Below are 64,973 nucleotides of genomic sequence, written 5' to 3'. Positions count from 1 at the left end.
ATCGATGGATGTAAGAGCTGGTCCATAGTATATGTAATATTAGGCTATGATGGTGCAGTCCTAAGCAGAGCTACATCCCTCTAAGCCTACTGACTTCAAGAGACTTAGGTGGGCATAACTGTTTAGGATTGCACTATAAATGTGATATGTTGATATGGCTGCTTTCCAGTACAGAGAGTTACTGCAAGCTGTCTAGCTATATATGTAATTTTCTGATGTCTCAATTATCTCCGTTTAACTGTTCTGTTAAACAGTGATTTGTGACTATGAAAAATAAATCAACATTGTTTTCCATACGATGTGTGCTTCGTTTCACTCAATATAAATTTATAGTTTCAGCAAAACAGAGCAGGACTTTGACTGGAGCTTGAGATTTAAAAAAAAATAGCAATTTTTTTAAAAGTACTCATCATTACATATGAAGCTTTTGGTATCACTTACAAGCTAAGAACACACTCCCATTGTACTTGGGCATGTGCTTGCCATTCCATAGTCCAGGTTGGAAACTAACGAAAGAGGAAAGACAAACATTAGTCTAAGGACTAACATTGCAATCCTAATTTAATTTAATTTTTTAATTTAGACCCCACCCTATCCCACAAGCAGGCTCTGGGTGGCTAAACAGAGTTACACTCAGCTAAGTCATTTGAAGTCAATGGCCTTAGAAGCGTATAGTGTAAATTCCATGGAATTCAATGGGACTTCTTGAGTAACACACTTAGGGTTGTTCTCACATGCTGTAGGTGTTTTAGATTAATCTCTGGAAGTTACCAAATATAAAAGTCCTTTCTAAAGTCTTAAAGTAAGAAGTAAAGAAAATCTCTTTGCAATAGCTATATTTTTTAACAAGATCCTAACTCTCTACTGAGTTTTTGCTATTTGATAAAGAGGCCTTGAAATATGCTGAATTTCCTGTTGGCTTAATCATTTTTGTTTTGCATGTCTTCTCGGTTTACTTCATATTCTACTAATGAAGTTGGCCACATCTTTCAATACTTAAATCCGGTGACTGGTGCTGTGAAGGGGCAAGACAGATCTTTCTATAAATCTGAAAAGTTCCCACATTTACAGAAAAATGTGAAATCTAAATATAATACATTGAGTGTATTAATACATTTAAGCAATAGATTTCTCTCAGTGGCTGTTGCTAAGCTAACACAGCATTCCAGGCTTCGTTTTCTGAGCAGGGGGAGGCAGCATGGCCCTTTCTAAGCCTATTTTAGCCTTTGAGGGAGGATTCATTGGACCCAGACCTGGCTAGGTTTGCCAACTCCAGGTTGAGAAATTCCTGGAGATTTTGTGGTGAATTCTGAGGTGCAGGGTTTAGGGAGGGAAGAGGCCTCAGCATGTAGAATTTCACAAAGTCTGTCCTCCAAAGCTGCCTTTTTCTTTGGGGATGGGCAAATATCTGGACCTCAGTTGTAATTCTGGGGAATGTCCAAGGCCCACCTGGAAGTTGACAACCCTAGGCCTGGCAGCACCCTTTGGGTGACTTGTTACCACCGGACTTGCATGACTTAAGTAGGCCTGGCTGCTTGCTACAGTTCAATGGCAGCTACCCTATGAAAGCCAGTGTGGTATGCAGTGTTCCTTCTAAGCTGAGCTAGCTCACAGTTGTTCAGCCTCTGGCTCCCACATTTTTTGTCTTAGCTCGGGAATAATGGCCCCAGAGCAAACTAATTTATGTAGTAGCTCACAACTTTAATGCCAGTTGCTCACAAAGTAGAATTTTTGCTCACCAGATTCTGTAGCTTAGAGGGAACATTGGTGGTATGACAGTTTATCCTGCCCTTTCCACAAATGGGCTCAGGGAAGGTTCAGAGTAGGGTCCATGAGACCCAGGTTCATATTCCTATCCCTATATGTGACTGAGTGATTTTGGATCAGTCACATATTTTCAGCCTAAACTAACTCACAGGACTGTTGTGTAGATAAGGAGGAGAGAGAAATAATGTAAACTGCTTTGGTCCCCAATGTGGAGAAAGACCATTGTTTTCCTAGGTAGAGGCTGCAGAGAAGGAGGTGATGGAAAACTGAAGACTGAGAGGTATATTGGCTATTGGATGGGAAGAATATAAGGTTGTCAAAATTTCTGGAGCTTTCAGGGGTGGAGTCTGGGAAGGGTGGAGTTTGAGGAGTGGAGGAACCTCAAACAGGCATGTTGCCATACACTCCACTCTCCAGAGCAGCCATTCCTCCCTGGGAACTACCATTGCCAACCTCCAGTTGAGGATGGAGATCACCTGGAATAACAACTGCTCTCCAGATGACAAGATCAATTCCCTTGGAAAAAATGGCAGTCTTGGAGGGTAGAGCCTATGGCATTATACTCTTCTGAGGTCACTTTCCTCCCCAAATCTCAACCTCCTAAAGATTCCATCTTCAAATCTCCAGGAATGTGGAGCTGGCAACCCTAAGGGGAACTTATTTCCCAACTGCAGAGCTGTGATTCCTGAAGAGACACTTCCATTACTGCTGCTAGCGAGGGGGGGGGCGAGGGGGGTGCTGGGAAAGTGATGGGGCAGAAAGAGAGAGTAATGGCATGGGGATGGAAGAAAGAGAGAGGAAGTGACAGGCGTGGAGAAGAGGGAGAAAGAGAACAGGTGCTGGGATGGAGAAAGAGTGAAAGTCAGAAATGGGGGAGAAGGGAGGAAGCAAAGGTGGGATGAATGAAATAGCTGCTCCTGTAAATTTTTTGCAAATCTCCACTTGTTTTTCTTTAATCTTAACTACCTTTCTGCACCAAATTTTGCCTCTGGGTTTATTTTGTACATTTCTTCAGAACATTTTCATCCCTGTAACTTCCTATTCAGCTGTCGGTATTCCTGTAAATGCTTCAAACATTCACTCTTGAGTTTTCCCTCCACCCTTTCCTATTCACTTCTAAGCAAGTAGTAACAAACACAAAAGATTAGGTTCCCTTTTGTTTCTGTCAACCCATTGTGACTTTACCCTTAAGTCACATGTAGCTTATTGCCTTTTGTAACTTCTCTGAAAATATGTAGCATATACATGCCAAAGAAAACTGGTGCTTAAGTCATCTAATATGGCTTAATGAAAAGCGCTTTTCTTTCCTTATGTTATGCCACTCCTAATAATGGACTCAGAACAAGAACTATATATGCATGCCGGAATGTACATGACCAAAAGAAAGGGTGGGAACCACATATACTTTGCAAGCACATGACTTATTTCCTCAACAATCATTTCTAACTCAACACAGTACAATTATAGAGCTTGTACAGTTGTTTATTAAGTTATTAATAACCTTTATTACGCCAAATGAAACACTCAAAGAGCAGTAACGCAACAGCTGCACATGGTATTTTTTATTATGTTTTGCTAAAACATCTTGTGTTATTAGATCAGAAATAACTGATCTTTTCATTCTTTGCATTCATCCTTACAAGGTCTGCTGACATCGTCCAGTTATTTATCTTAGTATATTGGCTAGAGAGCTTGAAATACTGAACAAGAGGAAAATTGCCCAGAATGTATTACCTTGGAGAGTTCACTTCTCAGTGCAGATGTCATTCTGCTTAGGCCAGCTGAATCATGAAACAGCACAATGCATATTACACAGTGAATTTTCTTGTTATTCACCATCACAGAGAGAATAACATTTTCTACAAACAGGAAACTAATCTTTTAACTTGAGAAAAGCTATAATCTAAACTATTATAGAGATTTCTATTCGTTGGACATTTTGAAGCCAAGGTGGAAAAGGTCTGCAGGTGAATAAAAATGAAAATTGGGGTGGGAATTGAAATATATGTGATTTCTTTCAAGCCTAAACTTATTTTATTGCTTTAACAACATATATCCATAAAATAACATACATTTAGTGTATTTATGAAATTTACACGGCAATCTTCAGCAGAACTAGTTTTTTAAGCCCACTCACATCAATGACAGGTATAACTCTGCTTGGGACTGAACTGTTTGAAGTAAAAGGGAAATGTAGGGCAGCAAACCAATATATTTGTGATATCCTGCTACCAACTTCCCAGCTGCAGTTTTACCCTTGACATTGTTCCCAATATGAGATTCATGCAATCAGTTTCTCCCCACTGCACAAAGAGGTCTACACTCATCTAACAGCAGTGACTGACCAATCCAGTGCAGCTGTAGCACCACAGTCTATACCTGTCTGCTTTATGTTTCCTTAACTCTCTGGCTCAAGAGCTGGCATGCAAGCCAATTAACCAGTATGCAGGTTAATTTGAGCAGGAATGCACAGGAACATAGTTCTAGCTGACTTGGCATCAGGGGGTTTGGCCAAGAAAGAACTGAAAACTACAAGCCTGACAGTAGTATCTGTCCAGTCAAAAAATAAATTAATTCAGACATTTTCCCAAACAAATCAATTATTATAGCTATTAACAGATGAGATTTTCTTACATCTTTTTTTCTATTGACCCTTCCTTTCATTCAAGGCCAGGGGCAGGGGGGAATAGCCACAGCTGGGAAACTGAGGCAGGGAAACTAGGGGATATTGTACTGTTGTGCTGTATCATCAGCAATGCTAAAACCACAGAAGCCTGTCTCCATGAGGAAAACACATGATTTGACTGCTTTTATTTCCTGAAAGCACATAGATTTCTAATTTTAACACTATTTTTATTTTGTGCTTACTTTATTTATAGCCCACCTTTCTCGCGGAGATGGATTACAGTATGTAAAACAGTGAAATCAGATTGCATAAAACCAAAGAACAGTGCAATTAAACCAGGATTACAGAATTCAAGAACAATGCAAACAACAGACCAGATAAGGCAAGGTATACTATAATCAATGCAAAGAGTGGATTACAAGGTATAAGCCGCCCTGTGAACCACCCTGAGCCTGCCTTTGGTGGGGAAGGCGGGATATAAATAAAATAAATAAATAAAGCAATGCTGTAAGAGCAGGTGATATCTGCAGCAACACTGCAGTGGACTACAATCCCATTCCACTATTAAAATGGGCTCTTGGACTGTTCCATTCTACTATAGTTCTAATCTTGGGTCTTAAAAACGCTCTCCTGAACATTTCTATTTTGCAAATAAATTCTGCAGAATGATAGAAGTATGCTGGCTTCCTGGCCTCCTCAGGCTGGGCATTCCACAAATGGAAGCCACCATTAGGGATGCTCATGAGCAGGAAGCAGCCAATCTTACCCATTTGCAGGATGGCAACTGTAGAAGGCTTTGCTCAGATAGGAGAAACTGTTGCATTAGAGCATCACGGGAAATGTGGTCCTGGAAGCATGTGGGTCCAAGGCGATTAATGGCTTTGTAGCTGATAGCCAGAACCTTGTAGATGATAGCCAGAACCTCAGTAACTGATCAGTAATTAGTGGAATGTCTACAGAATGTGACATATGTGTTAAATCCTCTGCCTGATAGCAACCAATCTATGGCATTCTGCACCAACAAGAGTTCCTGGATTGTCTTTGTGTGCAGAGTACATTAACCTTGAGGTAACCATAGCATGGACCCATGTGGCCAAATCAGCTAAATCAAGGTAGAGGGCCATTTTCTTGGCTAAACAAGGTTGATAAAATGCATTTTTGGCTGTTGCATCAGCTTGCTTCTCCAGTAATAGCACTGGGTCCAGTATAGGCTGACTCAGCAAGCATCAACTGGACACCATCAAAAGTGGGGAACACAATGTCCTTCAAGATTTTAGCCTTACCAACCAGCATTACCTGTTTTGTCAGGATTCAGTTTCAACTTGTTCACCCATAACCACAGCAATAAGGCTCTGGTTCAGGATGTCTACAGTATCTCCAGCAATCTGGATTTAAAAAATAAAGAGCTGAAAGTCATCAGCATTTTGATGTCATCCAAATTCATACATGATTTCTCCTAAGGGTTTTTCCATTGAGATGGAATAGCATGGAGAATAAGACTGAGGCCTGAGGAACCCATAAGACAAGTCCCACACTCCGCAGCAGCCCTCTGAGTCCTGCCCTATCATGCAGTCCACCTCTGGTCTTCCTGTTTTGGCTGACTTACCTCTGGGGACCTCTTTTCATACAGCTTCTCTTCTAGAACTTTTCCTGGCCCCAAGTCTTGTAAGGGTTTCCCCACCAACTTTTGCTTCCCTTACAGAAGCATGGTTCTCTGCAACAATTCTGCATTTCTCAGTCTCATTTCTTCGGTTATTTAACTTCCCTTAACTTCCATGTGGAATCATCATGCCACAGAAGCACACTTACAGCTTTCCCTCGCAGCACAATAATGCACACCGAGACTAGGGCCGAAGATCTACTGCTCAGAACCTCTAATTCCTCAGATGGGTTTGATTCTCACCACTAAAAGAACTGGGAAAGAGATAGACGTCAAGTAGCTTGGAGCATGTATTACATATCCTGCGGGGGAGGCGGGAGGAACGCTAAATGACATGAATTGGACGTCATGGAGGAGGAAATCAATAAATGCCGGTTGGCTGGTAGACAGGGATAATAACTCCAGCTTGAGACATTCCTAAAGCCTGGGGAGGGAGGTGGGAAAAGGGAGAGGGCATAACCTTAGTTACAGCTCACTTAATCTCCAGTGCATCACTCCGCTGAAGTGAGATCATCTGACTCACCAAATCTTCTGCTGAAATAATTTTAAAGTCTGCTTTATTTTGAATAATCCGTGGACACACAGCCTACGTTGCTCAGGAGCCACACTCTCTCTGCCCCTCAGCAGCAACCCCTGGTGCGCATCTGTCGCGTCACGGACACACGATGTATTTGAACTGAACTGAAGAGACACGCGCGAAAAGGGCGAAGGACCGGCAACATTCCCCCGCCTATCGAGAGCCAGACCTGGAAGGCTGATGATGAGACTAAAATATCGGTTTTTGATTGGTTCCTTCAGAGCTTACCTCACAGCCGAGGCTTCCAATCCCTTACAGTGTGTTCCTTTCCCCTCGTCCAATCAGAGGCCGTCCTCCCTGGTGTCTGAAGTCATCGGGAATTAGCAGGAGCGGCTCGAAGACGGCGGACTAGCTGACCCCTCCTCCCGAGTTAGCTGCCGCGCGCTTCGGCCCAGCAGCAGGAGCGCGAGAGCTCCCTTGTTGTCTTCCTGCTTCTCCTCCTCCGCCCCTCCCCCGCCTTCTCTTGGACGAGTAAGGGCGCGAGCGTGGCTCAAAGCGGGAGGAAGAAAGTTACTCGGAGGGGGGGAAGAAAGGGGGCGGGACTACCGCGGTGGGCGAGGGAAGGAAGGAGCGAGCCTGCCTGAGGCTCAGTCTTAGCTTGACTGACGGAGTCGTGGTCGGGATGGGGTGAAGCGGCTGGCGTGGCAGCAGCGTCGGACCGGAGGTGAGTCTGTTAGGGGAACCTAAAGTGAGGCGACTTGGGTGCCTCTCGCGTCTCCTCAAAGGGGAGGGGAAGGGACTGGTACAGCGCCTGGCCCCTCCGAAAGCCGGTCAGCTGGAGGGGAGGGCTCTTCGCTCTGCTCGCGAACACACCCACTCACAGCCCCTCAGCTAGGAGTCTCCTCTTCGCGGCGGCAGGTGCCTGGGGCGGAATGCGGCGGTTGGTTGGGCTGGCCGCGGCTGCCGGCGGGGAGGACGCGCCAGAGAGTGTCCCGCAGGTGCTGGCTGCTTCTTCCAGTTGGCGGCTTAATTTGGCGCAGCCTGGTGGCGGACTGAGCGAGGGTGGTTGAAGCCAGGCGAAAAGGCGCTTCTTACGATCAACCTCTCCCCCCCCCCCTTCCCGCATGTTGCCCCGAGACCCGTCTGAGGGGCGGCCAACGGGCAGGGAGGCGTGTTGGGAAGCTCCCCTTTCTCCTCTCCCTCCGTTCATATTTTTCCTTGTTGTCGTCTCCTCCTTCAGTCCTTGTTTTCTTCTTAACGCTTTCTCCTCGGCCACTGGCTGCTTCTTGCCGGTTTATTGGCTGTTGAAATGGATTCGCTAATAATCTGTCCCCCCACCCACTGGGCCTTTCGTTTCTCCTCAGTCTTTAATCTGTTGCGTTTAGTGTCGACATGGCATCTGTGGCCCTCATTGTAGGGCAACACAAAATACATTGTCCTTTCGTTTTATGTGTCCCCAGTCGCTAGTAAACAGGCTGCTTCAGGAGGTAGTTCATTAAATAAGGAAGAGAGCAGGAAATAAATGTAGTTAGAGAATCAGGTTTGAGAAACTGCCGGTTTCTTGCCACTGTGTTCTTTTGCATGCAAGTTGTTCAAAATTTGAGGGATGCCAGATTCCTGGGGTTTTGCACATAATATCCAACTGTCAGTGTGTCATTCTCATGTGTGAATAAGGTTTTTACTGTGTAGAGACTTTTACTGCGCTGGCTTCTCAGATATTGATTTAGTTCTTCCAACGCAACAGCATCCTGATGAAGAGCTTTAAAAATTAAATGACTAGACTTTGTGATTAGCTATTTTCCCTTATAAATATTTATATTCTTGTTGAACTAACAAAAAAAGCATCTTTTTGTTTTGAGAGTTTCATAAATTCTAATCTATAAAGTTAATTTTTAACCTAGTTATCTTATTTGTGTTCAAGGGAAGTATACAAGACATACTTTAAACTTTCCTGGAGAACAGGAAGTGTCTACGGGTGTGTGTATATGTGCAGAAGGGTGGATTTCTAGTGCTTGAAGTGTTAAGAGATACCAGAGCTTTTTTTTTTTTTAAGAAATAAACCTTGAGCAATATAACAACAGCAAATACATGGCTTGAGAACCTAGAGTTAACACAAACCTAATATTGAGCAAAAGAGATATTAACCTTCAGTATTCTTATACACCTGTGAAGTTTTAGGAATATTTTTGTAAGTTTAAAGGGTAACCATGTTGGTCTGCAGTAGAACAGTTTGATTCAAGTCTAATACCACCAGAGAGACTATACCAAGATTTTCAGGGCATAAGCTTTCAGAGGGAGCTTTGTCTCTTGAAAGTTTATATCCCCAAAATCTTGTTGGTCTCTGAAGTGCTTACTGGTCTCCAGGGCATTTATTGTGGACAAAGCTCAGCAGGAACTCATTTGCATATTAGATCACACACTCCTGATATCACCATTGTTTCACATAGGGCTTTTTGGTAGATAAAGTTCAGCTGGAATTCATTTGCATATTAGGCCACACCCCCTGACACCAAGCCAGCCGGAACTGCGTTCCTGTGCATTCCTGCTTTTTAAAAAAAGCCCTACTGGCCTCAAGTCTAAGTGTTCCATAACTTTATAACACTGAATTTAGTTCCAGAGGTGGGTGTGTATGTATGTCTGAACTGTGTCATCTTGGAAGGAAATACTTAACTTTTGAGTAAAAATGTTATTCATTGCCTAAGGTTAAATATTCGACATCTTGCATACATAACAGGCTGTCTTATTTCTTGTTCCTGTTATTGTGAACTGAAAAATAACTTTTTTACTGGAAAACTGCTGTTTATTTTCTTGATTGGCCAATAAAAATGACAGTTTATTTTTTCTGAAGGTAGGTGGTTAGCCCTTTTGGGCTGGAGTAAAGAGCAAGTTTTGAGCCTAATATCACCTTGAAGACTAACAAGATTTCCAGGGTATAAGCTATTGAGAATCAAAGCTCTCAGTAATGTCTTGCTGGTCTTTAAGGTGCTATTAGACTTCGTATCTTCTAGCCCTTTAGTTTCTTTGTGAAATTATACTCAGACTTTAATTGCAAATGTTTGTGAATTCTACTTTGGCTATATGGCATTGCATAAATTATATATCAGCATTAAACTCCCCCCCTCCCACATTAATGTGGGTAAGAGAATGCATTTTAAAGGACCTGTTCCTTGGTACATGTTTCAGAATGTTATACAAATTAATAATGGAATAAACAGTATGCTTGTTCCTGCCTTTTACAAGATCTGTTCTTCTCTGTTTTTCTTTTCACATTTATTTTGTGAAACTGTTCTGTAATCAAATGTTCTGTATTTGATTTCAGCCTGAAAGTTTCCTTTTTTGGACAGTTTGAGAAGAAACTGGTATATATCCTTACAAATTATATTAGAAAGTATTTTTCTTGTTTAAAGGCCTGAGGGCATGTTTGATGTTATAAATGCTTTTTGCAGCACTATCTAAACTCATTTGGAACCAAGCCCTACTGGGTTCACTGCTTCCTCCAAAGCCTGCTTAGGATGACATTTATGCAGCTTGAATCTAATGTGTGTTTGCCTAGAATAAGTCCCATTGAATTCAGTGGAATATTCCATATGAGCTTATGCAGAATTGTGTCCTTATTCTTCTGCATTAATGCAATAACAAAGTGGAATAAAGCCATTGTAAAATATTATCTGTATTGATTGATGTAACCAGTCAAATAACATTCTTAGTGTCACTTATGAAAATGCCAATAAGAGTCATAAACATACCAGAGCCATTGTCTTAAGAGAAAATTAGTTCATAGTTTGTGCTGAATGAAGCAGGTTAAACTATTTGGCAGTAATGTTTCCTTTCCTTCTTAAAACTTGGAAGCATTTCAAATGTAGCTATAGAAATATAGGATTCAGTCAGTCTTTCTGGTTATCTGTAAAGTACTTGACCGTATGAGGAGTGAAAACTGTATTCATAAGGACTAGGGAGGCCAAAACTTTGTTTTCATGGGTATGTTCACTTTCTTGAACTTTTGACATCACATGTTCAAGAGACATATCCACAAAAGTGGACACAAAATTTTTGCAGTTCCTAAATCAGTAGTATGTGTCATTAATACCTATCACATGTACAGTTATGCATCATTCTTTTCTTGAAAGCACCGATTGTGTTATGGTTGACTTGATTGTGAAATATCCTTCTATTGAATCTCCCTATTGACTTGATGTGCAATATCCTTTCTTACTGTGTGTGCATGTCTCTGTAAAAACAATTCACAATTTTTCTATCACTTGCTTGTTCATTGTATTTATTGCCCACACTGAACATGTGATTTTCTCTTCAGGAGCAGATCTTATGGATACCTGCTGGTTAAGCCCAGCCACATTTTTCACTCAGTTTCCCTCCTTACTACAGCTCTTGTACCACATGGCTTTTGACCATGCAGGTCCTGTGATCCCCAGCAGTAATCTTGATGGGCAAAGGGGGCCCTGTCCTCTCTCTTCCATCAGTAGGAAAAAACTAGTTAGGTCCAGTCCACTGACGTTTTACTCCATGTAGTGCTCTGTTTTCTAGACTATATACTGAAGCTGTATAAAAAAGTAGATGGATAAGAACTTGGGTTATTTTTAAAAAAGAACAAGTAATGTTTTCAAAAGATTAGCTTGATTCAGAAATTAAAGTATTGTTGGAGATGGGAAAAATGCAGGTGCCTAAAATAGTAGTTGTTGTTTGTACTTGGAATTCAAACTATCTGCAGCACTGAATTCTACATAAATGGAGGAGAAAACATGGGTCATGAATTTGCTTAGAATCAGGTCCCATGAAGTTTGAAAAGTACTTTGTTTGAATTTAGGATTATAGCCTGTAAATTGAGTGAACTCTTTATATGCTGTTTCATCTATTTTTGCTGAAATGGATTTTTGCAAAAATGGATTTTAGTTTCCAGTGTAGGGTGTTAGAACAAGGTCTGATTTAGTCCAGCATCTTGTTTTCTAGGGTGCTTGGTGGATGCTTTGAGAAAGCCCATAAACAGCAGAAGAGCAATTGTGCTCTCCCAGATGATAGCAGGCAAGCAGTGTGACTCAGAGGTAGATGGCGTCTAAACATTAAGGCTTATTAACTGTCGTGATTTATGTCCACCAGTAAATATATCCTCCATTTATATGTCTAATGCCAATCTGCTACCCATTACTACATCTTGTGGCTACTGTATGAAGCACCGTGTGTTTTTGCCAGGCCTGGTTTTATTGCCAATCAGTTTCATTGTGTGATTCTAAATTAAGCATTATTTGTGAAGGAGGAAGAAAACTTCTCTCCCTCCATTTTCCCTTTCCACCTCCAATTTTATAAACATCCGTTGAGTTATCCCTTAATTGTATTTTTTTCTGTTAAAAGGCTTCCAACCAGCTTTATTTCATAGGGAATATGCTTCAGTTTGGTGAAGTGGTTAAGTGTGCGGACTCTTATCTGGGAGAACCGGGTTTGATTCCCCACTCCTCCACTTGCAGCTGCTAGCATGGCCTTGGGTCAGCCATAGCTCTGGCAGAGGTTGCCCTTGAAAGGGCAGCTGCTGTGAGAGCCCTCTCAGCCCCACCTACCTCACAGGGTGTCTGTTGTGGGAGAGGAAGGTAAAGGAGATTGTGAGCCACTCTGAGACTCTTTGGAGTGGAGGGCGGGATATAAATCCAATATCTTCTTCAATTTATTCATCATTGGGAAAACTAAAATACGAGGAAGTAAATTTTGTGTCACCTAGTTCCTGCATTAAAGGAAATGATAGCTTAGGTTTTAAACCTGACTCGTTTGGGTTTCAAATCTACAGTTATCGCAAATAACTGTAGGATCATTCCTGACAGGGCTGGTGCCAGGGTTTTTGTTGCTTCCGGCCCGTGCCTGAAGCGGCAAGGGCAGCAGCAGCCAGTGGCACAGCTCTGAGCATACTCACCGCCACACCACTTCCACTCAGCCATCTTGGGTCTACACTTCCACTTAAACAAGCCTGTCTTTGAGCGCACCTGCTGCCCTGCCATCCCTGGTGCCCCACTGGTACCTGTCCGCAGATAGGCAGAGAGGCAGGCAGCAAGGGCAAGTGCACTGGCAACAGGGAAAGTGGCCAGGTGGTGCCCTAGGTAGCTGCCTACCTGGCCTACTGGGACATGTCAGCCCTGATTCCTGCATGTGGCTCCTAGGCAAACTTGAGAAGAGCTCTTAAATCTGGGATATATATATGAAGGGGTGGAATTCTAGCAGGAGCTCCTTTGCATATTAGGCTGCACCCCACTGATGTAGCCAATCCTCCCAAGAGCTTACAAAAAAGATCCTTGTAAGCTCTTGAAGGATTGGCTAAATCAGGGGTGGGTGACCTAATATGCAAAGGAGCTCCTGCTAGAATTCCACCCCTGTATATATGTAATCTGTTATAATATCAGGCATGCAAAAATAGCATAGAATGCTGTACTAGAATGTCCACAATGCCCTCAAGGGTTTCAGGTACACATACATACTTGTGCAATGTGTGTCGCTCAAGAATGGAGAAAGTAGGGGCTAACGTGGTTGAGCATAGTGGACTGTAGATCAGAAATCCTGTTTTCTGTCATTGTAATTTCTGAGTGGAGGTTCCTTGGGTAGGGATCCCAACTGTCTGAGCAGCCAGTTATTCAAAGGGAGCCTTCACAGCTACACAAATAAGCCAGCAGGATGTTTGTCACCACTGAGACAGACTCAAGCACTGATCTATGTGAAAATGTTGGAAGAGCAGAGAGAATGTATGTGGCATATTCTGGAGGGGGAACTTCTATAGGTACACATTGGGCTTAAATGAGCACAAATGAATAGTTTGAGGTAGATTCTGGGTTCCGTTACAGGACTTGGAATTGAAAAGGGTAAAAAAAACATTTTTGCACAGTTTAGGAAGGAAAGGAAAATTAGATGTCCTCTGAGGGAAGCTTCTTGATTAGTAAAAGGTGTGATTTTGAAAGCTCTTGGGCCCTGGAGTTTTTATCATTCAAGGCAAGGAAAGGCAATCAAATATGGAGTGCTAGAAGTAGAATGCAGCTATCCAGTCTTGTTGTGTGAGGAGAAAATCTTATTAGTTAGAATTGCTGATGTAACTGGAGTATTCTGTTGACTGTAATGTTAATGTAATGGAGCTGTTAAATTTGAATCCAGGAGCACCTTACATCAACAGACTTTTCAGGGAATATGCTTTCAAGAGTCAAAGCTCGTCAAGTATAAGTAGGAATAGAGATCTCTGAGTCTTAATATCCCAGTCAGAAGGTGAGAGGGATGTTGTAAAGAAGGGCATCAGGATGCAGTGGTACAATACACATTGTAAGCTTGGTTAGAGCAGAGGAGAAATTTCTGGGGAAGAAAGATTAGCATGTGTGGTAAGATAGGAACCCTATGTTCCTGTTCAGTCCTGGATTGATTTGTTGTTCTGAACTTCTGAATGAACTCAAATTCATTCAAGTTGTCTGTCTCTAAGGTACTACTAAACTTGAATCTAGTTGTTTTACATTAATGCAGTACAAGCACATTTGTCCAAAGGTACCTAAATTAATTATAAAGGAGCTCTCATTAGTGGTTTAGCTGTTCAGGTACTGGCATTCATTTTCCAGCGAATTGTGGTGAGATTATGATGGAGGTATATCTGATGTTGCCCCCTCTTTGTTGCCTGCCACAAATGGATAAAAAGTCATCTTCTGGGTTGCATGTACATGACAGCTGAACTGGATATAAAGTTAAGCTAGAGAAGGAGAGAGGCCAACAACATGGAGGCATAATGGCAATTTATTAGGGTTATTTCTCTGACATACCTTTTTACCAGTTTACATTATATACTTACTGGCAACCAACTTCATTAAAATTGTCATCACCATTTTTTCTTGTATTAAATTAGCATTGGCATTTATGTCAATTGGTCAGGCATTGTCAGTAGAAAGTATTTTAGCTCATGTTCAAATAATCGATGAAGTCACTGTACAGGTGGGAACTAGTTATTTTATTATGATAACATTTGTTAGCAAGTGGAAGAGTGAGGACTATGTGCCTTTCAACCATGTAGAGTTATGAAAACCGCACTGCATAGCAGAGCCTCTCCTGTTAGCTGTCTGCTGAGAACATGAACAATCAGCAGCAGCAAGAACCATGTAATTTGTATCAGAGTTGTTGATGTTTGAGTAACTTTTGTTAGTTCATTAAAATAATTCATCATTATTTACAAATACAAGTTCAATATTTAACCTGTCAATTGACCATATCCAGGGCTTTTTTGTAGAAAAAGTCTGGCAGGAACTAATTTGCATATTAGACCACACCCCCTGATGCCAAGCCAGCCAGAACTGCGTTCCTGTGCATTCCTGCTCAAACAAAGCCCTAGCCATGTCTGGCTTTGGCTAGTCAGATGCCCAGTTAAAATGGAGACCCTAGTGCCATCTATTTAAAAGTTGAGTTCTCATAATCAAAGCACTGTGAAAGAATCATGTCAAATATTGAGGGGGGTTTTTGAGAAAAAAAAATACCAGCCTGATTTATATGATGGTGGTCAAATACTTGAATTTATTGCTCTTTAGCATAGTTCCATTTCTTTGCATTTCTGCAGAACTGAGTACTCATTCAAAACAGGTCTTAGAAATACGTTGAAACACTCTATGGAAAAATACACACTGTGGCAATTACCCTTATTATATGTACACATTTGTATCCATACTACTTCCATTTAATCAAATATATATCTCAGTTCTTAACATGAGTCCATCTGTGGGTTCTTAAATCCAAAGATTAGAGCCCTAAACAGACAAAGCAGATGTTTCCACAAACCTGAGAAAATCCCCAGGCAGAAAAACCTGACATCTAAATTGAGGGGGGTTAAAAATTGAGAGGGGGTTAAAACTCCCCCAAATAATAAATTAACGCCTGTGGTTTAAAGAAATAAATGCCCTCTCAGTGACTTCTGTGACCCTTACTAAGCAACCACAAAAGCATTTCCAGCCTTCAAGCTTTGATTTCTTTCAGCAAAAGGCTAGGGGAGGGAGCAGGTCCAAGACCCTTTCCAGAGCTGTTTTGGCCTTTTGGGAAGGATTGATTGGGACCAGGCCAACAGCAGCCACAAGGCTACTTGCTGCCTTCTAACAGGTGCAGGACACACCTGTGTCTTTACTGTTTGCTACTGTTCAATAACAGCCACTCTCTAAAAGCCAGTGTGGTGTTGTGGTTTGAGTTTCAGACTAGGATCTGCTTTGAATCCTCACTCTGCAGTGGTGCTCAGTAGGTGACCTTGGGCTAATCACACACTCTCAGCCTAACTTGCTGTAATGTACTCAGTGACGAGACGGGTTGAAGGCAACATACTTTATTAGCGGGTACATCACAAGAGGGAGAATGGTGGGCTGGGTCCCGATTATATACATGCCCTGGAACAACCCTCGGTGAGGCCAGGTCCAATCCTGGTCAGTTAAACTTCCCGCCACAGATCTTGATTGGCGGTGCGTATTAGCGAGCTACATCCGGGGACCAGTGGGGCTCCACTGGTCGCCTCTGTAGCATGCATTGTGTTGTACATAGGGATTAGAATGCAGGACATAACACTTGCTTAGTGGGTTTATCGTGTACCTGAACTGGACCTAGAGGCGGATGGGGAATTAGCTATAAAAGGGGTTCCAGAAAGAAATTGTGAAGATCTTTAAGCCTGTGTATACCAGGGTGGATCCCATTAGAGGAAAGAGAGAAAAAATGATTGTAAACATACACAAAACACAGAGACACACAAATAACTTTAATATATAAAATAAAAAAACTAACATATAGAGAATCCACTAAGCACCTGAAAACTGATTCCTCGAGCACATCTTATTAGAGGGAGAAAGGTGGAAATTGGGAAGTTTCAGGAAGGAGCATACAAACATCAAATCTAGGGCTTGAGAACTGAAGAAGTCCAGGGGTCCAAGCAGTGTAGGTCTTTGGAGCTGGCAAAGCAGAGAGAAACCCTGTGGAGTACTGCAGGGGTTTTTGGAGGGAAGCCAGAGTTCTGAACTGTGGAGATTTAGACTGGAGATCTGAAGAGCAATTTGCTGTAGCTTGGGCTCCTCCTTTTGTGGACAGAAGGTCTGGGGGGGGGGGGGGGGGTTGACTGTCTCAATTTTGGATTGGGTTGAGGTAAGAAGTTTGAAGCTTACTAGTAGATTTAAAATTAACTGCTGCCATAGTTCAGTGGGGAAAATTGGGGTAATTACTTTGATTAGACTATAGTGAGCAACATTTGCATGGGCACAAAGACCTAGGAGAGGCAAAACTGACTAATAAGATTAAGGGTGGAGGGCAACTTAATGCATTCCTTGATTGAGTTGCAGACCTGCCTTGAATGATTGAGTTGTAAACCTTGGAGTTGGCAGACAACTCCAGGAGGGAGAGTGCATTGGGTGATACCTTCAGCATTGAAAAGTTTTTTGTTCTTGGGAAAGGTATGCACAGAGCTGGGGGGGATTAATCAGATAACATTTTAAATTGTAAATTTGCATCCTGAATGGCTTTCTTTGCAACACCCTTCCCACCTTCTAACTGGAATATAAGGGCTCAGGGACCTCCTTGTAGGAGCCTTCACTCTTGGAAGTTTATAGCTCGAAAATCTAAGGTACTACCAGAATAAAATTTAGCTCTGTTGTAATTTAGTATTCCCAAATTATTGGTTTGGTTTTCTGGATATGTTTTGGGTATTTAGTTCCTGTTGATGTTTGTTTGTTGTATTTATTATTACATCACTTGCTGGATCTCTCTTTCCCAAATGTTTAAAATATTATTATGTACTTTTAAGTCCTGTTGTTTCATTGTCAGAGCTCAAAGAGTAAAACTGCTAAGGTCTTGTAAGACATTAAACTTGCACATACTTGTAGACAGTTCTGTAATTATTGGTTCACTAAGTACATGCAGGGTTTTTATTTCTAGACCACCCATGCAACACTGCCTATGAACAGTAAAACAAAGACTTCAACATTTATTTTCTCTAATCTTTATTCAAATGAAATAAGGTGTTTCTGGAATTATAACAAGCAGACAGTGTAAATCAATAGGGCTTCCCCCCCCACACCCCTTAATCTGATTCCAGAGGTACAAAAATATGCAGTTGTCCAGAATACCTAGCAGGGGAACTGGATAAACTTACTGTATAACATCTATTGTAATGTAATCAAGTTGTAGAAAGTGGCACAGGAAGATGCTTTTATAAAAGAAACAGGACTGTTTCCTAAAGAATGGATTAGTCTATTCCAACTGTATTGTTTTTATATTTATGTAACACTGTTTCTCCAATCAGGTACCTAATATGCTATGCTTTCTTTCAGATTGCTGTAGTCATATTATACCTTATTTGATTGATTGCATTGATTTACACGGTGTAATCCACCTCAAATCTCAATGAGAAAGACCAACTATAAATAAATTAATATCAAAAAAGTATTTTTTGAGGCAATTCTGCTGTTTCTTATGTTTTCACTTGTCTCCTGGCCTTACTGCCTATGTGCCATTTTGGTTAAATATGAGAATTGTAAAGATGGCTAAATTAGCAATTGTAAGCATATCACTATAAATTTGTTCATAACTTTAAAATCATTAGTTGTAATAAACTGAACTTGAACCTGCTCATCAGCCCCCAACATATGATCAGATGATGAATTTCATCTTCCCCCAGTCCGTGAAATGCAGAAGAAACCAGACTCTTCAGGAAGTTAGGGAGATTTCTCTTTCCTACCAAGAGCGCAGAAGGGAAAACGCATGATCTGTTCCGTTCTTGCCCTCTTCACCAAGTATGGGAAGGCATTTCCTGCTTATAATTAAAATTGCTGTTGCTTATAGGACAGTAAGTTGGCAGGCAGAAGGATGTTTCTTGTAGGATGTGTCAAGTCTGCAGATTCAATGATGAGTCGATGTAGGTACAAATAAACTATTTTATTGATACTGAGTACTTGTGGCTTAAGCCAAGGCTTGAAAAGACTAAAGGACATATAGTAGATACATTGCATATAAGGTATACTTCAAAGGGATTCCTACAGGTAGGGGAATTGTGCAGAGGACATTCACACATAGATGTTACAAATACATTCTCATGTTGATTAGAGGCCCAGTTGGCCTTGATGCTCTCAGGCTCCTTCCTCTCCCCCGAGCCTGGGCTGAGAAGGCTCAGATAAGACTTTTCACACATCACCATTTCAAAGAAGGAATATTCTCTAAGAGGAGGGGGGAACAGGAGAGGATTTGCTAGCAGCATTTGGTTACACTTTGGTTCTACCCAGCATGCTCTATATTTGAGCCAGAGTTATAGCCAGACTTGACATTCTGCCCCCACTAAGCCGCCTCTACTGCCCTGTTGGAACATCTTTGCTGGAACCTCTTGATCAGATCTGGGGCTGATATGTCTTTCTCAGCCACCCACTCATTTTCGCTTGAGGGGGAATGTTTCTATTTTATCAGATAGTACAAGATCCCCCTTTTGACTTTAGAGTCCAGGATTTCTTGGACTTCGTGGTGATTCTGGTTCCCAATCAGGATAGGTTGTGGGGCTGGTGCTCGAGGGTGCCAGACTGAAGCCCCAGGGTCCCGACGGAGTAAGCTGCAATGAAATACAGGGTGTACTTTACTAAACATCTTTGGCAGCTCCAGCTCTACAGTTACCTGGTTAATAACTGTCATGATTTTGAAATGGTTTGAAAAGACTCCAAAAGGGAGTCTTTTCAAAATGTCAAGTCTGCAGATTCAATGATGAGTCGATGTAGGTACAAAGAAACTATTTTATTGATACTGAGTACTTGTGGCTTAAGCCAAGGCTTGAAAAGACTAAAGGACATACAGTAGATACATTGCATATAAGGTATACTTCAAAGGGATTCCTACGGGTAGGGGAATTGTGCAGAGGACATTTACACATAGATGTTACAAATACATTCTCATGTTGATTAGAGGCCCAGTTGGCCTTGATGCTCTCAGGCTCCTTCCTCTCCCCTGAGCCTGGGCTGAGAAGGCTCAGATAAGATTTTTCACACATCACCATTTCAAAGCAGGAATATTCTCTAAGAGGAGGGGGGAACAAGAGAGGATTTGCTAGCAACATTTGGTTACACTTTGGTTCTACCCAGCATGGTCTATATTTGAGCCAGAGTTATAGCCAGACTTGACAGGATGTGTCACAACATAAATGGATGTTTCCTTTTGGCTGAACATGGATTCTCCCTTTTAATGCTCCTAAACAACTGAGAGGGAAGATTGGCTTGGTTCTTTCAGTTGCTTGGTGATGATAGTTTCAGTGGCCATCATGGATCCCTGCAAGCCACAAGATCTGCTGTTGAAGACCATTGTTTGTAGTGTGTGGGCCTACAACTAGTTCTTTGAGAATTTTGTTTCTAAATGCTCTCTTGGTGAATGTTAATTTATTGGGTTCAGAGAATAAATGTTAACCCTACATCTTTTACCCCACTTGACAATATACCTGTTGTCAAGTGAGGTTAAAGATGTAGGGTTGCCAGCTTCCAAGTGGAGCCTGGAGATCTTCCACTTTTACAAGTGATCTCCAGCTAGCAGAAGTCAGCTCCTCTGTAGAAAATGGCTGATTTGAAGGGTGGACTCCATGACATTGTAACGTGCTGAGGCCCCTCCACTCCCCAAACCCTGCCCTCTCCCAGATCAACCCCCAAAGTCGCCAGATATTTTTCAACATAGGCCTGGCAACCCTATTGGGAAGGATGTGCTTCTGAATCCTGGGATCAGTAATTCCAAATGGCCAGACCATAAGATGGCCTTAGCAAATTAAAATATTAATAATTTCTTGATCTTCAGCAATGTAGTAAGAATATTCAGTTGACATCACAATCAGTTAGGGTGGTAGCTGTATGCACCCATCTGTGTTCCATATTTGCTTTTGAATTTTAGATATATAGTTGACACAAGTATCATTTTGGAATTCTCATTAAGTTTTTTACTTCCTTTTTTTACAGATTCCAAAAGAAGTTTACATGGTGGAATTATTTTTGCAAACTGCACGAAGAAATGTGATTTATTTTCAGAACTGATAAGGAGAACATTAACATGAAAGAGTGACTGTAATATTTGCCAAGAAGTCTATTTTTGCGGTGTATCAGCTATCTTATTTAAAAATACTCTTCTAAAGAATGATTTGCACTAAATGGAAGGAAAACTGAAATGCTTTGAAGACTGTCAACAAGAACTCTGCTCCTGAGGAATATTTTGATTTAATACATTAGAACTGTGAGAGTTTCTTTTTTCAATAATTGGAGATTTAAAAAACAACAAAAACAAAAACTATTCTCAAGCAGAAGTAGGATTGATGTACTGGGACCTGAAGAGCTGCAGCACTATCTGAATGCCCTAGTTCTAAGGCAATTGTCAGAAGTTTTTATTTGCCTTGCTCTGTTCAGAATACTTAAATCTTTAAACCATATATTTGTTTCCTAAATAATGGCGTGGGTAAAGTTCTTGAGAAAACCCGGAGGAAATCTTGGAAAAGGATATCAACCTGGAAGTGTGATGTCTTTGGCTCCTACCAAAGGCTTGTTGAATGAGCCAGGGCAAAATAGCTGCTTTCTTAACAGTGCTGTTCAGGTAAGAAAGAGATTATATTTTTCATATTTTATTTATAATGCAAAAAAATCTAAGTAACATGTTGAAACCCTTTTAATACTATAACACCAGCATTAAAATGGCTTATAATCTGTTAATGGGCCAGAGTTTTCTGTCAGGTACCTTTATATTTTTTGTAATGTTTATATGTAGGTATAGTGAAAATGTTTTTAAAAATTTTACATTCAAGACCTGCTTGAGAATATATGTGGGCAGGACTGCAGCACATATTTTGCTTTTCTCATAAAATAAAGGTTATTGAAACCATATTTGAAAACCTAACAATTGTTTTATCGTATTAATTCAGTTGTCAAGCATTATTATTATTTTAGTATTTATTTTCTAAACCAATAAAAACTTCAAATAACATTAGCACTATCATATCATACAAAAACAAAAGCAAGAGAGCAAAAAAGGTTTAGCCTCTAAATAACCAGAAATCTGTATAAAACATAAAACACTTAATAGACTATTCCAAGGGTGGCCAACGTTAGCTCTCCAGATGTTTTTGCCTACAATTCCCATCAGCCCCAGCCATTGGCCATGCTGGCTGGGACTGATGGGAGTTGTAGGCAAAAAACATCTGCAGAGCTACCATTGGCCACCCCTGGGTCACTATTCTATTCTCAGTGGAAAAGGAGAAAAGGACAAAACAGATTAAGTTCTCAAAACCCCAGAGAACTGGGTCCCCCCTTCCCATAGTTCCTGTTTCTCAAATAACAGGTGAGTGTCTGCTGTTCCATCAGGGGCAACATTCTCTCTAGAGCTTTCTCCTCCTCAATAGTCCTCAGACTTGAGAGGGCAGGGAGGTTAATGCCACCCTAAGTCTTTTTCCTGCCCATCTGTTGCCCTCCCTTGTTGCTTGTTAGCTGGCTAGCGTGTCCTCCCAAGACTGAGTGGCTGTCCTTTATGAGTAAAACTCACATCCCTTATTCTCGCTGTGGCTTGCCCCACCCTCCCAGTTTGATGGACAGGAGCTATTGCAATTAGATGTTGCTGGACTGGCCTCAAGCCACTCAAGGGCTGCCTCACCTTCCCCTGATCACCTGATACCAGTATACTAGGCTCATCAACTGGCTGGGGCAGAGCTGAATTCTGATGTATGTCAGCTGTTGTCAGTTGGGCTGTTCCAACTGGACCTCCACCTTTGGTCTGGGTGCTGGGACTATCTCCAGAAAAAAAATCACTTATAAATTAACAGGGTGTATTAGTACAGATACAGTAGTATTAAGGTTCTCTTTGTAATAAGATCATAGCAAAATCAATTTGAGTGTTGTAATTCACAGTAATATATTTTACTATACTTAATCCATATCTACTCAAAATTTCTAATTATAGACTTTTATTTTATCTTTGAATTCATTATTCTTGTGCATTATGAATACCGCCTGCTTGTCAATACACTTATCCTTACAAAAATCAATTTTGATTTTCTATTATATATTGAACTGCCTGCCTGCCTTTCTTCCCTCCCTCCCTCCATGGAGTGCTTACATGCTAATATTTTTTCCATCTGACTCTCAGCCATTAAAAAGGTTGAGATCAACATTTATATGTTTGCCCTTTGGTACTTTAAAAAGTATGTATCATAGTACGTTTTGAATGCTTTTGGATTGCATCTCTAGGGAAATCTTTGTTGGGATAGATGGCTAGTTTTGGTGATATATACAAATATCTTATGTTTACATGTATTTTGGTACCATATAATGATACACAAATTATGATGATACACAAATTTTGGTACCATATGATGATACACAAATGTATCATTTGTATACCATTGTATTCCTCTGTAACAATAATGTACCATATGAATGACTTACCTGGTGGTTATGGCGTTTTGTGAAACGATTTGTGCTTTGAATGTCCTTAACCAGTGTAGTATACTAACTCAGTTATGTTTTTGTGCTCTTGCTGGGGTTTAATTTTCAATTTTAATTATGTATGTTTTTATTATGTTCTATAAGCCTCCTCAGGAAGGTTTCCTGGAGATATAATCCAAAAACATTGAAAACATACCATGATAAAATCACTAGAAAATACCTTAGTCATATATAACTCTTATTTTCAAATTTGTTTCCAGTATGAGTAGTAATAATTCTAATAACCATTAACAAATTTCATTGGTAAATATCAACAGTCTTCATCAGAAAGTGTAAAAACACCTATGCATTATAACAGTCTATTAATCCTATTGAGTAATGATGTTCCTTCCAATTAAAGTGACTTTGTGCCATATCTCCTCAATAAACATTCTTAAGTTCCAAGTTCTCATTAATCTTTCTTTTAAAAAGAGCAGAAATATTCAACAAACATGAAGGAATCCTTGTAAAGGCACCAATTTTTTATGTGTAGACCAAAGGTGGCCAAACTTGCTTAACGTAAGAGCTACATAGAATGATTCTCAGATGTTTGAGAGCCACAATTATTGAGAGGCACAATTATTTAGAATAATTGGAGACCTTACTACATTGCCTCAAGGCAAACCAAATGTTAGGGAATTAGAGATTGGCTGTGAGGCTTTTGCGAAATATTTTGCAGATAAAATCACGTCGCTCCGCCAAGACCTGCCTATCACATTGGATGCAGTACGGGAACTTGAGGCTCCACGCCTGTCTTCGGGTTTGGAGTTGGGTCGGTTTGACCCGCTCAGCCTGGAGGAAGTCGACGGAATTCTCTCTGTTGCGCGCCCAACAACTTGCGATTTGGACCCTTGCCCCTCCTGGTTGATTAAAGCTTGCCAGAGGGAGCTTAGATGTCCTTTACGGGACATAATAAATAGATCCCTCTCGGAGGGGCGTTTTCCATCACCTCTGAAAGAGGCCTTGGTCCGCCCCCTCCTGAAAAAATGTACAGCAGATCCGGCTGAATTGGCAAATTACCGACCGGTTTCTAATTTACCGTTTTTAGGTAAAATTATTGAGAGGGCAGTGGCGCTGCAACTACAGGGTTTTCTGGATGACGCTTCCATCCTAGACCCTTGCCAGTCTGGCTTTCGCCCGGGCCACGGGACGGAGACAGTGCTGGTCGCCTTGGCAGATGACCTCCAGCGGCAACTGGATTGAGGTGGTGTGGCGGTGCTGATGTTGTTGGACCTGTCGGCAGCGTTCGACACGGTCGACCATCAGCTACTGACCCGCCGCCTCGCCGACATAGGGGTCAGGGGGCTGGCCTTACAATGGCTTTCCTCCTTCCTCAAAGGTCGGGGACAAAGGGTGGCAATCGGGGGTGAGCTCTCCCGGAGGCGCACACTAGATTGTGGGGTGCCTCAGGGAGCAGTTCTCTCCCCGATGTTATTTAACATCTACATGCGCCCCCTTGCCCAGATTGCCCGGAGTTTTGGACTGGGTTGTCATCAATATGCGGATGACACCCAGCTCTATCTGCTAATGGATGGCCGGCCTGACTGCGTCCCAGTGAATTTAGACCGAGCACTGCAGGCCGTGGCAACTTGGCTTAGGCTGAGTGGGTTGAAGCTGAACCCGACGAAGACAGAGGTCCTTTGCGTGGGGCGCGGCGCTCTGGGAAGGGAAATACCTCTCCCGGTTTTTGACGGTGCACCGCTGAAAGCGGCGGGCCGGGTCAAGAGCCTGGGAGTCCTACTGGAGCCTTCACTATCAATGGAGGCCCAGGTAGCGGCCACTGCCAAGTCGGCATTTTTCCACCTGAAGCGGGCAAGGCAGCTGGCTCCTTTCCTGGAGCGCCGGGACCTGGCAACAGTGATCCACGCGACGGTCACCTCAAGACTAGACTACTGCAATGCCCTCTACATGGGGCTGCCTTTGTGTCGAACCCGGAAGCTGCAGCTAGTGCAGAACGCAGCGGCCAGGCTGTTATTAGGACTCCCGAAATGGGAGCATATACAGCCGGGGCTGCGTGAACTGCACTGGCTGCCAGTTACATACCGGGTCCGATACAAAGTGCTGGTTATCACCTTTAAAGCCCTATATGGCCGAGGACCTGCCTACCTGAGGGACCGTCTCTCCCCATAAGAGCACCAAAGAGCACTGAGGTCAGCAGGGAAGAACACGCTGACTATCCCTGGGCCAAAGGAGGCAAAATTACAGAGTACACGGGCACGGGCCTTCTCTGTTATAGCCCCGTGCCTTTGGAATCAACTTCCGGAGGAGGTACGGGCCCTGCGGAATTTGGACCAATTCCGCAGGGCCTGTAAGACCATCCTTTTCAAGCAGGCTTTTGTAGACGTTGATAGGATGGCTGTTTAATCCACCAATGATTTATCTAGTGACCCCTGCCATAATATAAGTGTACAGAATAACATCAGGAAGATGTTGTTAGCCGCCCTGAGCCTGCCTAGGCGGGGAGGGCGGGATATAAATAAAATTTATTATTATTATATTATTACAAGACATGAACTTCAGATGTTTGAGAGCTGGAAGGAAGGAAGGCAGGCAAATAGATGGAGGAGTGATGAGGGAAGGAGAGGTGGAAAGAAAGCAACTTTAACTTCAAAAGCATTTTCCAAGCCGCCAGCTAGCTTGGCTTGGAGAAATGATTTAAAGATAGAACTGCCTTCTCCAAGATGGAGTGATGGGGGCTTTGAGAGCCACACAATATGTGTAAAAGAGCCACATGAGGCTCCGAGCTGTAGTTTGGCCAACCCTGGTATAGATTCTTTCCCACAGGAATGAATATGTCAATTTCTTCCTGAAAAAACAGTCTGCCAGGTTAAGCATGTTTCACACAGATGTTTTGTCAAAGGAAGATTCATTCAGTAATCAGCTTCACGTTTCAGTCTCCTGTATAATACTACATCTCTAGGTATCAGTGTTATAATACTCACATTGGAAACAAATTTGAAACTAATAGTTATATATTACATTAGGATACCTTCTAGTGATTTCATTACGGTACATTTTGATTGCTTCTTTTTTTCTGAGGTTTCCTAGAGAGGCAGCATAACATTTTTCCAAATAATTTATGAAGGGCTGCACAATCCATGTCTGCATTGAATTGTTAAGAGTAGATTCCAGTTAATATGTTATACCCAGAAGTCCTCAGGTTTGTATGCTCAGTCTCCTCTTCCTGCATGGAGAGCCAAGACTGAATGCTTCCCAAGTTGAAAGAAACTGCAGATACTTTAACAGATGTAACTGTTTCCAACTAAGTATTGCTGCTTATTTATTTCAGCTGGATTCTGCTGATTCTTACCCCATACACATCCATTGTACCCCTTTTTATACAAGTTTCACAAATTTCTTTTAATTGGAAGAGGTAGCTACATTATTTTAATGAAATTCTGATCTTTTAAATAATAATATTTGTTCTTGAAGCTGCTAAAATGCTGAATCTTATCCCATTATTTTCCTCCATAACAATAATTGCCTGTGAATTCTCTAATGCATGTTTTCAGTATGTAGGTACAACATGCATACTCCATATTATAGATAAGTGATCTTACTCCTGGTTAAATATCAAGAAAAGCCTAAACAACTATTAAGTAAACCATCAGTTACCACCACGTTTTTCTAGCATTTACCTGTGATTTCTGTAATGATGGTTTGAGCAGGAATGTAGAAGTGATGGAAAGATAAAGATTGACTTGGATTCTATCAAGTGCAAGCAGAGTTAAGCTTACATAAGCAAACTTTCCGATGTCCCTCCTAATGCAGCCTGTTGTATCCTCTAAACTCCTATTCACGGGAATAAAGTGAGGATCTGGAAAGGAAGGTGGAATCAGTAAAACTATCCACCCCCCTTTTTTTTACAGAAGTCTCTTCCATCAGTAGAATTCATGGTTAGGATCCATCAAATTCATAATGACTTGTTTATAACTGTGTTTTGTAATACTTTGCCAATTTCACTTATATTTAAATGTTTAACGTTTAATCTTTTCTTTGAAACATTGCTAGACTTGAAAATCCTCTGGTACTAATTGTATGCCAGTTACCAGATTATTGTAGGGTTTCAAGTTTTTAAGGTGGAAAAATGTATTAGTAAAGAAGCTGAAGCTTTCTTCTTTTATCTTTCTTTTAGGTTTTATGGCAACTTGACATATTCCGACGAAGCTTGAGAGGTCTCACTGGCCATGTTTGTCAGGGAGATGCCTGCATATTTTGTGCTTTAAAGGTAGATATACAGTATTTCTGTTAAAACTACATCAATACATTAATAAAGTTTAGCTGTATTAATCTATTTGATGTAATATTAGAATTAATGTTGTCAGTTAAAAAGGTCTGGTTGGTAATCTTGCCTGATATGAATATCCTGATTTTATGTTGCTGATAGATAAAGATGTCTTTGGTTTTATGAAGAACCTTTTATAACTTACAAAGGAAACACAGTAATAATGTTATGTCCAAGTTTACAGAAGACCTATACATATGGAGCTTGGACTCAATGTAAAGCTTTGCTTTCTAAAATAACACTTGTTGATAAAAGTTTTTTGTACTGAATGTAACAGTTATAAGTGAGCATTGGAATCTAGATTGTCAGTGGGGAATTATTCTTGGTTGGGTTTTAGGTGTGCTTGGGCTGAGTTTGCAAACTTCATATGTACTCATTTCCAGTAGTTTGGAAATTAAAACTTGCATATAGTCTTGGCAATAAATCAAATTCCATTTGCTTCTCCTTCCAGTACCTTGATAGAATGTTGTTCCTTTTTCCTCCCTGGATATAGTAGTATAGCACTTTTTTGGGACAATTCAGAGTGTAGGTACTATTATGACTGTGTGCTTCCTCTTTCTTTGATGGATATAGGAAAGAGTATAGATTAATTTGTGTTCAAACTACAACTTATAATATTTTTAAAATTCATATCATGCTGCATAACCAAGCTAAGCAAACCAAAGAGTAAAATTCAGAATTAACTCTGTATTCTTAAAATATAAATCTGCTAGTATACCATCAGTTTGATGCTGTCAAAACTTTTATGAATTGTAGTGCAACATACATGTTACTTTGCTTTACCTGAAGCATCTTTCACTTTCTACTTATTTAGCAAAGGAGTGGATAGAACTGATTTCATGTATTTGCTGTGCTAAGCTTTCTGGCCAACTCTGCATTCTTTTTACTTCCTTGTACTGAAAAGTGAATATATATATTCACTGATAGTACTATTTATTTCCAGGCAATATTTGCACAGTTCCAGCACAGTCGAGAAAAAGCACTACCGTCAAATAATATGAGGCATGCCTTGGCTGAAAGTTTTAAAGATGAGCAGCGTTTTCAGCTTGGGTTGATGGATGATGCAGCAGAATGTTTTGTAAGTACACTCAAGGCTATTATTTAAGAAGTTTGGATTTATTCTTTTCAAATCACCTGCCAGTGAAATAGTTTAATGTAACCTATTGCCCAGGACTAGATGGGTAGCTGTGTTAGTTTGTGTGTAGGAGTAGAAAAAGAGCAAAGAGTCCAGTAGCTCCTTAAAGGCTAACAAAATTTGTTGCAGTATATGAGCTTTTGGGAGTCACTGCTCACTTTTTCAGATACAATATCTACTGCACAGGAGTGTTATGATAAGGATAGATCAACAAGTATAGTAAAGTCATCTTCTGAAGTCTAAAAATATTAACTTGCTTTTAAAAAAGCATGTTGAAGGGCACCTATAAAATACCATAAAACAAAAACCATGTAATACTTTTTTATTTAGGATTTTTAAATCTATGGACAAATGTTGCTACTTGGGATTTCTCTTCTGCCAATATAATATGGAAAACCATAATTGTGTGAGCTGAATTATTTACTGATTCTTAACCATACTTGAGTGTAATGGTAATCTTCATGGCAAACAATGTGTGTTATCATTGCTTTGTTTAGGAAAATATACTTGAGAGGATTCACTATCACATAGTGCCAAGCAGTGAAACAGATATGTGCACTTCTAAATCCTGCATTACTCATCAGAAGTTTGCTATGACGCTATATGAACAGGTTAGGCTTTTTTAAAAAAAACAACAACACTATATTATTTTATTTCCAAGTTTCTAAAACTAAAAGTTAAAACTTTCATTTTCTGACTTTGTATAGTGTGTTTGTCGCAGTTGTGGGGCATCTTCAGATCCTTTGCCTTTCACAGAATTTGTGCGTTATATTTCAACAACAGCCTTGTGGTAAGAGACTCTTACGTATGCTTATGTCTTGCTGCTGAAAAGTCAAAACTGAGTATCACTAAAGTGATATGATCAAAAAGTTCTTGTCTATATTGTTGGGGAAAGTATTGGAAAAAGTCCAGAAAAGGGCAACTAGAATGATCAAAGGGTTGGAACACTTTCCCTGGGCTACAAGTTACCTTTCATATTTCCAGATTCCATTTTTTTCCATGCATCTGAGATCCTCGAAGGAACATGGCTCATTCCTGACCCATGTGAGAAGGTTACTGGTCCAGAAGGGAAGGAAAAAACAAAATGAGCATGAAGCTGACTGGGAGGAGCTCCTGCTTACAATCCTCTTTAGACAAGCCATTTCTGCTGTTGCTGTCATAAGCATAGGGCTTCTGTCTACAGAGAAAGACATCACATAGAACATCACTTCTGCCCCTATGCTTTGGGGCCCTGTCGCTGGGCCCTGCATCACTGGAATAGGGAACATTATTAGAAACACTACCTTTTCCAGACCTGTGTTTCTATTCTGTACCCTTCTTATGGGGATAGGCACTTCCAGCAGTTAGCCAGCCAGTTATTCTCCAGGTTACTGACCAGAGAACTGAAGCTTTTCTTTCACACCCATTTTCCCTTTGATGTTATGGTAGTAGTCTGGGGGAAAGGATGGAAGCAGCTGAAGGTGAGGCTTTCAGGCCAAGGGAAAATTTCTTAATCTGAGCAAAAGAAGGCTAATCAGCAATACCATCCCCCCCTTCAATCAACCCCGCCCCCTTTTTAGAAAATTGTTAGACACTTAGAACTGTTGTCTTCCAAGGTAACAAATGAAAAATTTCCTTTCTTCGTTGGAAAGGGTTGCCATCCTTTCTACTACAGTCCTTCCGTATTCAAAAATTTCCTTCCTTGCATTCACATAACTTGTGACATAGAATTATTTTATCCCATAAAACTAAAGTCTTTTCCTAAGCATTATACCACAGTGTTGTTCTTGTAGTCAGGTGTATAACTAGATAATGAGTCCCAGTGATAGGCAGAAGGAGCTCTTCTTAAAATGTTAAGATGGTGTAACAGCATTACATATTTCTGTGCTCAGCTGATGTCTTTGCCTGAATTGCCTATGTATAGGCTAACCACCTTTGTCTCAGATCAAGCTTTGCTGGAGGAGCTATGCAAATTGGTGGTAATGTCTTTATTGTGGCTTCTTCCTTGGGTGCAATCCAGGTAAGGATCTTAGCGTACAGTCTAATAACTAGGAGAAGTTTGGCATAGGTGTTTTGAGGCTTCTGGCTTATAAAAACGTTGATGGCTAGTTGCAGCCTCCATATTCAGAGTTTCTACGCCACTGAATGCGTTCTTGAAGACAGCATCAAAGATGCATTTTCCCCGGTGAGTTTCCAAATGTATCTAGTTTGCCACTGTGGGAACAGGATGGTATTTCATCTGGTATTTCATTTTGATGTAGTAGGGCTCTCATGTTCTTATAATAAACTTTTAAAAATGACTTTATGCATTCTGCATTAAGCTTGAGGGATGCATTTTTAGGAAACTCTGTCAAGATCCTTGGTAGGCCCATATAAGTACACATTTACATGAATCTTGGTAATTGTCTGAGAGCTCATTCCTAGAGTCAGGCTGAGGGATATCTAGCAGTCAGTAGTTCACTCATATGAAACTGTGCATTGTCTTTTAGAAAGGTATTCGTTCCAAAAAGAATACCACCTCTGGATCACTTGCACTCTTTCCAATCATGGTACCTCTTGTGTTTGCAGGAACTGGCAAAACCAGTGGATACAGTGATCTTGTGCATGACACGGAAGTGGAGCTATAGGCAACTGTGAGGGAGCCGGTCAGAGTCTTTCTTGGGAGAGCGACCATTTTAAATTTCTCCCTGGTCACCGTCCCTCAGTCACACTCACAGAAATGCTGTCAGACCCCACAATAATAGGCACTAGGTGGTTTTAAAATTCTAAACCACAAAAATATTTATTAGATAACAAAAGGCAAGGGAGAGGGATAAATAATATTGATTATAACTGTTCAATATTCAAAAGGCAAATCAGTTGGCAGATGGTTGGCAGAATAAATCAATTACTATTCAGAGATTTATCAGGCTGAGGTAAAATATAACAGTAACTTTGGCAGGAGATCTTTAAGCAGGCAGGTTTTAGAATTCAACTGAATTCTTCTTCAGGCAGGCTGTGCCTTCTGGGCACTCACAATGCTGTTACTTCAGAAGTTTAGCCCTAGCTTCAGAAATGCCAAATCATAAAAATAACAAACCACAATCACTCTTTCCACACACACATAGAGAATTCCTGACTGGTGCCAGTATATTCTCCCTCACAGACCCTCTCACACTAGCTAACTTCCAGGACTCGCACCCCTCAATACTGATGCATCTCAGCCCCACAGCTAGTCTTCTGGTCTGAGTCTTGGGTAACCCTGCTGACTACCAGAATCCAGTTCTCCCCTTAGTGTGTATTTGTGTGATCTAGTTTGTACACGGAGATTGCCTGATGTGCTGGCAAAATCTCCCTCAGAGTTTCAGACTCCCTTAAAACTCTCTCTTCCAGACAGAGACTACACAGCTCTGTCTCCCACAAGGAGCCCAGCCTCACTGGCTGATCTCAGCCCTTTGTCCAATTGGTTTTACAACTGACCAGCCTAAGCCCACTCAAATCCCAAGGTGTTCCACTGCAAAGCAAACCTCATATGGATACTTTTACATTGCTAGGGCAACGTTCCAGCCAATAGCTGCTAGCCTGTTCCCCAGCTACTCAGGCTTAAGTTCCTGAGTCCGTCACAGCAACACTGTGTTCTAGATTGTAAGACTTAAACTTCAAATTCATGCTTAACGTCACCTGCCAATATTTCTCCAGCTGCATGAGTCACTGGATTAGTAATTGAATCTTGTCATGCTGACAGAATAACCAAGAAAATCTTGATTGCAAATACTGGTCTCTCAAGATGTGCAGCCCATTGTGAAAAGGTAGGCATTTAAAGGATATGTAGCCTATTAAAATCTAGGAAGAACAGCAGTTGACTTGAGCTTTGAGCAGTATTTCTCTGCCTCTTGACCTTCTAGGATTAGATTACCAGTCATTATGCACTAACATATATATACAATCTACCATGAAAGTAAATACAGAAAGAAACCAGATCACTCTCCCTTTACAGGGATAGTGACGCTGCTGTTGAGCTAGGTGTAAATCCACTTTCAACCTGTCAGGATGAAACACATATAAAAACTACTAGGGCATATAGGTTAGGAGGTGACTTTTATCAGTGAAAGTCTTTCCTACACTGATTGTCTTGTTGTCTTAAACAGATATATTTACATGTGTTCTGTTTTTTCCTTTTCTTTCTCCTGTTCAACAATCTCAGCCCAACTGCATCTTGGATCTAGAAACTGTTGGCACTTCTGTTAGTTCTGTTCGTTAGTCATTTATTTTTTTAATTTATAGTCTGCCTTTCTTATTGGGATCCAAAGTTAATTAAAAGTATGATAAAAGCTTTTGGTTAATCATTAACATAATATTTTAATTTAACAGGGCTCTAGAGATAACCGAATTTGTTAGATGAATTAATATGTCTAAATATTTAGTGTTTCTTGTTTTATTTACAGTTCTAGGACTTAACGGAAAGGACATGGTCAAAATAGAGTTAAGCACTATTTATTGTTTACTGATTTGAATTTTTACTGGGTTTTTTTGCAGCAATGAAGTTGATAGGATGTTGGAAAGACATGAGCGACTCAAACCTGAAATGTTTGCAGAATTGCTTCAGGCTGCAAATACTACGGATGACTTCAGAAACTGTCCTGTGAGTAAAACTGAAAAGAGAGTCTATTTGGGCTGGGTTTGAAATTTCCTGTGATAGTGATGACACTTAACATTTTCTGTTGAAAACAGATCTGATTAGTTTTCTTTAGCTTTACAGATCTATATAACTTATCACAATCTGTTTTTAAATCATTATTGAATTTTAAATCATTATTGAATAGCTGCCTTAGATTAGTGCACTCAGGGTATAGAGAAAGGACAGGACCCTTGGGAAGAGATGGGTTCTTAGAAGAGTGGATGAGCAACACTTGTTTTCTCTTCCCCCATCTCTCAGTGTCTTCAGTTTTAGTGAATTTCTGTGTACATGCAAACAGGCAAGTTAAGAATTAGTCACTTTTTGATTAATTTTATTACCTTAAGTGACAACATGGTACCTAATAGCTTAAGCCAGGTGATTATTTATATTGATTAAATAAAACCTGATTTAGTCTTACAAAACACAAATGTGTATCTTTGTAGGCTTTAATTTGGGTCACCTTTTAATTGATTGGATAATAAAAATAACCCTTTTGCATCAATGGTTGTCCCTGCCCATTCTGTCAATGCTTGGGTGTGCTTCTGAAGCATTCAAGAGATTGTCAAATAGCAATGATCAGAGGGTTAAATAATAGAAATAAATCTACCTCTGTCTCTCTAGAAATCAATTGTAGAGAGGAACAGCAGGAAACTCCTGAATTAGGGGATAATTACTAATAGTTTTGTGTTTAGCTTATCATTAAGGACAGAAATAAAGTGAAGGGTGAAATGAGACTTTTGTGTTCTGCAACTTTCTCTGTCAAACGCATTTGTAAAAATTTTAAAAGATCTTCAAAATACATTGCACTATTTTTTGTGTTTTTCTTTTTTTGTAGAGTAACTGTGGCCAAAAGATAAAAATACGTCGTGTTCTAATGAACTGCCCTGAAATTGTCACAATTGGTTTAGTCTGGGATTCAGAACATTCTGACCTAACAGAAGATGTCATCCGTAATCTGGCAACACAGCTGTATCTTCCAGGGGTATTTGAACAGTTTTAATATAAGCATTCAACTGTAATCTCACAATTATAAAATAATGTCTAAAATCTTTGAGAGCTCTGTATGCCTACTAAAGCACTACTGTTATTGTTATTGGTCTTTGAGCTACTGGATGGTACTCCATCATCATAAAGCAGTGCAGTATTCTTTTGCTGTTTCTTTCAATACTTGATCCTTAATGTGCATTTTATGGTAATTGAAAAGATTACACTTCAAAAGTTAACGTATTAAAAGAATATTGAATTTGAAGTTACTCTCAAAATACATAGAGAGCTCTCCAGCTGAATTTAAGCTCAGAAGCAGATTTTAGCTATATATATATATATCCCAGTAAAACTTTAGTATATTGTACATTGGGGGAAAAAGCTGACACAGGATTGTAAAATTAATAGGAAGACATTTAATATAAATGAATCATTGATTTATCCTACAGTTGTATATAGTTCATGTTTATTTTTCTGGCTTCAGAACGGAACTGTGTCAGATGTTCAAACTTATTTATATAGAGGTTGTGTTTTTTTTCCTCTGCCATACTTAACAATCTTTTTTTTCCCTCCAGTTGTTCTATAGAGTTACTGATGAACATGCCAAAAATAGTGAACTTTTTCTTGTGGGGATGATTTGCTATGCAAGCAAACATTACTGTGCCTTTGCTTTTCATACTAAGAGTTGCAAATGGGTGCTGTTTGATGATGCTAATGTGAAAGAGGTTAGTGTGGCTACTTGGTAACCTATTAAAGATTTCTTTTAATCTTTAAGACTTTCATATAGATCATCTAGTTTATAACATACTTTTTTACCATTAACATCTGTTTGGTGAAAAAAACTTTAGGTTGGAACAAAATGGAAAGATGTAGTGTCCAAATGCATTCGGTGTCATTTTCAACCATTGCTGCTATTTTATGCAAACCCGGATGGTACACCTGTATCAACAGAAGATGCACCCAGGCAGATAATTCATTGGTCACACTACAAAGCAGGAAATGGAGAAGAACTTGGTAATAAATAAATGTTTATGGACTAATAATTTAGTAAAATGAATTGTTTTCAATCTGTACGTAGTGTACTAGTGTTTCACTAGATCAGCGCTAGGAAATGGGAACCAGTAGTCCTTCAGATCATTCCCTCTCCCAAGACTATGGACTGGCCTTAATGTAATGTAGTCCCAGCCTGATTCACTTCATGGGCAGTCAGAAGTTGGAAAACTTGCTACATGTTCCCCCAGGTCTGCTTACTGCATTCTACTTACTGATAAAGCTAGGAGGAGTTAATTCGTCATAGGATCAGTAGTTCTGTAAGGAAAGAAACATATCCTACCTATTAGCGTGTTAAACAGAAGATTCTAAGGAAAACTGGAGGGAGGTGTAGAAAACTGTCTAGAGGCTAATGTTTCAGATGGGATAATATAGTAAAAGTGGTCAGGTATTAAAAGAGACTGAGGGGCATGGATTAAGGCTAGCAGCAAACTTCCTGTTGGAGGGAGGTGAGCTGTGAAGAGGGTCTTGTGTGATTAAAATGGTTGTATGTCTGAATTTTTTGTTATATTGGAAATAGCATTGATATGAAAGAGTATCTACTACAGTTTTAATCTTTTAGTTTCTATATCTAGCTTAAACCCTTTCACGGTATTGTTGTATGACTTCCTGATCAGCGTGTTTACTCATTACTTCACTGTGTTTTACTTACTTTGAATACTCTGGTTAGTAGAAGTTAATTTTAACTCTAGAAAGGGGTAACCTCTTTTGTCTGTAATATGTTTGACATCCCTTTTCATAGGATTTGAAAAATCAACTTTTCACATGTCAGATGATATAAAAGAAAATGGGTTTGGAGAATCTGTTACTCAGAAGAGCAACAAAAAATATCAACCAGAAAACCCACCATTCAGTAGGAACCATATTCAATCAAGTACTGTCAATAGGCCAGGTATGGGAGTGTGTATGATATGTAGTGAATTCTTAACATTATTACTTTCAGGGCTTTATCAAGCATAGTGCTGTAAATGATTGCATCATTTGTGTTAACACATGGTGTTTTCATTATTGAAGGTTCTAGCTGATTAGCATCTACAGTAAATTGTGTGTCAGAGCATCTTAGTTTATCTGTTATATTTATTTGACATTTGAAGTTTCCCTGTAGAAGTCGGGGGTACAGAGGGAAGGTGGGCCTTCCCTGTGGTATTTTGTAACTCATGTGCTAGACATATAGCAGGCAAACTCCAGTGTGACTGCTTTTTGCTAGTGGCACACAACAGTCACCATCATGTTGGTTTGGGGGGTTCTAGGGTGGGTAGTCCTGCCTCATAATGAATTAAATTTTTTAAAACTGGTGACATTTGTAATTGAGGCTATAATGAATTATGAAACCTCTGTTTTTGCAGGCAAGTTGGTGCATAGTGAGCACAAGGAAAAAGCAAAGGATATTTCCAGAGAGTGTGCTCAAAAGGTTGCTGAGATGAAAAATTTCTCATCAGCTAGAAAAGATGCAGACAGAGGATCAAAAAGAGAGGCTGGGAAACAAAGAGGTAACTTGGAATTTATTAGTTTGAGAAACCAAAGCAGCGTATGACTGATCTCCTTCACCCTTTAGAAAAAAATTTTTTGTGGTTACTTCCAAAGAAACTTCCGTAGAATTGAGCTGCATGATGGTTAGGAATGCCAGCCTCCAGGTGGTACCTGGGTATCCCCCATAATTACAGTTCACCTGCAGACTACAGAGATCAGTTTTCTTAGAGAAAATGGATGCTCTGGAGGGTGGACTCTATGGGATTGTACCCCACTGAGGTCCCTGTTCTCCTCAGGCTCTATCCCCAAATCTCTGGTAGTTTCCAGACCTGGAGTTGGAGCCCCCCTGCCCCTTCGCCAGTGTGGATCTGGCAAGCCTAATGATAGTTCAAGCTTAGACAGGAATTTGTTGACACTGTAGGGAACAAAGATGTTGTAAGTGCAGGGGTTCAACAATTCCATTGTATACTCCACTAGTAAAGTGGTATTACAACAAAAAAAAATTCTGTGTCAGTCACAGCCGTGTGGACAAGTTCTCCAAAAAGCAATTTAAAAATAAGGTCATTTCCTTCAAGAACTGTCAGTTTCCTGTTTTAGTCTTTTTCCTTTACTCCCAAAGTTTTTTCCATTACTCCCAAATCCTGCTAAGTATCTGGTATTGGTTTTTCAAGTATTTTGCTGTGCATGTTTGTTTGTTTTTTAAACCAGAAATAACAGGAGTAGCTGTGCAGTCTTGTGCAGAGTTATGGACTTCTAAGTCTATTCAATTCAGTAGATTTAGAAGGGTTTAACTTTGTTTAGGATTGTGCTGTAAGCCTTTATGTTCTTCCATTTAACAGTTCCTTAGAGTTAACAATATTTTATTATATGTTTTGATTTCAAAAGAACTTATAGTTCAAAATTTCTTTAACTTTCCAAACACTCTCTGAACTTCTGGTTATGCAGTATCTGTATCTAAATTAGTTGAACCCAAATGGATGATAACCATAAACCAAGCTTGTTATTCTAGTTATCTGTTAAACATCTTCACCATTTTGCGTGCTAATTTACTACCCACCTTTTATATGTACAACTGCTTTTCCTAATTCCATTTCATTGTCCAATGAAGTATGCTTGCACATGCAATCTCACAACTTGAATAAAACTTTGTTGGTATTAAAGGTGTCACTGGACTGTAACTTTGTTGTGTTGCTTCAGGCCAACACAACTGCCCACCTTGATTAGTCTCTAATAAGGATTGATAATCATTAAACTAAAAGTTCCATCAGTCTTACTGGTGTTTAGACTTTATCCATCTGCCCAGATTGGCTGGTTGGATTTAGGCATTATATATAAAGAAGACATTTCCGGATTTACGCTTTGAGAAAAGATTTGAAATTTCTAAGCTTTCCTTCATGGAGGTGAGGGCATGAACACTCTTAGTTCTGTAATTCCAAATCGCTTATCTAACCTCGTGAATCTCAGAATTGTTCTTGCCATCCTTTATTTTTGGCCAGGTCAATACAGAAGGGGAGATTGTGGGGAGGATTATCCTGTCCATCCATGAGATGAACTTGAATCTATTTCTTTACTGTTTGTTTTGCTTCTCTAATCTGAAATCATAATAATATTGTACAAAAATGCAATGAACTCATTATTTTTTAGTCTTAAGTACCTAACTTGGGAGAATTTTAATTCTGGTCTCACCAGGATTGTCTTTGTCTATGTTTTTAGAGCTGTTTGGAGAAACCCACAGTAATTTTAAGCCAGGATCACCACCTTCTGGAAATGGATTTCGATCACACTCTAATGAACGCATATATAATAGCCAGGGAAGAGGACCTTATAAACATGACAAGATACACAACCAAATAAGGTCTGGCTTTCAGGCACTGGGATCAAATAAAACCAATGGCTTTCCTGATGGAGAGAAGGTGAGCCGTGTGAAGGCTGACAGTATTGTTGGTTATGACACAGATAGTAGCCAAGACTCTAAGGATAAAGGAAGTGTCAGTAGCAGTAAAAGTCGAAGCAGAGGTTGGAAGCCCATGCGGGAAACACTCAATGTAGACAGTATCTTTAATGATACTGAGAAAAAAGAGCATAGTTCAAAACCCAAACTAAATGCAAGCAGCAAATCTAAACATGAAAAGGAGCAGAGTCCAAACAACTGGCCAAAAGAAAATGCAAATCAAAAAGGCTTAATGACCATCTATGAAGATGAAACTAAACAGATGGGCAGCCGAAACTCCTTGGATTCAGAAGGCAAAGGAAATTCAGAAAAAGGCAAAGGCTTTACTGAGAGAAAAATTCACACTGATGGTTGGCAGATACAAAGGACTGAGTCTGGTTATGAAAGCAGTGATCATATCAGCAATGCATCTGCTAATCTGGATTCACCTGTCATTGAAGGAACCAGCCCCGTGGACACAACCATGAAAGAAACAGTTCCTTGCAGGTAATTTGAAGTAGACTTATGTGAAAACTGAATATGATTACTCATTGGTTCAGATACGATGAGTTGCCAAGCGGCCTGTGAGATAGTCAAGATAGACCACTTTTCAGGTGGGTCTGGAAAATAGCAGCATCAGTGTCCAGGAAAGAATGCCATAGAAACAGCCATAACTCAAGTACTGGACAAATGTAGAGAGTTCCATTCATCCCCTTGCTTGCTCATAAAGAAAGCAATGAAAGAGAGTACATTTAAACCTTCCATGAGGCCAAGATAAATTAATCTGTCAACTTTGTAAGAGGGTATGCAAATACTTCTCTTTTTAGAAATAGGACAAAAACTAGAGATAACTCCATCTTGTCATAACAGTATATTCACAAACATTATTCAGTCTAAACAGCATTGCCAGCTTATTAAAATAAAATGTGTCTTAGTTAGATTTGGGAATCAGAAAGGCTTTGTTGCTAGACTGTATGCTACTTTAGCTGAAACAGAAAGAAAAAATTATGTATGCAAAAACAGATAGGAACAAGGCTTATTCATCAAGATACCAGATGAGACATGGTTGAAAATGCATAGAAACAGTACAAAACTTTCAATAAAGGTAAGCATGACAGAAAATTATCTGCAATTGATGTACAGGTGTTATCTTATACCAGTAAGAACAGTTAGACTGACAGCTTCAAAGATGTGAGACCCAGAATGTGTCATTTCCCCCATATCTTAAGAATTGTAGGGGGGGGGAGTGTTTAAAGTCTTTGAAGATGTAACCAAAAGAAGATTTCATGTGGACCTGTGATTGCTCTGCTGGCTTAATCCGCCAGAGAACTTAATCTACACAGTTTGTTGTATTAGCTGCAGCAAGAACTTTAATAGTGAAATACTGGAAACTAGGTGAAGTACCTTCTAAAGAAATTTAGCTGTGAAATGCTCATCAATGCTTGTGAATTCTCAAAGCAAACTAAGACCCAGTGAGGTTCAGACAGACTAAAAAAGATGAGTTTGTAAGGATGGAAAGGGCTATTTTCAAAACCTTTTTTGGTTACCTGTTCCAATCCAATTCTTGCTTTGTCAGACACAGTTTTAGTGGTTCTGCATAGCCTTTCTGTATTCTCATGAAAGTTAAACAACTGTGTGACACAACTAATAACAAAACACACATTGAAAGGACTTGCTATGGGTAGAGTGGTACAGGGCTTAAGAGTCCCTTTAGATATGTCTGCACTATAGTAGTTTTAAATAATGAAGCTTTTCTCATGGTTGAAACAAGTACCGTAAATCTTTCAGTGAAAGCATACTGAATTCTGTTCCTACTAATTGATACTATTAAATTTCCCCCCTAGTCATTTACTACTGCTTGTTGTTTCATAGTGAACAGAATCTATCTGCCAGATATCCTGCATGTGTCTTGCAATCTACCACCCAGCAGAATAAAGACTCTTTAGATGGTAAGAATTTCATCTTTATCTAAAATATAATAAAATAATTAAAATGGACTAAATAAAATATTGTTCAGTTGCTGGGGCTTTAGGTTTATAATACTTTTTAATTCTGGATTGTTATCCTAATAGTTTTATTGTTTTCCCTCAGAGTTCTAAGTGATCTCTTGAGACATCCATTGCTACACCTAATGCCACCTCACTTAAATTAAATTTTGTAATAGCATTCTTGAATTTTTTTTTTTTTTGGAACACGAGTTAGCATAAATAATTAGAACATGTTTTCCTGAATTCAAAAAGTGATTAGCACAATTATGTATGTGATGAATACAGGGGAGCTAGTTTACTTTTTAGTGTGTTTGTAGACTCTCAGTGATTGTAACTTTGATAGTGTAGAACATATGCAAAATTTCCAGAAATACTGAATCCACAGGGAAAAATGAAATTATGGGGAAAATGGAAATGCATACACTTTTCCATCAAAATCAAACTTAAAATTGCAAATATTCCCATACTTACGGGGAAAGTTGCAGAACGCTCCACAGTAGGCTACCTTAGCATGTTTTTTCCCATCTTAGAGGTAGAAGAAAAATAAGTTGAATACAGGAAGCAAATTCTGTACTAAATACAAGGAAGTGTATTAGCAGATTCACTCACAATGGGTAGGGTAGGCCTATCATCATATTTGGATTAAAATTTCACTGAAAACTGTGAACTCTTTGATTATGTATTATTAAGCGCATAATATGTTGTTGCCAAAATGATTAAGCAAAAAAATCTTGAAATTATAATGTAAATGTCTATAGTATATATAGGAGGTATTATTTTCTAAAGCTATAGGCTCTTACATAAATTTTCATATTACATATTTTGACCGATTCCTCATTAGCAGTCACTCTGCCTCCAAGCTTCTACTTTCCTCAGATTAGGCTACCAGTTCCCCATTGCTGCATGGGCAGATTTTGATCTGCAGCTCCCTCCAATTTCCCTCACAGCTTCCTACTCTGTGTTTTTGGGGATTTGGAAGCTGTGAGGGAAATTGGAGGGAGCCATGAGTCAAAATACAACTGTGCAGCAACTGGTGGGGAATTGATTGCTTGACCCGAGGAAAGCAGAAGCCAGGGGGCAGAGCAATTGCTAGTAAGAAATCAGTCTTTGAGTAAAACCTAGTCTTAAAAAGCATTTTGCTTGTTTTGAAAGAGAATATTTCATAGTTCTTTTTTACCAGTTGTGTCCAAAACTTCCCAGTTTGTTCACTGGAAGAATTTCAAAAGTCCATACTCTTTTGTGATACACATTTTGAGTAAGAAATGTCTTGTCTTAAGCATTTCATCCATTCCAAAAGATAATATTTTATAGGTGTGTGCTGTTGGGAGGGTGGGGGCAGGGGACAGGACTGGATTTGAAAAGGACTGCTGAAAAGAGGAATGAGCGAAAGATCCATGACTGTCAGAACCTTCCACTTGATAGATCACAGAATTCAATCCTGAAACTGAAAGAACATAAATCTTTCATCCATCTCTTCTTTCCTTTTGTCTTCCAGCTCTTACTAGATTTACTTTTCACTTCTACAAGGGTTCTTCTCCCCTCATTCCCTTCTACTGTTAGTGGAGGTGCTGTTATTACAAAATAGTTTCAAGCAAGTGCATGACCATAATGAAGACAAACATAGTTAATCCATAGACACCTGTTACTGAATGCTGCCGCTATTGCACAAACACTAAAGAAGGAAGCTGGAGCTTGGCTTTCTTTCTTCACCCACCCTAGAGCAGTCCATTGATACTATTGCAGCCTCCTACCCTACAGTTGCCTTTGGTGGGTAGGGCAGTGCTGTCAAGTCATAGCTGACCCTTGGCGACCCATAGGATTTTCAAGGGAAGAAATGATCAGAGGTGATTGCCATAGCCTTCCTCTGCATGGCAACATTGACTTCCTTGGTGGTCTCCATTAAAGTACTAAACTAGCTCAGGCTGACCCTGCTTAGCTTGCAAGATCTGATGAGATCTGGCTAGCCAGTTGCCTTTTGTTTACTACAGATTTGGCTGGACAAGTTGTGTAGGGTAGAGGCAAAGGACACAGCAGAATGGAGAGGGAGGGGAGGACTATGAACCAGTAACAAAAGCAAGTAGAAAAGAAGGGAGAGTAAACAAGATGAAAAACAAAAAGACCAGAAACTGGAAAGGAGTGCAGGAATGAGCTCAGGAGGCCAGCAAGTGGAGGGCTGTTAGATCACTGCCATAGAAGAAACTTGCAGAGTAGGAAGAAGCAGTAATCAGGCAGGGTACTTTTGATCCATGCTTTGGAAAGGTAACTCACTAAATGGAAATAGATAGGCAGCACACAATGCAGCTTAAGTTTGAAACCATATTTGCGGAAGGAAGACATAACCATCATTCATGAGCCACTGTGAAAAGGACATGGTCTTCACTACAAAAAACAGCCTAAAATAGCTGTAGAATGCTGTGCACAATAGAATATAAAGCAGCAGTAACTAAGATTGGAGGAGAGAAGAAATAATAACAGCGTGTGTTTTATTTGTCATGCCCAAGTACATTATGAATTGACTGGTGGTATTAATGTGATGGGAACAAGCATAGATAGAACCAGTTTGGTGTAGAGGTTCAGAGCAGCGGACACTTATTTGGAGAACCGGGTTTGATTCCCCACTCCTCCACATAAAGCCAGCTGGGTGATCTTGGGTCAGTCACAGTTCTCTCAGAACTTTTTCAGCCGCACCTACCTCACAGGGTGTCTGTTGCGGGGAGAGGAAGGGAAAGCAATTGTAGGCTGCTTTAAGACTCTTGGGAAGTGAAGGACAGGGTAAAAAACCAATTCCTCCTTCCTTTATTCTTGTACAGCTAGAGATAGCAAAAATGACTGTCACTTTGGACAGAGAATATAATATTTTTTATCATGAATACTTATGTGTCTATATTAGAAGCCTATGTCATTTTTTTAAGGTAATTACTCCGGATAGCAAAGCAAACATGTTGGTCAATCCAGGAAAATGAGAGTTTCTGTAGTATTGTGTAAATCTTTTAATGAATTCTAAATATAACATAAACCACAATTCATGGTTTCACTTTAAAACATTTAATTCTGTTTGGTAATGCTGAAACCTTTGCAGTGCAAGGCTAATATTTACCATACTTTGACTAGAACGTAGAGCCAAAATTCTGAAAGCCTCTGGGTTTTAACCAGGCATGGTTTTTCATGTCAGCAGAAGAGGGAAAAAAAACACATCTATTTTTAAATTAGTTGGAATTCTGAATGCACAAGCCTCCCAGTATCAGCAAGCAGCTTTAATTCAGTGCTTGCCCTAGTGATAATCATGTTGATATTGCATCTCATAAACTTTTGCTGCCTCCTCCTGTTCAGTACATGTAAATGTATGGCAATATACAGAAATCTAGTAAAGTAACATGACTCTGAAACCTTAGCACATTTTGTATCAGGAACACATCCATTTGTACTTTCTCCCATTCATATGTAGTTGGCTATTGAATGTTTTTTCACAAATATCTAAGAGTTTCAAAAACAAGTCTTGCAGGCTAGCTTCATTTTTGTTGATTATCCTCATCTTAGATATTTGTCCATGTATTATCTATCTTTAGTGCCAGTATAACACTATGGCTTACTGCTCATCACTACCTGTCTTCTGATACTAGCTTTATGCCTTGTGTTTTAAGCTCATAATATTTTGCTATATAAACTGACAATTTGAAGAGTTGAAAAGTGGGCCACATCAAATCCACATGCTTAAATTTCTCTCACATCAAATCCACATGCTTAAATTTCTCTCTTAATTTTGTGCTTTGCTTTGGCTGGATCATGCTGTTGGTGTCCAAAAAAATCTAAAAATACCTTATAAATAAACGTTAAATCACAGGATGTTTAGAAGGATATTTTAAAATATATTAAATTCCAAGGAAGAACATACCTTTTTAAAAAATGACTAGGTATTGCTGACACTTTCCTTTGCATCTAAAAGAATTAACGTTAAAAAAACAAGTTCTGATTGTGCTTATATAAATATGTAATAAGGGTCTGAGATGGTGTGAAGAAATGTTGTAATTGTTGAATTGCATGTAATCACTGTTTTGCAGCCTTGAAGAAAGACCTGATTAATACCCAGTTTAACTACAGAACTCATAATCCCCAATCAGCATCCCATTTGCAGATGCAATGTCCACCATTGAAAAGGTAACACTTTTTAACTACGCAGTGCCAATGCAAGGAAAAGTCAGTGTTATTCAGACTATTTCGGTAGAAAGGCAAGATAAAATGTATTTGTATTTATTTTAAAGTAATAACCTTCATTTCCTACCCCCATTCAATAGAATATTTCTGTATGGACGGAGGGTATCTTATAAACATGCCTGGAAGGGTGCAAGTTGCCTTTTTGATGCATTCCCTTTGAATCCCTCTTAGAGATAATATAATGTCAGGTTGTGGCCTCACCTTAACAATGTGTTGGATCCTTCCTTTCATTTTGATCACAACTTGCACATTCTTCTAGCACAAGACAGTCTTGCATGAATTCAACACCCCTTATGTCAGTTGAAAGTGTCCTTGTCATGTAAAAATATGCTGGTCCTGTTGGAAGAAAATGGTAGGATCCAACCTAGTATTCAGTTAGATTCAGGTGGATAGCCATGTTAGTCTGAAGCAACAGAACAAAGTTTGAGTCCAGTAGCACCTTTAAGACCACCAAAGTTTAATTCTGGGTATGAGCACACATATTAAACTTTAGTGTCTTAAAGGTGCCACTGGACTCAACCTTTGTTCTAGTATACAGTTGTCATTCTTATTTTCCTCATAGCTACTTGTTTACATGGAAAAAGGTGGTTCACCAGTATGGGGCTTAAAGTTGCTTTATGTTATTGGTGCCCCTATCCATTTAGATTCAGTCATATTTGCATCTGAGTGATACCTCCTTTTCCTCTGCTTAGCCTATCCTGGATTTTATGTCTTTGGACATGCAAAGAATGTGATAATGTTGAGGAATTTGGTTTACCTAATTAATGCACAGCTCAAACAGAGCTATTGAAATGCATGAACTACTTTATCACAAGCTTGTGTTTTTCTAGACTAATGGGCTGTGTTGGTATATTGTCTCCTAGGATTGACGTGCCTGATTGTAATAAGAAGTTTCCCCATTCATTAACACTACAAACCACATCAAAAGACTACACTGAGAGAGAGATGAAGAACTGTGGATTAAGTGAGCAGAGCTCACAGTGGTTTAATCAAGATATGCTTGAAGAAACTAATGTTCACATAGCAGCTGACAGTTCCGCTTGCTGTTATAATGATGGTAATTTAGTTATATCTGAAAAGTTTCAGAGCATTAGTCTGTCTTCCCACTTGCCTCCTTCAAAGACAGGTAGATCCAGACCGGCACTTGCATTTTTCTTGCAGCAGAATATATCAAAACCTTCCTATACTGAATCAGTTCAGCCTGCTGAACATAAAGTACATTTGTATAGTGGCAAGGCTGATGATACGCCAGAAGCAATTTACCAAAATCTTCCTCCTCCTTTACCTCCAAAGAAATATGCTCTGACTAGTTTCCATGGATTAGAACATGAATCCACTGTGGATTTAATACCAACAGAAATACTGCACTCTAATCCTTCAGGTGTTGAAAAGCATGCTGTAAGTGTTACTCCAAAATCTACATTTGAAACAAGTCCATTTACAAATGAAGAAAGAATTAAAGCAACATTTCAAGGGAGCGAGACCTGCAGGGCCAACCTTCCATCTAGTTTATCAGTAAATGATTTGTGGACTGTGTCCAGCAATCCTACAAATAAAGGTGTGTCCCACAAAGGACTAAGTGCTAGCTCTCTGGATGCAAACGCAAATGATATTATATCACTTACTACTTATTTTTCAGTTGATAATTGTATGACCGACACATACAGGATGAAATATCACCAAAGACCCAGACTATATTTTGCAGATACTGGTGTATTGAACAAAGAAAGATGTATACCACCAGCTGGGATGCCACTGAACACTTCATACCATAACACTTCTGATTCAGAGTATCCCACAGCTGAGCAGAAACATAAACTTAACATTGAAAATGTGCATTGCAATAGGTAAAGGCTCTCATAAACTGAGCATAATCCTTGGCACTCTTAACATGAGGCAATGCTTAGGTTGTCTTTACCTCACCCATACTTCATTACAAAGTTACTGCTATTTCCTCAGTGTGTTTGCACATGCATGTATGTCAAGAAAGATGCAAAGACTTCTGGTCCTATGTTCATGGAATTTTTGCTGCTCTGCTTTAATAAGGTTTGCACCTGTTATAAGCAAATAGGGAGTTGTTTAGCCTGTTACACTTTGAAATTTGAATTTCAAAGCAATCCCATTTAAATAAGTATTTATTTAATAACTGGGAATAGTCTGCTTTTGCAAGTAATTAAAGCTGCTCCTTTAACTCAATTTAATTTAGAACATGTTCTCAAGATTACTGTACAGATTGGCTTGGATTGATTAAGGTATTCACAGTTGCAAAGGGTTTCCTGTCTTGCTCTTCATGCAGCAGCCCAAATGGCTCCCCGGATCCTGTTCCAGAGGCGTCTCTACTTCTTCACAAACAGGATTTTGGGCTGCCACAGGAGGAAGTGGGAATATTGCTTTCCATGAGCAGAAATCCTAGCATCTGCACAAATGTCTAGTCTGGATCCAAGCCACTGATTTGCAATACCAATTTTAGGTTCTGTTATCACTTGTATGAATGAATGAATTTCTGATCTACTAGAGCACTTTCTTTAACTTATGTAACACAAATCATGCTTCCTTTAATCTTCAACTATCATTTTCATTCAAGAGATTTATTTGCAAAATGATCTCAGGTGTTTTCAGTATCTTACCTACTTCCTGTTTTGGAATAGTAGGAAAAAATCCATGGTTGAATCGTTGGAAGCATTATTCATTTTCTGTTGATTTTGTGAATACTTCTAAACAGAGACAAAGGAAGCATGCAATAATTGTTGGTATAGTCCTGCAGGGGATTCTACCACCCCAGGTTACACTTAGAATTTTTGCCCCTATAATTTTGCCCATTGTAGAAACTTATCACATTATAACTCATTTTCTTAATTATGTAATACTTTACATGAGAATATATTTTGCATGGGGGAACCCCTCCCCTGAAAATTTAGGAGGTAGTTTCAAATGGAATCTATTACCTCAGTCAGCGTTTATCTGTCCACTACTCATTTCCATGGGGCTGGAGAGGGGGGGGGGGGTTGCAACTTGCTAAAACAGTTCTCAGTTCATGAAGTGGGCTTTTGCTGAGGATATGAGAGTAGAAGTCACTCTAAATTGTTACTGAACTTGCACAGGAATCTTACTAAAGCTTCTTGTAAGATTATGACAAAGCGAAAGTGCATTTAATGGGAGTATTGACTTGCACTTGTGTTCAGGTACTTTTAGTTATAGTAGTTCTAAAAGAATGTTGTTTTGCCTTGTTGCACTGGTAAGAGATGGAGAATATTTTTGCTATTAAGATGTCTATATAAATCTAATTCAGAAAAACGTTGGAGGCATACATTGATAATTGGAACTATGCACAGAATGGCCCATATTATGGAAACTTGCTTTGTAGTATTCACAAATCACCATTACTTATTTACCTGAATTCTGTGAGTCAGTCCTTTCCATCATCCCTGGAAATCTTTAATGCATCTATCCAGCAGTTTTGCATTTTTTAAGCTTTTGAAATGATGCCTTAATGAATGACTTAGAATTTATTTTGGTGTATGAAATGGTAGGTAGAATTTCCAATAGGTGTTTTACACAATATAGTTTAAATATTGCAAGTTGTGCATAGCAGTAGACACTACCCTTGTTCTACATGAAAGATTTTCAGATCAAAGTGTATAAATGATATATTTTTTTATTAGAACTTGCTGTGGAAAATAGTGTTTATAATTTTCTGCATGTAAGGAAAATGTTATGTTGTCCTGATGTCTTATTTAAAATGTATTAGTGGAGCACAGGATGCATTCCTCAGGAACTCCTGTCATGGGATAAACCAGCCAGTCTTGTATTAATTCCTTTGAAGCTTTAAATTCAACTCTTCCCCCCCCCCCCCCGGTTCTGTTGGATAAAAAATAATTCTACAACAGATTAGTCTTTGAAATACTTTTGAGAAAACATTTTAGCTAAAATTAAGACCTACAAAGATGGCAATTTGCAGAAATGACAGTTGATTATAATTAAATGTAAATGCCTTTTAAATTTTTTACATATTGATAGCTCTGATATTTAAAGCATTATCAAATGCTTGCACTGTAGTTCGATATATGCAGAATGCAAGTTTGTGCTTTTAACCAAATGCTGACAATCATAGCATAGTAACCCAAGGTTAGAGACTTTGGACTTTACTTTGTCCCCCATGTTTCTGCTTGACTTGAAATTGAGATAGGACTTAGGATAAAGCAGTGTATGCATTGGAAGATCCACATGTATTTGAATGTGGATCTTACTAACTTTTCCCACATTTACCCAGTGTACTTATAGAAACTCAGTAATGTCTGAATAGGCCTGTTATGTTTACATTGACAGTGTCTTAATCATAAATGTAACTTAAGATGTTACTTAATATGCAGCAGACCAAATATCTCAAGCAGTTAATTTAGATCTTGTTGCCTGTCCCCCTCCCTAACAGTAGTGCTTCAGGTTGCTTCTGCAAGTAGTATTGCTTTATTAAAGCATGTATACATAAAAAAAATTATATGAATGCAAGTGAAACTGATCCTATCACCTTCAATGTAGGATAGAATGAACCTCACCTGAAAGCAGGTGTGTAAAGTTATTACTAGTTCCTAGTGCTTGTTTTTATTTCAGCTTTTTTATCTTGTTCCTTTTACACAAGTAATGTATAATAATAATTTAAAGCCTTTATAGGTGAAGATGAATTAGTAAATACTCAAACTGATATTGTACAGTTTAAAGCTCTTACTGAAATCGTGTGTTTGAATTTGCAATATTTAAAACCTAACAAATGTGAATGACTTAATGTAAGAGCATAACTACATTTTAAAAATGTGCATAGCAGATGTTTAACTCATGAATTTGTATATACAGTGCTAACTTACTGTACTTACTAGTAGTTCAGTAGCATCATACATTCTGAAATGTTAATGTTGTTTAAAGACTCTTGGGCATTTGTTTTTGCTTAAGTCTTGAAAGACACCATTTTGTACAGAATTGTGGCTTCAAGTCAATATTTAGTCATATAACAAAAAGTTAAATTTTATATCTGACCTCACGCTCTATGTAGATGAATATTTGTTAGCAACTGTGCAGAAACTGATTTTTTACTTTTCCTGGGTGCCTACTTTTATAATTGTTCCATTAAGATTATAGATTTGTACAACTTTTGTAATGTTAAATGCATAACATGTTGTATAAAGGATATTTTCATTGTCTTTAGCAAATTTGAATACATAATTGCATTTTTCTGCTTGTTGAAGGTGTTGGAGAAAAAGTTAATCTGTATAATATGGTTTCCTGATTATCCTAGTAATATTTGCTTAACTCCTGCTGTTTTTCAGGAAAGCAGGATGTTCTTGGTCACTGTTCAGTATAGCACTAAAGTTAAAAATTTCCTTAATCAGAAAAAAAACCGGATTGGGCCTAGTGTTTTTACTATCTTACCTAATTTTCTTCCCTCTTGCAGCCTCTTTCTGCTACGTATAAGGTCCTGTAACCCCAGTAGTCTTTTTGATGGCCAAAGTGTGTGAGAGGTCCTTTTTCACAAGCAGATAAATTGTGCATTAATCAGTGACAAAAACAGGTGGTCAATTTACCAGCAATGCTGAAAAATGCCATGTAGCAGAATAGTAACGAACCTTTTAATTAATATTGCTGGATTTTTGTGAAACAAACCTGAACTTGATCGAGTGGATATGCACCTTATCATGGTGCCTTTCAAACCTCTTCTGCTGTAGCTGAAAATATTTTCATTACACTAATGAGGAAAGGGAGAAAAAGGAGAGGTTAAAAGTGTACCTTTCTCTTTTGGGGAGATAGAAGCCTCAATGGTAAAGTAAGAAAGTGATTAGCAGTTTTAACCTATATTACAATAAACTGTTGTGACCCATTTACAGAGCCCATCACAAGAAAACAGTGTTCTATTATTTTTCATGAAATGTATTTAAATTGATCCAAACTACTTTTCAAAATTAGTGTCTCAACCAAAACTGAACCCAAATTTTTAATTGTTAAATTTAGTCTGATATAAGCATGCAATCAATCAGCAAATGGTTGCCCTTCCAATTTCTGGAAAAGGAAAGTCAGTCTTTCAAGGAGCAGCCAATGTCTGCTTAGCAAACAGGCGCTCCTAGGTTTAATTCACATAAGGCCTGGGGCCAGAACCAGACCATTCAGGGCTCTTATTTGGCCTGCAAGCATCTGGTGTAACTGAGGGAATAGGAAGTTCTTACGGGGAGGGAATGGATGGAGTCACTCAAGCCCATAATTATGGTGGGGCCCCAGTGGGGGCAGGCCCCTCCTCCCTCACCTGTGTGAATCAGCTAGCCCCATCACCTGTGGCTGGCATGCCACTTTCTCTCACTTCCTGTGTGACTTGTGGCATGGCTCTCTTCCTCTGCGGAAAGCCGTAACTCAGGAGAGGCAGCAGGCTGGGCTCAGCAATGAGAGGCCTTTGGTATGCTGCTTCTGGCCCACCTAGCTTCATGTCTCGGGGTCCTAGTCCCTGGCTGTGGGGAGTGGGGCAGAGCTGCTGCTGGGCAGAGAGGGAGGGAGCGAGCCAAAGTGGAATCAGGGCCAGGTGGGAGGAATACCCTGGTCCCCCAGGATGCCTTTTCTCATGGACTCTCAAAGTCATTGCAGCTGCCAGAGATGCTTTTTTCCAGGCCTCTGGATCCCCACATCACAGCAGCACAGGCTTCAGTGCAAGTCCAGTAAGGCACCTTATTGAGACCAACAAAGTTCTATTCAAGGCAGGAGCTTTTGTGGTCAAGCACACTTTTTATCTGAAGGGTTTTTTTAATCTTTGTGACATCATTTTGGGACCCCTGCCCCCCCACTTAAAATTTTCTGGCTACGGGCCTGGAGTTATTCTTCACCACAGTGGAACAGACTTGTCTGCAGCAGTCAAGGAGAACCCATTTGTTTCAGTGGGAGTTACCACACCTGAATTCATGCTGGCTCAGGTTGCATGTCTCTCTCTTTGGCTTGCAGCTTCAGAGATGCTGTCCCAAATGGCCATGGGCATCAGCATTTGCATGTGTGGGGGCACAGGCGACCATGTGTTGGGGCCTGCTGGTGGCCAGCACCATCTCCATATTCACATCCCCCTTGTGGTGGTTGTGTTTTGCCCCATGGGGGACATTCTTTGGCAGTATCTTTCACACACTGGGGATCTAGCGTGCAACTCAGTGAACATCCAGCATCAAACTTGTAGAGGGGTGGTGCTGGTGATCTCTGGCTATTCTGGTTGCTGGGTGGCCTGGGGTCTCTGCCATGTGTGGCCTAGTGCATATAGTGCGCTCTCCCCCCATCAGATGATCTGGCAGCCTTAGGCCTGGGGCAGCTGCCACTGTCGTGAAGATAATAACTCTGGGGTCACGGTAAACAGCTACGGTATGTAACAAAACAATTACCAAATATAAACTAACAAATTCAATTAAATATTACCAAATGCTGTATGTATATATTTGTAAAGTGCTGAAAACTTAGTGTTTGAATTACAATAACACATCTATGTGTCATTCTAATAATAATCATAGAAGTCCATCTTGAAAAAAAAAATAACCAAGAAGTCCTGTATTAATTGCATTGGTATCCAGAGGACATGAAACCATTTTATATAGTCTATAGTAGTCCTAACTTAAGAGCCCCATGGCGCAGAGTGGTAAAGCTGCAGTACTGCAGTCGAAGCCCTCTGCTCACGACCTGAGTTCGATCCCAGTGGAAGCTGGTTCAGGTAGCTGGCTACAGGTTGACTCAGCCTTCCATCCTTTTGAGGTCAGTAAAATAAGTACCCAGCTTGCTGGGGGGAAAGTAGATGACTTGGGGAGGCAATGGCAAACCACCCTGTAAAGAGTCTGCCATGAAAATGTTGTGAAAGCAGCGTCACCCCAGAGTCAAAGACAACTGGTGCTTGCATAGGGGACTGCTTTTACCTTTTACTCCTAACTTATTCCCAGAGTTCGCCTTAAATTAATCAAGTCAAGAATGAGACACTGCAAATTAGGGGGTGAAGGTGTTCTGTAGCTAGTGGAGACTGACCACTCAAAGGAAAGGATCATCAAACCTGGGACGAGGGGTGGCGGCGATTCAAAACATGCTATTGAACATGAATCAGACTTGGTCTTGCTGGTATTTTGAAAGCTTGAAGAGCAAGAGACTCCCTACCCAGTGACATGATTATTTTAAAGAGGATTCTATGAATAAGTTTGGGACACTATGGACTTGGCCAGTGAAGTGGCCAAGTTTGCGGATGACACTAAATTGTTCAGGGTGGTGAGAACCAGAGAGGATTGTGAGGAACTCCAAAGGGATCTGTTGAGGCTGGGTGAGGGCGTCAACATGGCAGATGCGGTTCAATGTGGCCAAGTGCAAAGTAATGCACATTGGGGCCAAGAATCCCAGCTACAAATAGAAGTTGATGGGGTGTGAACTAGCAGAGACTGACCAAGAGAGAGATCTTGGGGTCGTGGTAGATAACTCACTGAAAATGTCAAGACAGTGTGCGTTTGCAAAAAAAAAGACCAACGCCATGCTGGGAATTATTAGGAAGGGAATTGAAAACAAATCAGCCAGTATCATAATGCCCCCGTATAAATCGATGGTGCGGTCTCATTTGGAGTACTGTGTGCAGTTCTGGTCGCTGCACCTCAAAAAGGATATTATAGCATTGGAGAAAGTCCAGAAACAGGCAACTAGAATGATTAAAGGGCTGGAACACTCCCTATGAAGAAAGGTTGAAACGCTTGGGACTCTTTAGCTTGGAGAAACGTTGACTGCGGGGTGACATGATAGAGGTTTACAAGATAATGCATGGGATGGAGAAAGTAGAGAAAGAAGTACTTTTCTCCCTTTCTCACAATACAAGAACTCGTGGGCATTCGATGAAATTGCTGAGCAGACAGGTTAAAACGGATAAAAGTACTTCTTCACCCGAAGGGTGATTAACATGTGGAATTCACTGCCACAGGAGGTGGTGGCGGCCACAAGCATAACCACCTTCAAGAGGGGTTTAGATAAAAATATGGAGCAGAGGTCCATCAGTGGCTATTAGCCACAGTGTGTGTGTATATATAAAATTTTTTGCCACTGTGACACAGAGTGTTGGACTGGATGGGCCATTGGTCTGATCCAACATGGCTTCTCTTATGTTCTTAAATTGTTTCATGTCTTCCTCTGGCTACCAATGTGATTAACAGGGGACTTCCTGGTTATTATATTTGAGATGCACTTCTGTGATTATTATTAGAACGATAATAATGTAATGTAATTCAAACACTTAAGATTTCAGCTTAATATATACATGCATTTGGTAAATATTTAATTGCATTTATTGCTAATTTGGACAGTGATTGATCTATTTTGTTACATAGCCACATGGGGGTGGCACAGCTTGCAGACAATCTCTGGCTTGAACCCCCAGTAATGCCCTGCCATGGATCACCTGGTGGCCTTGGCTGGAGGTGGCAGCAGCTGCTGCATGGACATTTGCTTGGTCTGGCTCCCACTGTGTACATGGCCTTGCATCTGGGCCACTATCACCCCCACTTCTGCAGCTGCAGGGGTTAGTTCAATATCCTCCTAGTCTCCTTCCATTGTGGCTCTGGGGCAGGCGGGAGCTCATAGCACCCAGCTACTGTGCATTTTTACCCAAGAATCCAGCCCTGTGGTGGAGAGTGTTAAAGCTGCAGTACTAAGCTCTGCTCACAACCTGAGTTTGATCCCTGGTGGAAGCTGGGTTTCAGGTAGCCGGCTCGAGGTTGACTTAGCCTTGCATCCTTCCAAGGTCAGTAAAATGAGTACCCAGCTTGCTGGGGAGGGAATGTAGATGACTAGGGAAGGCAATGGCAAACCACTCCGTAAAAAGTCTGCTGTGAAAACATCATGAAAGCAACATTGCCCCAGAGCTGGACATGACTAGTGCTTGCACAGGCGACCTTTGCTTTCCTTTCCCAAGCAGTATGGGGAAGGGGTGCCCTCTTCAGGCAGCAGTACTGCAATGCTGGCTCTTTAGTCCACCCATGTGGGTTTTCCTCTGCATGGGGCCTTGCAGTGAGGACACACCAACTTGAAGCTTAGCAGCTGCTGTCCTGTGTAAAGTTTGTACCACTGGTGCTAGGCATTACATTTTATGGCCTGTCTGACAAAGTGACAGGTCAGATCCGCCCCTTAGGTTTTTATGTATTTTATTGTATAATTTTAATCATATTTAAACCGATCTGTTAGCTTTTACTGTTGTAAGCCGCCCTGAGCCCGCCTCGGTGGGGTAGGGCGGGATATAAATCGAATAAAATAAATAAATAAATAAAATAAGTTTGATACTTAGAGTTTTATCTTTGGCATCCCCAGTTAAAAGGGTTAAATGGTACGTGATATAAAATTTGAGACTGGGAAAACTAGTGCTATTCAGAGAAACTAGCTATTTATGAGTGGGGCCACTGTGCAGATCAAAAAAATCCAGTGTGTGCCAGGGTATTCCCCCATCATTTGCAAGAAATATTGAGGTGCAGTAAAACAGTTTAAAATATCTTGCCATTATAGTTGCCTAGGCAATTTAAAATAGTAGCAAAGGTAGTAGAGCAGCCCAATCCAGAGAACTGCCACGTAGCTGTGCTCAAGTGCAGAACTAGCATCGGCAGCCAGTCAGCTTCCAAAGGGGAGACGGTACGCCACGCTTGGAGGTGGAGAGCGGCCCGATGAGCTAGAGAACCCGTCGCCATGATGATTCCACCCAGGCGCACGCCATTGGCCTGCTGCCAAGGCACAGGCTCACATGACCACGGGATTGGCCAGCCCATTGCATGTGACCGGGCAAGGGGTCGGAAAGCCCGCGCCTGAGAGGCCATCAATCTCCTCCCTCCCGCTGTCAGAGATTCTGCCAATGGCAGGCAGGCAAGCAGAGATGATGATGATTTTGGATTTATATCCCGCCCTATATTCTGAATCTCAGAGTGGTCACAATCTCCTCTACCTCCCACCCCCAACGAACACCCTGTGAGGTAGGTGGGGCTAAGAGTGCTTTTACAGCAGCTGCGCTTTCAAGGACAGCTTCTATGAAAGCTATGGCTGACCCAAGGCCATCTCAGCAGGTGCAAGTGGAGGAGTGGGGAATCAAACCCGGTTCTCCCAGATAAGAGTCGGTGCACTTAACCACTACACCAAAGAGGCATGCGAAGACAAGCAGGATGTCCCAAGTGCAGGAGTTCGCTGTCCTAGACAGCGACTGGAATGTATCTGGGAGTGGGCAGACCAAGTCCAAAAGACACCCCCACCACCACCTGGAGCCCCCCTCCGTGTTGCCCTGCTGCCGCCCCGCTACGTGCAAGGAACAGCTGGGGGAGTGGGGGGAAGTGGAGCGACACACGTGGAAGCCTCTTGTTGGAGTCCCACCTGCAAAACAGAGACAGAGATCAAGAGCACCTGCAGAGGCGGCAGCTGGAAGAGCAAGCTGCGTTTCAGCCAGGCGCTCTCTTAAAGGGAGTCTTTGACCCACCTCCCCGCATCGGGCAGCTGCCACACACCCCGTGCCCTGCCAGAGGTTGGGAATGCGGCAGAGGGCAGACCAAGGGAAGGGGGCTGGCAGCAGCACAGGGGAGCAGGCTCAGTAAATGCCCCCTGCCGGAGCCCACTACCTGGTTCAAGTGCCAGGAACGCTCACACGCCAAGCAGCCAAGAGCGAGGGGAGGGGGAGGATAGTGAGGGTGCACAGTGAAACTTACCCAGCCATGGGCGACACTTCTCACTCACATGTAGAGCCTCCGTGAGCCCAGAACCTGTGGAGATCTGGAAACAAGAGCAGTTAGCCCCAGGGGAGAGACCTCGCTCTCCCCCACGCAAGTCAAAGATAGTCAAAGCTATGGCGCAGTGCAAAACCCGTCACCGACATGCCTGCCTGTCCCTCACTCTAAGTCCATAGGGGAGGGAGTTGTGTGAGGCAGAGCGGAAGTATTTCTAGGAAGGGGGGGACTGTGATTGGGCGCTGGGAAGGGGGTTCGCCAGGCCGAGGTGCAAGGTGATTGATGAGGCAATCACACCACTTCCTAAGGGGTTTGTGAGCTTCCGCAGTGGCAGAGGCGACCTGTTTTTGGCTTCAATGAGTGCCTATGGGACACACCGCTGTTTTTGCAGGCGTAACATTGCGCCTCTCGGGGGGGGGGGGGGGGGAGGCGTCATGGGCCAAACTGCTCAGGGAGCCGCCTAAGCCTGGTTGCGCCTCAGCTCCACCCCCTCCTGCGCCTGACTGCAGCACTCCGCCTCACTTCCGCTAATGCTCGGACGCAGACTTCAGGCACCGCTGCTCTCGGGCGGAGTGGCACTGGGGCGGCCCCCCACCCATGTAACTCCCCTCCTCCGCAGCGGTGGCCGTACGTCAGCACAAATGCTTCTGGCACCACATAGCGGATCGTCTGCTCCCAAAAGACTTTCCGCCCCCTCCCCTTTGGATTGTGCTCTTAAGAGTCTTACAAGATCTTGGCACTTAGTGAACTCCTGGTGTGTTTCAATTCTAGCCAGTCTTCTCCGTAGCCAGTTCAATTCAGAACTTGCTAAACTTTCTAAGAGCGGGTACCATGCAGTATAAGGGTACTGCAGCGTAAAAACTTACACTAACATTCTTTTTAAAACAATTACAGCACTGATTAACTGGCTACACTTCATAGCTATTCATAGACATGGCTCTAGAAACCCACCAAGTTTCTAAACTACCTCAACAGGGAGGACAGGCTGGAAAAGGCAGAAATCCCAGGTAAAGCAAAGATTAGAACTTCTTGCCTGAGGACTGTTTACCTATTATTCAGAGTCTGTTTTTAGCTTGCATTCATTGAAAGAGGAACAAGGAAGAGTTAACTTTTCTTTCACTTTTCATCTGTCTAAGCAACCTTCCTGGGAAAGTTAAGTCATGCAGTCTTTCCATTTTTACTTTCTGTTGGGACAGCTGTTCAGTATGCTCCACATTCTATATGCAGCCAATATGAAATTCTTAAAATTCTAGTCTTTTGCAGAGCAGATAAAAAAAAAAAACAGATGAATTCTGCTGCATTCCTGCAAAGGTTACAAAATGAACTTCATTTTTTTAAAAAGTTGAAACTAAGGACATGGGGTGCCTGTCAATATTTACCAAAGATTCAAGGCTTAGCTGCATAGAAGATTTTTAATTTTATCAACAAAGTGGTACTGAGAGGAAGATCTGTAGAAGCCTTCCTTCCTGCAGACTGTTTAATTCTGCCCCTCCCCCCCCTGCACTCCTCCACACTGCTAGTTCAGCTCAAGGTGCTACTTTCCTGCTCAAGGTAGCTTCTAAATCACGTATCCCCTGTAGAACCCCACTCTTACATGTGGCACAGAAGGAAAAACAATCATGTATAACTGACAAGACAAAACATTTGGCAGTATTTTAGTGCTGGCTCAAACAGTTACCCATATTACTATGGATCTTTCCTCTTTCAAGGCTAAATAGCTTCTAAAGAAGAAGGGACATTTTGCTGATGTTCAACATTTTATAACAATGCTCAGTGCTGCTTAAAAGCTACAGAGATATTTCACAAAGCCTCTCATGTTTTCCTCATTCACATGTAGGTCTGTGTGTGTGTGTGTGTGTGTGTCTACAACAACTGCACAAACCTTCCTTGCTACAACCAGTTTGGCTCCTAGAAGATGAGATACTTGAGTTGGCATTTTCAAACAAGAACTCAATTTTATTTTACTGAAGATCAGCTCTTGGAGCTCCTATGAGTCTTGAGTGTCCTAATCCATTAATGCTTCATAAAACATTGAAGTACATCATTACAAAAAGGGAACCACTTCAAAGTCGTGAAAAATGTTTAATATGCTAACAGCATAACATCTGATGTAAGGCACAACTTCCAGTGTTTTAGCTTGAAGACTAAATGATGAAATCACATCTCTCTTCCAAATCCATTCATGAAACTACATCCAAGAACCTGAAAACACGAACCAGCAGTTCAGATTCAGCTGAGGAAGGCACCATGTCTTGATCCATTTGTACATAAAAGTTCCAGTGTTGATCAGTTCTGTTATAAATGGAAGTGATGCTGAAGGTAGTGACCCATTTTCTGTAGTGGACTCAATCTATCCTACAAGACAGAATTACAATGTCAGTGAATCAGACAAAACCAGTGTAATATGAACAGTGATAACTGTTTCCAAGACTTTGTCAAGATCAGCTATTCTGTGCCAGAGGAAATCATGAACTGACTTTAAAGACAGCACCTAATTGAGAGAGCTGCTTAATATTGAGACCAAGCTCCTGTTCAGAAATACATTCTGAATGAGCCAGATGATTGACATTAGTCTGCTTTGACTGCAGCGGAAATGACTTTGAAGGTACATAAATAGTAAGATTATATAACTGCAAATAAATCTACAAAGTTAGATTTAGCATTTATTTTGAGCTGAGCTTTTGTTTTCCCAGCTTTTTTGCTCTAAAGATTACAAACCTTTCAGAATAAATAATAATAATTATTGTATGGCAGTATGTGCAGTAAAGCCAGGAGATCCTAAAATTGGCTGGCAGCCAAAATTTCTAGCTCTGGGTGAAAGAGGTGGACTTTCAGAGAAAGTACTTCATCCATTTTGCATGTGTACACTCCCATCTACCATGATGTTCACAGGACTGGATGTGTTACAAATACTGCCAAAGCTTCATTATATGAATAAAGTGACCATTCTAAAGCCCTTTGCAAGCTTTCACTCTCACTTAAGTTAGTGGTGTCTCCAAAGCACATTTAGGCTTATAGCTTATCTATATAACTGATGCCATTACAAGATACAACATGGAATTTGAATTTTAAACTTCTAAAAATATTTGTATAGTGGTTTTACTCTCACTCAAAGCTTTCCTTAGATATAGTGGGTATTTGCTTACAGCAGGCAAACCAAATCTTTCCTGCACATTCCTATAATCAAAACATACACCATGCAAACACCATACCAGTATAAAATGCAGCAATGGGTGAAAATTTCATCATATCAGCTCTGTGTATTTATTTCAAGTATGTTTCTTGAACTGGATGGGCCATTGGCCTGATCCAACATGGCTTCTCTTATGTTCTCTCTTTTGAAAGCTGCCACCTATCTGAATAGACACAGAAAGGCACTGAACAAGTTTTGAACAACTGGTTGGGATAGCAGTAGGACGATCACCTTGCAGTCTTGAAATTATCAGAGCTGGCTGCTGTCTCCTGCAAGTGATCTGTGATCTATAGCCCAATTCCTGACAAATCCACACCTCCACGGTTCAGAACAGTTGATATTCTGGCTAACCAGAGCAGTCCCAAAGCAGAGTGTGAAGTAAATTAAGTGCACAAGGTGTCATAACAGGGTCAGCTATTGACAGGGTGGGAAGAGAAACAACTTGCAAACTGACTGTACATATGCATTCTTTGCTGTGGACACCATCTTGTAGAATGGGTTGCTTGAAGCTAGGAAAGCTCCCACAACTTCCCTCATTCCACCAACTATGTGAAACAAAGGTAACAAAGCTATATAATAATGGTTTAAGAAGGTGCTTTTGTAAAAGGAACAGCACTACGCCACTGGACACTGTATAGTATGTTATCCTGCTCCTAGAGCACTGTTTTCCTGTTTTGTAATATTTTTCTTCAGTATTTAACATATATCTGTGCTTTGTGTTGAAACAGCCGCAAGCCTACTCTCATTGTATTGCTTATTACACACCTCATCCAACAGATTACTGACTTGCACTGTGTAACCTGCCTTGAGTCTCATAGACTATGAATAAACTGTGAAAACATGGACTATACGTATAGTCCTTGAGAAAGATGGATCATAAATAAACCATAAAACCCCTTTGCTTCCCTTTGGGGAGGGACGATGGCTGAGTGGTAGAGCATTTGCTTGGAAAGCAAAAGGTTCCAGGTTCAATCCCCGGCATCTCCAAACAAAAACAGTCCAGGCAAATAGGCATGAAAAACCTCAGCTTGAGACCCTGGAGAGCCACTGTCAGTCTGAGTAGACAACACTGACTTTGATTAACCGAGTGTCTGATTCAGTATAAGGCAGCTTCATATGTTCCCTTTCTCCTAGTTGCCAAAAAGCAGGATAGTACACTCACACAAACACAAACTTCCCATACAACATTGGATAATGTGCCTTCAGCCTGCCAAACAAGGCATGTCCAGCTCTGTCTCCCTGCAAGAAATTCAAAGGCATTCACAACTTTGAGAAAACATGCTTTCCTGAAATAAGGATGAGAATGTTAAGTGAATCCAAAGAGAGGAGAGAGCAAGCACATACAGGTGGAGCATCTTAACCTAGTTCTAAAGACCTGGTCCCCAAACTGACTTCCCTGCTTCATCGTTCCCTACATTTTTGCTTCGAAATTCTACATTTGGATGTTTTGGTTTTATCATTCACTTTTAGATAAACTCTTGAAGCAGTCTTTTTTTAGCTGATCTAAGTCATTCTTTTATCCTAAGTGCTTTAAAAATCCTCTGTAGCTGAACTATACTTTTTCTCCCCTCCACAAAGATGGAAATGTGCTGGCATTATCCCTATTATTTAGGTGTTCGATCAAGATGGGTAGCCGTGTTAGTCTGTCTGCAGCAGGAGAAAAAGAGCAAAAGTTCAGTGGCACCTTAAAAAAAATTAACAAAATTTGAGGCAGGGCATGACGAAGTGAGCAGTGACTCACGAAAGCTCACTCCGTCACAAATTTTGTTAGTCTTTAAGATGCTCCTGGACCCTCAGTATTTTGTTATGCTTTAAGGTATTGTTGCATTCCTGTCGCGTTTAGGGCCGCAGAGCTAACCGAAACTTGCGCCGGGATCTCGCCGCCCACACTCACCCGCCGGGACTTCAAGGCAGCAGATAGACGAAGACGAAGAGCACCAAGTCGATGAGGAGCATGAGCCAAACGTCCATCCAGTAGGACTGTCCGGAGAGGGCGGGCCCGCGGCCTCCATTCCCCGCAGGGGCCGTCAAGGCGCCAGTGGGCGAGTCCCGCTCCCCTGCTCCGCGCTCTCGGACCTCCGCTGCCTCCATCGTCCCGCTCCCAACACGAAGCAGACGCCACGGAAGCCACTTCCCACGCCCGGCGCCTTCTTGGAGCCGGGTTACATGCGGAGGGTGGGCCTAGAGTGAGAGCGAGCTTCCAATGAAATGTCCACGATAACAGTCTCTTCCGGCAGAGCCGCCCCGGCGTCTCTAGGGGTGGGGAGTTGAACAGGAAACATCCCTGCGTCCTGAAACCGGAAGCACCACAGCCGCAGAGGGGCGATAATATCCTTCCTCGCCCCACTCCCCCCCCCCCATGGATAGCTTGCGCTTGCTCCGCAGGGAGTCACGTGGCGCCGCTGCTCTGACTGGCGTTTCAGGTTTGCTCTTGACCTGTGCCTTTCGCAAGCCCAGGCGACTGAAAAGCCTGCCTTCAACGGCTGCTTTTCTTTATTTCTTTCTCCCTACCTACCAACGTGGATTGTGAGCTTCCAAAAGCCTGCCTTGTTTCTTGTGGGCATAACGAAGGAAAGGGTTGGAGGCTGATAGTCAGGCGTGAGGCTCTTTCTAACGCAGGGACGGGGGTGGGGAGATGCAGAGGACCGCAACTTGAAGAAAAGTGCAGTTACTCATTAAGAGAAGAGGAATTTCTCAAAAAAAAAAAAATTCTCTGCGTTTCCAGCTTCAAACTGGCCGGCCCCTTTTTCATTATCTGCACCGTGGCTCCGAAATGTATCCGAAGGAAGCTACTTTCCAGGTGAATGCTTCTCCCCGCAAATGTGCATGTCCTCACAAATCTTCAATAAAAGGAAATTCATATATTATCGAAAATTTTATATTCAACTGTCGCTTAATAGGGCCTGTTGTTTAGTCCAATAAAAGGAAATAAAGCAAAATCTCTATTGTAAGTACTGGTAAATTTAAATACTTGGAACTAAATAGACTTGTTCCAAGCCTCCTTGGGCCACAAGAAAGCAGGTACACACCACTTAAGTTAATACACGAAAGAAGTTAATGGGAATGTTTCATTTCAAAATACATGCCTGATAGGGTTGCCAGCCTCCAGGTGGGGGCTTGGAGATCTCCCACTTTTCAACTGATCTCCAGCTGACAGAAATCAGTTCCCCTGGAGAAAATTTGCAATAAGGAGAAGCACAGAACAGCTTTAAAGGTAAAGGTAAAAAAATATACCATGGTCAAGTAACTAACAATTTCTCATAAAATATTGGGTAATATTCACATAAAGTAATAATATCAGTCAATTTACAAACACAATAAATTCCTTAAAATTTGAAAAATGTCCAGTCCAATAAACTTGTCCAATCCGATAAAGTGCTTGTGCTGTGTTGTTTGTTTTATCAGCAATCCAAATTCCGGACACCCCAAAACCGCCTCTGATGTAACTAGCTAGCTTGTCAGGACGTTTCAGTCAACCTTCCCCATGGAGGGAATGTCCACAAGTTCATATATCTGTATATTACAATAACACAGTTTTACCACTCAAACTTACAACACCTTAAATAATTTATAATGGAAAATTATAACTCACCACTCCAGTATGACATTCACACCAAGCACAGAAAGTCTGCTGCGGAGAAAAAAATCTCTCAATCCAAAAGGGAACATTAAGTAACAGTACATACATCTTGTAAATTTCAAACACCTGTTAATGCATTTAAAGTGACTAGATCAGTAATACAAAGTGACACGATACTTTTACCAGAATGAAAGCAAATGAATTCCAAAAAAAGAGAGTAATTGATATAATTATTCAAGCCCTTGAGGGCTAGAGTATCTAAATTACGGTACCGTATATGTCCAAAAATATTCTTGACAAAAGAGATGGCAGATATCTACAGTGACCCCAAAGCGATTCATGTCTATAAATAACTATAAACTTGAGGTTTTTCAACAGAATGATTTGTCTCCACATAGTGGGAAATGAGGGGCACTTCAAGCACTATTACAAACTCGCCCAGTGTTCCAACACAAATGCTTGCTTTGAAGGGCATTCTCTGTGGCATTGTACCATAATGAAGCCCCTCCCAAGCCCTGCCCTCTCCTGGATCTATTCCCGAAGTCTCCAGGTATTTTCCAACCCAGACCTGGCAACCATATTTCCAGCAAGGTTTCTTGGAAGTGAGGGTATTTGGTTCATCCCCAAGCCTAGGATGTGTGATATGTGTAAGGCATAAATTCCATTGTCTTCAAGGACGGCCTCATGTAGCATGAAATCACAGCTGTTCCTCAAGGCATATCTGGAGATGCTGAACCCCAAGAAGAGATCATTTCCAGTCCAGACTATAGACAAGGGGGGGTGGGGATAGCATTTTTTGCCTATTAGCTAAATCTAGTGCTAATCTGTTCTCAGGCTTTTTGATGGACACAGCCAGAGGAAAAAAGTCACCCTGTCAAGAGCAGGGAACATGAGCCCAACCATTTTATCCACTTCACAAAGAGTAACATTGTTGTGAGGTTACTTTCTTAGCTATCAATGTTCTCAACATTTTCTAGTTGTCAGAAAACAGTCTCCAGATAACTGTCCTGTTCAGGAAAAAGTGAGTATCAGCTGTATCAGCAAGTTCCATACCACAGAGCAGACCTTTGCAGACTGCAGAGTAAGCACTGCGTCCAAGCTTTATGTGTGTCTGATTGATTGTGACCTCATTTAGCGGGACATCCAGCATTACAGCATGGCCATCCCTACGGCAACAATGAAGGCCTTGAGGCCTTTCCTGCCGTGCCCTGACCTAGTCACTCTATGCTAGTCTGCCCTTGAGATTGACTCAGAATGCAATGGTGTGAGTCCTGATGGGAATGTCGTGGATGGCATGGTACATATACCTCTAGTGCTACACTAGTTGCACTGGCTCCCAGTGGAGTACCGAGTCAAGTTCAAGGTTTTTGTATTGACCTTCAAGGCCTTGAGCATCCAGGGACCAATGTATCTATGGAACCATCTCTCCTGTCCTCAGGAAAGCGCTATGCTCAATGGATAGCAACTGCTGCTGGCCCCTGGCCCCAAAGACATCTGGCTGTCCTTGATCAGGGCCAGGGCCTTTTTGGTCCTGGCCCCAACTTGGTAGAACTCTCTGCCAAATATCCCTGTGGAATATTTTGCAATTCCCCAGGGCCACTAAGGCAGATATGCCAGACTCTTGGTTGAGGATAGTGACAGTTACCATTTAGGCTGGCACCCTCTTCTGGTCTCCATATTTGTTTCACACTCTACCCCCCTGCCCGTGGTAGTCTGCAATTGTAATGAAAGGATCTGACTGACTTTAGATTGAAAGTAATTATTTTAATTGTTAC

General features: G+C 40.8%; 1 protein-coding gene and 1 long non-coding RNA gene across 2 annotated transcripts; one reads left to right on the top strand and one right to left on the bottom strand.

Moving 5' to 3' along the window:
- The first annotated feature begins 6,889 nt into the window (after positions 1-6,889).
- On the top strand, positions 6,890-47,003 carry USP53 (ubiquitin specific peptidase 53). Its single transcript, XM_060246859.1, has 16 exons — positions 6,890-7,294; positions 20,517-21,141; positions 27,157-27,249; positions 28,250-28,384; positions 28,939-29,052; positions 29,149-29,231; positions 32,936-33,041; positions 33,913-34,059; positions 34,637-34,786; positions 34,910-35,075; positions 35,854-36,003; positions 36,458-36,601; positions 38,295-39,018; positions 40,384-40,460; positions 44,558-44,654; positions 45,575-47,003. Exons 2-16 carry the CDS (start codon positions 20,998-21,000, stop codon positions 46,560-46,562), a joined length of 3,318 nt encoding a protein of 1,105 aa, XP_060102842.1. The 5' UTR covers positions 6,890-7,294; positions 20,517-20,997; the 3' UTR covers positions 46,563-47,003.
- An 11,484-nt stretch (positions 47,004-58,487) lies between these two features.
- Positions 58,488-62,726, bottom strand: LOC132577238 (uncharacterized). Its single transcript, XR_009555812.1, has 2 exons — positions 61,513-62,726; positions 58,488-58,780 (listed from the first exon to the last, which is right to left on the bottom strand). It is a non-coding gene; the product is annotated as an uncharacterized LOC132577238 (long non-coding RNA).
- Between the last annotated feature and the right edge of the window lie 2,247 nt (positions 62,727-64,973).

Source organism: Heteronotia binoei, chromosome 9 (genome assembly GCF_032191835.1).
Source record: "Heteronotia binoei isolate CCM8104 ecotype False Entrance Well chromosome 9, APGP_CSIRO_Hbin_v1, whole genome shotgun sequence".
In the NCBI taxonomy this organism is placed as follows: Eukaryota; Metazoa; Chordata; class Lepidosauria; order Squamata; family Gekkonidae; genus Heteronotia; species Heteronotia binoei.
Note: the sequence above shows the minus strand (reverse complement) of the source record. Positions and strands in the feature narration are given on the sequence as shown.

What these genes read in the sequence shown, in the direction of transcription:
- USP53 (XM_060246859.1), top strand. Translation starts at nt 20,998, where the DNA reads ATGGCGTGGGTAAAGTTCTTGAGAAAACCCGGAGGAAATCTTGGAAAA. An exon ending in GCATATTTTGTGCTTTAAAG is followed by an intron (nt 27,250 to 28,249) that starts GTAGATATACAG and finishes ATTTATTTCCAG; the next exon opens with GCAATATTTGCACAGTTCCA. An exon ending in AGAGGCTGGGAAACAAAGAG is followed by an intron (nt 36,602 to 38,294) that starts GTAACTTGGAAT and finishes CTATGTTTTTAG; the next exon opens with AGCTGTTTGGAGAAACCCAC.